Here is a 65,806-nt window from a genome sequence, read left to right on the forward strand (position 1 = left end):
CGATTGTGTATAAGTGTGTGCGATTGTGTGTGTGAGTGTGTTTGAGTGTGTGCAAGTGTGTGCGAGTGTGTGTGCGAGTGCGTATGAGTGTGTACGAGTGTGTGTGCGTGTGTGTGCGAGTGTGTGTGCGTGTGTGTGCGAGTGTGAGTGAGCTTGTAGGACTGTATGTGCGAGTGTTTGCGAGTGTGTGCGAGTATGTTCGAGTGTGTGTGAGTGTGTGCGAGTGTGTGTGCGAGTGTGTGTGCGAGCATGTGCGAGTGTGTGTGAGTGTGTGTGCGAGTGTCTGTGCGTGTGAATGTTTGTGAGTGTGTGTGTGCGAGTGTGTGTGAGTGTGTGCGAGTGTGTGCGAGTGTGTGCGAGTGTGTGTACGAGTGTGTGTGTGCGATTGTGTATAAGTGTGTGCGAGTGTGTGTGTTAGTGTGTGTGCGAGTGTTTGTGTGCGAGTTTGCTCGATTGTGTGTGAGTGTGTGTGAGTGAGTGTGTACGAGTGTGTGCGAGTGTGTGTACGAGTGTGTGTGTGCGATTGTGTATAAGTGTGTGCGAGTGTGTGTGCGAGTGTGTGTGCGAGTGTGTGTGCGAGTGTGTTTGAGTGTGTGCAAGTGTGTGCGAGTATGTGTGTGAGTGCGTACGAGTGTGTGCGAGTGTGTGTGCGTGTGTGTGCGAGTGTGTGTGCGTGTGAATGTGTGCGAGTGTGTGCGAGTGTGTGCGAGTGTGTGTGTGCGAGTGTGTGTGAGTGTGTGCGAGTGTGTTCGAGTGTGTGCGAGTGTGTGTACGAGTGTGTGTGTGCGATTGTGTATAAGTGTGTGCGATTGTGTGAGTGTGTTTGAGTGTGTGCAAGTGTGTGCGAGTATGTGTGTGAGTGCGTACGAGTGTGTGCGAGTGTGTGTGCATGTGTGCGAGTGTGTGTGATTGTGTGCGAGTGTGAGTGAGCTTGTAGGACTGTATGTGCGATTGTTTGTGAGTGTGTGCGAGTGTGTTCGAGTGTGTGAGTGTGTGTGAGTGTGTGCGAGTGTGTGTGCGAGTGTGTGCGAGTGTGTGTGCGAGAGTGTGTGAGTGTGTGCGAGTGTGTGCAAATGTGCGCGAGTGTGCACGAGTGAGTGGGTGTGTGTGTGTGTGAGTGTGTGTGCAAGTGTGTGCGTTTGAGTGTGTGCGAGTGTGTGTGAGTGTATGTGCGAGTGTGTGTGCGTGTGAATGTGTGCGAGTGTGTGCGAGTGTGTGCGAGTGTGTGCGAGTGTGTGTGCGAGTGTGTTTGAGTGTGTGCAAGTGTGTGCGAGTGTGTGTGCGAGTGCGTATGAGTGTGTGCGAGTGTGTGCAAATGTGCGCGAGTGTGCACGAGTGAGTGGGTGTGAGTGTGTGCGAGTGTGTGCGTGTGAGTGTGTGCGAGCGTGTGTGAGTGTGTGTGCGAGTGTGTGTGCGTGTGAATGTGTGCGAGTGTGTGCAAGTGTGTGTGAGTGTGTGCGAATGTGTGTGTGCGAGTGTGTGTGAGTGTGTGCGAGTGTGTGTACGAGTGTGTGTGCGATTGTGTATAAGTGTGTGCGAGTGTGTGTGTGAGTGTGTGTGCGAGTGTGTGTGAATGTGTGCGATTGTGTGTAGGGCTGTATGTGCGAGTGTGTGCGAGGGTGTATGAGTGTGTGTGCGAGTGTATGTGCGAGTGTGTTTGAGTGTGTGCAAGTGTGTGCGAGTGTGTGTGCGAGTGCGTATGAGTGTGTGCGAGTGTGTGTGCGTGTGTGTGCGAGTGTGTGTGATTGTGTGCGAGTGTGAGTGAGCTTGTAGGACTGTATGTGCGAGTGTTTGCGAGTGTGTGCTCGTATGTTTGAGTGTGTGTGAGTGTGTGCGAGTGTGTGTGCGAGTGTGTGCGAGTGTGTGTGCGAGAGTGTGCGAGTGTGTGCGAGTGTGTGCAAATGTGCGCGAGTGTGCACAAGTGAGTGGGTGTGAGTGTGTGCGAGTGTGTGCGTGCGTGTTTGTGCGAGTGTGTGTGCGAGTGTGTACGAGTGTGTATGAGTGTGTGTGCGTGTGTGTGCAAGTGTGTGCGAGTGCGTGCGAGTGAGTGTGAGTGTGTGCAAATGTGTGCGAGCGTGTGCGAGTGTGTGCGAGTGTGTGTGAGTGTGCACGAGTGTGAGTGAGTGTGTGTGAGTCTGTGTGAGTGTGTGCTTGCGAGTGTGTGCTAGTGTGCGTGAGTGTGTGAGTGTGTGTGAGTGTGCGCGAGTGTGTGCGTGTGAGTAAGTGAGTGTGTGTGTGAGTGTGTGCGAGTGTGTGTGTGAGTGTGTACGACTCTGTGTGCGAGTGTGTGCGAGTGTGTGCGAGTGTGTGTGTGCGAGTGTGTGTGAGTGTGTGCGAGTGTGTGCGAGAATGTGTGTGAGTGCGTACTAGTGTGTGCGAGTGTGTGTGCATGTGTGCGAGTGTGTGTGATTGTGTGCGAGTGTGAGTGAGCTTGTAGGACTGTATGTGCGATTGTTTGTGAGTGTGTGCGAGTGTGTTCGAGTGTGTGAGTGTGTGTGAGTGTGTGCGAGTGTGTGTGCGAGTGTGTGCGAGTGTGTGTGCGAGAGTGTGTGAGTGTGTGCGAGTGTGTGCAAATGTGCGCGAGTGTGCACGAGTGAGTGGGTGTGTGTGTGTGTGAGTGTGTGTGCGAGTGTGTGCGTTTGAGTGTGTGCGAGTGTGTGTGAGTGTGTGTGCGTGTGAATGTGTGCGAGTGTGTGCGAGTGTGTGCGAGTGTGTGCGAGTGTGTGCGAGTGTGTGCGAGTGTGTGTGCGAGTGTGTTTGAGTGTGTGCAAGTGTGTGCGAGTGTGTGTGCGAGTGCGTATGAGTGTGTGCGAGTGTGTGCGAGTGTGTGTGCGTGTGTGTGCGAGTGTGTGTGATTGTGTGCGAGTGTGAGTGAGCTTGTAGGACTGTATGTGCGAGTGTTTGCGAGTGTGTGCGAGTATGTTCGAGTGTGTGTGAGTGTGTGCGAGTGTGTGTGCGAGTGTGTGCGAGTGTGTGTGCGAGAGTGTGCGAGTGTGTGCGAGTGTGTGCAAATGTGCGCGAGTGTGCACGAGTGAGTGGGTGTGAGTGTGTGCGTGTGTGTGTGCGAGTGTGTGCGTGTGAGTGTGTGCGAGCATGTGTGAGTGTGTGTGCAAGTGTGTGTGCGTGTGAATGTGTGCGAGTGTGTGCAAGTGTGTGTGAGTGTGTGCGAGTGTGTGTGTGCGAGTGTGTGTGAGTGTGTGCGAGTGTGTGTGCGAGTGTGTGCGAGTGTGTGTGAATGTGTGCGATTGTTTGTAGGGCTGTATGTGCGAGTGTGTGCGATGGTGCATGAGTGTGTGTGCGAGTGTGTTTGAGTGTGTGCAAGTGTGTGCGAGTGTGTGTGCGAGTGCGTATGAGTGTGTGCGAGTGTGTGTGCGTGTGTGTGCGAGTGTGTGTGATTGTGTGCGAGTGTGAGTGAGCTTGTAGGACTGTATGTGCGATTGTTTGCGAGTGTGTGCGAGTATGTTTGAGTGTGTGTGATTGTGTGTGAGTGTGTGTGCGAGTGTGTGCGAGTGTGTGTGCGAGAGTGTGCGAGTGTGTGCGAGTGTGTGCAAATGTGCGCGAGTGTGCACGAGTGAGTGGGTGTGAGTGTGTGCGAGTGTGTGCGTGCGTGTTTGTGCGAGTGTGTGTGCGAGTGTGTACGAGTGTGTATGAGTGTGTGTGCGTGTGTGTGCAAGTGTGTGCGAGTGCGTGCGAGTGAGTGTGAGTGTGTGCAAATGTGTGCGAGCGTGTGCGAGTGTGTGCGAGTGTGTGTGAGTGTGCACGAGTGTGAGTGAGTGTGTGTGAGTCTGTGTGAGTGTGTGCTTGCGAGTGTGTGCTAGTGTGCGTGAGTGTGTGAGTGTGTGTGAGTGTGCGCGAGTGTGTGCGTGTGAGTAAGTGAGTGTGTGTGTGAGTGTGTGCGAGTGTGTGTGTGAGTGTGTACGACTCTGTGTGCGAGTGTGTGCGTGTGTGTGCGAGTGTAGATGAGTGTATGTGCGAGTGTGTGTGCGAGTGTGTGTGCGAGTGTGTTTGAGTGTGTGCAAGTGTGTGCGAGTATGTGTGTGAGTGCGTACGAGTGTGTGCGAGTGTGTGTGCGTGTGTGTGCGAGTGTGTGCGAGTGTGTGTGCGTGTGTGTGCGAGTGTGTGCGAGTGTGTGTGCGAGAGTGTGCGAGTGTGTGCGAGTGTGTGCAAATGTGCGCGAGTGTGCACGAGTGAGTGTGTGTGAGTGTATGTGTGAGTGTGTGTGCGAGTGTGTGCGTGTGAGTGTGTGCGAGCATGTGCGAGTGTGTGTGCGAGTGTGTGCGAGTGTGTGCGATTGTGTGTGTGAGTGTGTTTGAGTGTGTGCAAGTGTGTGCGAGTATGTGTGTGAGTGCGTACGAGTGTGTGCGAGTGTGTGCGTGTGTGTGCGAGTGTGTGTGATTGTGTGCGAGTGTGAGTGAGCTTGTAGGACTGTGTGTGCGATTGTTTGTGAGTGTGTGCGAGTGTGTTCGAGTGTGTGAGTGTGTGTGAGTGTGTGCGAGTGCGTGTGCAAGTGTGTGCGAGTGTGTGTGCGAGAGTGTGTGAGTGTGTGCGAGTGTGTGCAAATGTGCGCGAGTGTGCACGAGTGAGTGTGTGTGTGTGTGTGAGTGTGTGTGTGAGTGTGTGCGTTTGAGTGTGTGCGAGTGTGAGTGAGTGTCTGTGCGAGTGTGTGTGCGTGTGAATGTGTGCGAGTGTGTGCGAGTGTGTGCGAGTGTGTGTGTGCGAGTGTGTGTGAGTGTGTGCGAGTGTGTGCGAGTGTGTGCGAGTGTGTTCGAGTGTGTTTACGAGTGTGTGTGTGTGATTGTGTATAAGTGTGTGCGAGTGTGTGTGTGAGTGTGTGTGCGAGTGTGTGTGTGCGAGTTTGCTCGATTGTGTGTGAGTGTGTGTGAGTGAGTGTGTACGAGTGTGTGCGAGTGTGTGCGAGTGTGTGTGTGAATGTGTGCGATTGTGTGTAGGGCTGTATGTGCGAGTGTGTGCGAGTGTGTATGAGTGTGTGTGCGAGTGTGTGCAAGTGTGTGCGAGTGTGTGCGAGTGTGTGTGCGTGCGAGTGTGTGCGTGCGAGTGTGTGCGACTGTGTGTGTGAGTGTGTGCAAGTGTGTACGAGTGTGTGTGCGAGTGTGTGCCAGTGTGTGCATACGAGTGTGTGCGAGTGTGTGCGAGTGTGTGTACGAGTGTGTGTGTGCGATTGTGTATAAGTGTGTGTGAGTGTGTGTGCGAGTGTGTGTGCGAGTGTGTGTGCGAGTGTGTTTGAGTGTGTGCAAGTGTGTGCGAGTATGTGTGTGAGTGCGTACGAGTGTGTGCGAGTGTGTGTGCGTGTGTGTGCGAGTGTGTGTGATTGTGTGCGAGTGTGAGTGAGCTTGTAGGACTGTATGTGCGATTGTTTGTGAGTGTGTGCGAGTGTGTTTGAGTGTGTGACTGTGTGTGAGTGTGTGCGAGTGTGTGTGCGAGTGTGTGCGAGTGTGTGTGCGAGAGTGTGCGAGTGTGTGCAAATGTGCGCGAGTGTGCACGAGTGAGTGGGTGTGTGTGTGTGCGAGTGTGTGTGCGAGTGTGTGTGTTTGAGTGTGTGCAAGCATGTGCGAGTGTGTGCGAGTGTGTGCAAATGTGCGCGAGTGTGCACGAGTGAGTGTGTGTGTGTGTGCGAGTGTGTGTGCGAGTGTGTGCGTTTGAGTGTGTGCGAGTGTGTGCGAGTGTGTGTGAGTGTATGTGCGAGTGTGTGTGCATGTGAATGAGTGCGAGTGTGTGCGAGTGTGTGCGAGTGTGTGTGTGCGAGTGTGTGTGAGTGTGTGCGAGTGTGTGCGAGTGTGTGCGAGAGTGTGTGTGCGATTGTGTGTAAGTGTGTGCGATTGTGTGTGTGAGTGTGTTTGAGTGTGTGCAAGTGTGTGCGAGTATGTGTGTGAGTGCGTACGAGTGTGTGTGAGTGTGTGTGCGTGTGTGTGCGAGTGTGTGTGATTGTGTGCGAGTGTGAGTGAGCTTGTAGGACTGTATGTGCGATTGTTTGTGAGTGTGTGCGAGTGTGTTCGAGTGTGTGAGTGTGTGTGAGTGTGTGCGAGTGTGTGTGCGAGTGTGTGCGAGTGTGTGTGCGAGAGTGTGTGAGTGTGTGCGAGTGTGTGCAAATGTGCGCGAGTGTGCACGAGTGAGTGGGTGTGTGTGTGTGTGAGTGTGTGTGCGAGTGTGTGCGTTTGAGTGTGTGCGAGTGTGTGTGAGTGTGTGTGCGTGTGAATGTGTGCGAGTGTGTGCGAGTGTGTGCGAGTGTGTGCGAGTGTGTGCGAGTGTGTGCGAGTGTGTGTGCGAGTGTGTTTGAGTGTGTGCAAGTGTGTGCGAGTGTGTGTGCGAGTGCGTATGAGTGTGTGCGAGTGTGTGTGCGTGTGTGTGCGAGTGTGTGTGATTGTGTGCGAGTGTGAGTGAGCTTGTAGGACTGTATGTGCGAGTGTTTGCGAGTGTGTGCGAGTATGTTCGAGTGTGTGTGAGTGTGTGCGAGTGTGTGTGCGAGTGTGTGCGAGTGTGTGTGCGAGAGTGTGCGAGTGTGTGCGAGTGTGTGCAAATGTGCGCGAGTGTGCACGAGTGAGTGGGTGTGAGTGTGTGCGTGTGTGTGTGCGAGTGTGTGCGTGTGAGTGTGTGCGAGCATGTGTGAGTGTGTGTGCAAGTGTGTGTGCGTGTGAATGTGTGCGAGTGTGTGCAAGTGTGTGTGAGTGTGTGCGAGTGTGTGTGTGCGAGTGTGTGTGAGTGTGTGCGAGTGTGTGTGCGAGTGTGTGCGAGTGTGTGTGAATGTGTGCGATTGTGTGTAGGGCTGTATGTGCGAGTGTGTGCGATGGTGCATGAGTGTGTGTGCGAGTGTGTTTGAGTGTGTGCAAGTGTGTGCGAGTGTGTGTGCGAGTGCGTATGAGTGTGTGCGAGTGTGTGTGCATGTGTGTGCGAGTGTGTGTGATTGTGTGCGAGTGTGAGTGAGCTTGTAGGACTGTATGTGCGAGTGTTTGCGAGTGTGTGCGAGTATGTTTGAGTGTGTGTGATTGTGTGTGAGTGTGTGTGCGAGTGTGTGCGAGTGTGTGTGCGAGAGTGTGCGAGTGTGTGCGAGTGTGTGCAAATGTGCGCGAGTGTGCACGAGTGAGTGGGTGTGAGTGTGTGCGAGTGTGTGCGTGCGTGTTTGTGCGAGTGTGTGTGCGAGTGTGTACGAGTGTGTATGAGTGTGTGTGCGTGTGTGTGCAAGTGTGTGCGAGTGCGTGCGAGTGAGTGTGAGTGTGTGCAAATGTGTGCGAGCGTGTGCGAGTGTGTGCGAGTGTGTGTGAGTGTGCACGAGTGTGAGTGAGTGTGTGTGAGTCTGTGTGAGTGTGTGCTTGCGAGTGTGTGCTAGTGTGCGTGAGTGTGTGAGTGTGTGTGAGTGTGCGCGAGTGTGTGCGTGTGAGTAAGTGAGTGTGTGTGTGAGTGTGTGCGAGTGTGTGTGTGAGTGTGTACGACTCTGTGTGCGAGTGTGTGCGTGTGTGTGCGAGTGTAGATGAGTGTATGTGCGAGTGTGTGTGCGAGTGTGTGTGCGAGTGTGTTTGAGTGTGTGCAAGTGTGTGCGAGTATGTGTGTGAGTGCGTACGAGTGTGTGCGAGTGTGTGTGCGTGTGTGTGCGAGTGTGTGCGAGTGTGTGTGCGAGAGTGTGCGAGTGTGTGCGAGTGTGTGCAAATGTGCGCGAGTGTGCACGAGTGAGTGGGTGTGAGTGTGTGTGAGTGTGTGTGCGAGTGTGTGCGTGTGAGTGTGTGCGAGCATGTGCGAGTGTGTGTGCGAGTGTGTGCGAGTGTGTGCGATTGTGTGTGTGAGTGTGTTTGAGTGTGTGCAAGTGTGTGCGAGTATGTGTGTGAGTGCGTACGAGTGTGTGCGAGTGTGTGCGTGTGTGTGCGAGTGTGTGTGATTGTGTGCGAGTGTGAGTGAGCTTGTAGGACTGTGTGTGCGATTGTTTGTGAGTGTGTGCGAGTGTGTTCGAGTGTGTGAGTGTGTGTGAGTGTGTGCGAGTGCGTGTGCAAGTGTGTGCGAGTGTGTGTGCGAGAGTGTGTGAGTGTGTGCGAGTGTGTGCAAATGTGCGCGAGTGTGCACGAGTGAGTGTGTGTGTGTGTGTGAGTGTGTGTGCGAGTGTGTGCGTTTGAGTGTGTGCGAGTGTGAGTGAGTGTCTGTGCGAGTGTGTGTGCGTGTGAATGTGTGCGAGTGTGTGCGAGTGTGTGCGAGTGTGTGTGTGCGAGTGTGTGTGAGTGTGTGCGAGTGTGTGCGAGTGTGTTCGAGTGTGTTTACGAGTGTGTGTGTGCGATTGTGTATAAGTGTGTGCGAGTGTGTGTGTGAGTGTGTGTGCGAGTGTGTGTGTGCGAGTTTGCTCGATTGTGTGTGAGTGTGTGTGAGTGAGTGTGTACGAGTGTGTGCGAGTGTGTGCGAGTGTGTGTGTGAATGTGTGCGATTGTGTGTAGGGCTGTATGTGCGAGTGTGTGCGAGTGTGTATGAGTGTGTGTGCGAGTGTGTGCAAGTGTGTGCGAGTGTGTGCGAGTGTGTGTGCGTGCGAGTGTGTGCGTGCGAGTGTGTGCGACTGTGTGTGTGAGTGTGTGCAAGTGTGTACGAGTGTGTGTGCGAGTGTGTGCCAGTGTGTGCATACGAGTGTGTGCGAGTGTGTGCGAGTGTGTGTACGAGTGTGTGTGTGCGATTGTGTATAAGTGTGTGTGAGTGTGTGTGCGAGTGTGTGTGCGAGTGTGTGTGCGAGTGTGTTTGAGTGTGTGCAAGTGTGTGCGAGTATGTGTGTGAGTGCGTACGAGTGTGTGCGAGTGTGTGTGCGTGTGTGTGCGAGTGTGTGTGATTGTGTGCGAGTGTGAGTGAGCTTGTAGGACTGTATGTGCGATTGTTTGTGAGTGTGTGCGAGTGTGTTTGAGTGTGTGAGTGTGTGTGAGTGTGTGCGAGTGTGTGTGCGAGTGTGTGCGAGTGTGTGTGCGAGAGTGTGCGAGTGTGTGCAAATGTGCGCGAGTGTGCACGAGTGAGTGGGTGTGTGTGTGTGCGAGTGTGTGTGCGAGTGTGTGTGTTTGAGTGTGTGCAAGCATGTGCGAGTGTGTGCGAGTGTGTGCAAATGTGCGCGAGTGTGCACGAGTGAGTGTGTGTGTGTGTGTGCGAGTGTGTGTGCGAGTGTGTGCGTTTGAGTGTGTGCGAGTGTGTGCGAGTGTGTGTGAGTGTATGTGCGAGTGTGTGTGCATGTGAATGAGTGCGAGTGTGTGCGAGTGTGTGCGAGTGTGTGTGTGCGAGTGTGTGTGAGTGTGTGCGAGTGTGTGCGAGTGTGTGCGAGAGTGTGTGTGCGATTGTGTGTAAGTGTGTGCGATTGTGTGTGTGAGTGTGTTTGAGTGTGTGCAAGTGTGTGCGAGTATGTGTGTGAGTGCGTACGAGTGTGTGTGAGTGTGTGTGCGTGTGTGTGCGAGTGTGTGTGATTGTGTGCGAGTGTGAGTGAGCTTGTAGGACTGTATGTGCGATTGTTTGTGAGTGTGTGCGAGTGTGTTCGAGTGTGAGTGTGTGTGAGTGTGTGCGAGTGTGCGTGCGAGTGTGTGCGAGTGTGTGTGCGAGAGTGTGTGCGTGTGTGCGAGTGTGTGCAAATGTGCGCGAGTGTGCACGAGTGAGTGGGTGTGTGTGTGTGTGAGTGTGTGTGCGAGTGTGTGCGTTTGAGTGTGTGCGAGTGTGTGTGAGTGTATGTGCGAGTGTGTGTGCGTGTGAATGTGTGCGAGTGTGTGTGTGCGAGTGTGTGTGAGTGTGTGCGAGTGTGTGCGAGTGTGTGCGAGTGTGTGCGAGTGTGTGTACGAGTGTGTGTTTGCGATTGTGTATAAGTGTGTGCGAGTGTGTGTGTGAGTGTGTGTGTGAGTGTGTGTGTGCGAGTTTGCTCGATTGTGTGTGAGTGTGTGTGAGTGAGTGTGTACGAGTGTGTGCGAGTGTGTTCGAGTGTGTGTGTGAATGTGTGTGATTGTGTGTAGGGCTGTATGTGCGAGTGTGTGCGAGTGTGTATGAGTGTGTGTGCGAGTGTGTGCAAGTGTGTGCGAGTGTGTGCGAGTGTGTGTGCGTGCGAGTGTGTGCGTGCGAGTGTGTGCGACTGTGTGTGTGAGTGTGTGCAAGTGTGTACAAGTGTGTGTGCGAGTGTGTGCCAGTGTGTGCATACGAGTGTGTGCAAGTGAGTGTGAGTGTGTACGAGTGTGTGTGCGTGTGTGTGCAAGTGTGTGCGAGTGCGTGCGGGTGTGTGTGCGAGTGTGTGCGAGTGTGTATGAGTGAGTGTGTGCGAGTGTGTGTCAAAGTGTGTACGAGTGTGTGCGAGTGTGTGCGAGTGTGTGTGCGAGAGTGTGTGAGTGTGTGCGAGTGTGTGCAAATGTGCGCGAGTGTGCACGAGTGAGTGGGTGTGTGTGTGAGTGTGTGAGTGTGTGCGTTTGAGTGTGTGCGAGTGTGTGTGAGTGTATGTGCGAGTGTGTGTGCGTGTGAATGTGTGCGAATGTGTGCGAGTGTGTGTGCGAGTGTGTTTGAGTGTGTGCAAGTGTGTGCGAGTGTGTGTGCAAGTGCGTATGAGTGTGTGTGCGTGTGTGTGCGAGTGTGTGTGATTGTGTGCGAGTGTGAGTGAGCTTGTAGGACTGTATGTGCGAGTGTTTGCGAGTGTGTGCGAGTATGTTCGAGTGTGTGTGAGTATGTGCGAGTGTGTGTGCGAGTGTGTGCGAGTGTGTGTGCGAGAGTGTGCGAGTGTGTGCGAGTGTGTGCAAATGTGCGCGAGTGTGCACGAGTGAGTGGGTGTGAGTGTGTGCGAGTGTGTGTGCGAGTGTGTGCGTGTGAGTGTGTGCGAGCGTGTGTGAGTGTGTGTGCGAGTGTGTGTGCGTGTGAATGTGTGCAAGTGTGTGTGAGTGTGTGCGAGTGTGTGTGTGCGAGTGTGTGTGAGTGTGTGCGAGTGTGTGTACGAGTGTGTGTGTGCGATTGTGTATAAGTGTGTGCGAGTGTGTGTGTGAGTGTGTGTGCGAGTGTGTGTGAATGTGTGCGATTGTGTGTAGGGCTGTATGTGCGAGTGTGTGCGAGGGTGTATGAGTGTGTGTGCGAGTGTGTGTGCGAGTGTGTGCAAGTGTGTGCAAGTGTGTGCGAGTGTGTGTGCGAGTGCGTATGAGTGTGTGCGAGTGTGTGGGCGTGTGTGTGCGAGTGTGTGTGATTGTGTGCGAGTGTGAGTGAGCTTGTAGGACTGTATGTGCGAGTGTTTGCGAGTGTGTGCTCGTATGTTTGAGTGTGTGTGAGTGTGTGCGAGTGTGTGTGCGAGAGTGTGCGAGTGTGTGCGAGTGTGTGCAAATGTGCGCGAGTGTGCATGAGTGAGTGGGTGTGAGTGTGTGCGAGTGTGTGCGTGCGTGTTTGTGCGAGTGTGTGTGCGAGTGTGTACGAGTGTGTATGAGTGTGTGTGCGTGTGTGTGCAAGTGTGTGCGAGTGCGTGCGAGTGAGTGTGAGTGTGTGCAAATGTGTGCGAGCGTGTGCGAGTGTGTGCGAGTGTGTGTGAGTGTGCACGAGTGTGAGTGAGTGTGTGTGAGTCTGTGTGAGTGTGTGCTTGCGAGTGTGTGCTAGTGTGCGTGAGTGTGTGAGTGTGTGTGAGTGTGCGCGAGTGTGTGCGTGTGAGTAAGTGAGTGTGTGTGTGAGTGTGTGCGAGTGTGTGTGTGAGTGCGTACGAGTTTGTGCGAGTGTGTGTGCGTGTGTTTGCGAGTGTGTGTGATTGTGTGCGAGTGTGAGTGAGCTTGTAGGACTGTATGTGCGATTGTTTGTGAGTGTGTGCGAGTGTGTTCGAGTGTGTGAGTGTGTGTGAGTGTGTGCGATTGTGTGTGCGAGTGTGTGTGCGAGAGTGTGTGCGTGTGTGCGAGTGTGTGCAAATGTGCGCGAGTGTGCACGAGTGAGTGGGTGTGTGTGTGTGTGAGTGTGTGTGCGAGTGTGTGCGTTTGAGTGTGTGCGAGTGTGTGTGAGTGTATGTGCGAGTGTGTGTGCGTGTGAATGTGTGCGAGTGTGTGCGAGTGTGTGCGAGTGTGTGTGTGCGAGTGTGTGCGAGTGTGTGCGAGTGTGTGCGAGTGTGTGCGAGTGTGTGTACGAGTGTGTGTGTGCGATTGTGTATAAGTGTGTGCGAGTGTGTGTGTGAGTGTGTGTGTGAGTGTGTGTGTGCGAGTTTGCTTGATTGTGTGTGAGTGAGTGTGTACGAGTGTGTGCGAGTGTGTGCGAGTGTGTGTGTGAATGTGTGTGATTGTGTGTAGGGTTGTATGTGCGAGTGTGTGCGAGTGTGTATGAGTGTGTGTGCGTGTGTGTGCGAGTGTGTGCAAGTGTGTGCGAGTGTGTGCGAGTGTGTGCGAGTGTGTGTGCGTGCGAGTGTGTGCGTGCGAGTGTGTGCGACTGTGTGTGTGAGTGTGTGCAAGTGTGTACGAGTGTGTGTGCGAGTGTGTGCCAGTGTGTGCATACGAGTGTGTGCAAGTGAGTGCGAGTGTGTACGAGTGTGTGTGCGTGTGTGTGCAAGTGTGCGAGTGCGTGCGGGTGTGTGTGCGAGTGTGTGCGAGTGTGTGCGAGTGTGTGTGTGCGATTGTGTATGAGTGAGTGTGTGCGAGTGTGTGTCAAAGTGTGTACGAGTGTGTGCGAGTGTGTGTGCGAGAGTGTGTGAGTGTGTGCGAGTGTGTGCAAATGTGCGCGAGTGTGCACGAGTGAGTGGGTGTGTGTGTGTGTGAGTGTGTGAGTGTGTGCGTTTGAGTGTGTGCGAGTGTGTGTGAGTGTATGTGCGAGTGTGTGTGCGTGTGAATGTGTGCGAATGTGTGCGAGTGTGTGTGCGAGTGTGTTTGAGTGTGTGCAAGTGTGTGCGAGTGTGTGTGCGAGTGCGTATGAGTGTGTGCGAGTGTGTGTGCGAGAGTGTGCGAGTGTGTGCGAGTGTGTGCAAATGTGCGCGAGTGTGCATGAGTGAGTGGGTGTGAGTGTGTGCAAGTGTGTGCGTGCGTGTTTGTGCGAGTGTGTGTGCGAGTGTGTACGAGTGTGTATGAGTGTGTGTTCGTGTGTGTGCAAGTGTGTGCGAGTGCGTGCGAGTGAGTGTGAGTGTGTGCAAATGTGTGCGAGCGTGTGCGAGTGTGTGCGAGTGTGTGTGAGTGTGCACGAGTGTGAGTGAGTGTGTGTGAGTCTGTGTGAGTGTGTGCTTGCGAGTGTGTGCTAGTGTGCGTGAGTGTGTGAGTGTGTGTGAGTGTGCGCGAGTGTGTGCGTGTGAGTAAGTGAGTGTGTGTGTGAGTGTGTGCGAGTGTGTGTGCGAGTGTGTGTGCGAGTGTGTTTGAGTGTGTGCAAGTGTGTGCGAGTATGTGTGTGAGTGCGTACGAGTGTGTGCGAGTGTGTGTGCGTGTGTGTGCGAGTGTGTGCGAGTGTGTGTGCGAGAGTGTGCGAGTGTGTGCGAGTGTGTGCAAATGTGCGCGAGTGTGCACGAGTGAGTGTGTGTGAGTGTGTGTGAGTGTGTGTGCGAGTGTGTGTGTGTGAGTGTGTGCGAGCATGTGCGAGTGTGTGTGAGTGTGTGCGAGTGTGTGTGTGCGATTGTGTATGAGTGAGTGTGTGCGAGTGTGTGTCAAAGTGTGTACGAGTGTGTGCGAGTGTGTGCGAGTGTGTGTGCGAGAGTGTGTGCGAGTGTGTGCAAATGTGCGCGAGTGTGCACGAGTGAGTGGGTGTGTGTGTGAGTGTGTGTGCGAGTGTGTGCGTTTGAGTGTGTGCGAGTGTGTGTGAGTGTATGTGCGAGTGTGTGTGCGTGTGAATGTGTGCGAGTGTGTGCGAGTGTGTGCGAGTGCGTGTGTGAGTGTGTTTGAGTGTGTGCAAGTGTGTGCGAGTGTGTGTGCGAGTGCGTATGAGTGTGTGCGAGTGTGTGTGCGTGTGTGTGCGAGTGTGTGTGATTGTGTGCGAGTGTGAGTGAGCTTGTAGGACTGTATGTTCGAGTGTTTGCGAGTGTGTGCGAGTATGTTCGAGTGTGTGTGAGTGTGTGCGAGTGTGTGTGCGAGTGTGTGCGAGTGTGTGTGCGAGAGTGTGCGAGTGTGTGCGAGTGTGTGCAAATGTGCGCGAGAGTGCACGAGTGAGTGGGTGTGAGTGTGTGCGAGTGTGTGTGCGAGTGTGTGCGTGTGAGTGTGTGCGAGCGTGTGTGAGTGTGTGTGCGAGTGTGTGTGCGTGTGAATGTGTGCGAGTGTGTGCAAGTGTGTGTGAGTGTGTGCGAGTGTGTGTGTGCGAGTGTGTGTGAGTGTGTGCGAGTGTGTGTACGAGTGTGTGTGTGCGATTGTGTATAAGTGTGTGCGAGTGTGTGTGTGAGTGTGTGTGCGAGTGTGTGTGAATGTGTGCGATTGTGTGTAGGGCTGTATGTGCGAGTGTGTGCGAGGGTGTATGAGTGTGTGTGCGAGTGTGTGTGCGAGTGTGTGTGCGAGTGTGTTTGAGTGTGTGCAAGTGTGTGCGAGTGTGTGTGCGAGTGCGTATGAGTGTGTGCGAGTGTGTGTGCGTGTGTGTGCGAGCGTGTGCGAGTGTGTGCGAGTGTGTGTGAGTGTGTGTGCGTGTGTGTGCAAGTGTGTGCGAGTGCGTGCGAGTGAGTGTGAGTGTGTGCAAATGTGTGCGAGCGTGTGCGAGTGTGTGCGAGTGTGTGTGAGTGTGCACGAGTGTGAGTGAGTGTGTGTGAGTCTGTGTGAGTGTGTGCTTGCGAGTGTGTGCTAGTGTGCGTGAGTGTGTGAGTGTGTGTGAGTGTGCGCGAGTGTGTGCGTGTGAGTAAGTGAGTGTGTGTGTGAGTGTGTGCGAGTGTGTGTGTGAGTGTGTACGACTCTGTGTGCGAGTGTGTGCGTGTGTGTGCGAGTGTATATGAGTGTATGTGCGAGTGTGTGTGCGAGTGTGTGTGCGAGTGTGTTTGAGTGTGTGCAAGTGTGTGCGAGTATGTGTGTGAGTGCGTACGAGTGTGTGCGAGTGTGTGTGCGTGTGTGTGCGAGTGTGTGCGAGTGTGTGTGCGAGAGTGTGCGAGTGTGTGCGAGTGTGTGCAAATGTGCGCGAGTGTGCACGAGTGAGTGTGTGTGAGTGTGTGTGAGTGTGTGTGCGAGTGTGTGTGTGTGAGTGTGTGCGAGCATGTGCGAGTGTGTGTGAGTGTGTGCGAGTGTGTGTGTGCGATTGTGTATGAGTGAGTGTGTGCGAGTGTGTGTCAAAGTGTGTACGAGTGTGTGCGAGTGTGTGCGAGTGTGTGTGCGAGAGTGTGTGCGAGTGTGTGCAAATGTGCGCGAGTGTGCACGAGTGAGTGGGTGTGTGTGTGAGTGTGTGTGCGAGTGTGTGCGTTTGAGTGTGTGCGAGTGTGTGTGAGTGTATGTGCGAGTGTGTGTGCGTGTGAATGTGTGCGAGTGTGTGCGAGTGTGTGCGAGTGCGTGTGTGAGTGTGTTTGAGTGTGTGCAAGTGTGTGCGAGTGTGTGTGCGAGTGCGTATGAGTGTGTGCGAGTGTGTGTGCGTGTGTGTGCGAGTGTGTGTGATTGTGTGCGAGTGTGAGTGAGCTTGTAGGACTGTATGTTCGAGTGTTTGCGAGTGTGTGCGAGTATGTTCGAGTGTGTGTGAGTGTGTGCGAGTGTGTGTGCGAGTGTGTGCGAGTGTGTGTGCGAGAGTGTGCGAGTGTGTGCGAGTGTGTGCAAATGTGCGCGAGAGTGCACGAGTGAGTGGGTGTGAGTGTGTGCGAGTGTGTGTGCGAGTGTGTGCGTGTGAGTGTGTGCGAGCGTGTGTGAGTGTGTGTGCGAGTGTGTGTGCGTGTGAATGTGTGCGAGTGTGTGCAAGTGTGTGTGAGTGTGTGCGAGTGTGTGTGTGCGAGTGTGTGTGAGTGTGTGCGAGTGTGTGTACGAGTGTGTGTGTGCGATTGTGTATAAGTGTGTGCGAGTGTGTGTGTGAGTGTGTGTGCGAGTGTGTGTGAATGTGTGCGATTGTGTGTAGGGCTGTATGTGCGAGTGTGTGCGAGGGTGTATGAGTGTGTGTGCGAGTGTGTGTGCGAGTGTGTGTGCGAGTGTGTTTGAGTGTGTGCAAGTGTGTGCGAGTGTGTGTGCGAGTGCGTATGAGTGTGTGCGAGTGTGTGTGCGTGTGTGTGCGAGCGTGTGCGAGTGTGTGCGAGTGTGTGTGAGTGTGCACGAGTGTGAGTGAGTGTGTGTGAGTCTGTGTGAGTGTGTGCTTGCAAGTGTGTGCTAGTGTGCGTGAGTGTGTGAGTGTGTGTGAGTGTGCACGAGTGTGTGCATGTGAGTAAGTGAGTGTGTGTGTGAGTGTGTGCGAGTGTGTGTGTGAGTGTGTACGACTCTGTGTGCGAGTGTGAGCGTGTGTGTGCGAGTGTATATGAGTGTATGTGCGAGTGTGTGTGCGAGTGTGTGTGCGAGTGTGTTTGAGTGTGTGCAAGTGTGTGCGAGTATGTGTGTGAGTGCGTACGAGTGTGTGCGAGTGTGTGTGCGGGTGTGCGAGTGTGTGCGAGTGTGTGTGCGAGAGTGTGCGAGTGTGTGCGAGTGTGTGCAAATGTGCGCGAGTGTGCACGAGTGAGTGGGTGTGAGTGTGTGTGAGTGTGTGTGCGAGTATGTGCGTGTGAGTGTGTGCGAGCATGTGCGAGTGTGTGTGCGAGTGTGTGCGAGTGTGTGCGAGTGTGTGTGCGAGTGTGTTTGAGTGTGTGCAAGTGTGTGCGAGTGTGTGTGCGAGTGCGTATGAGTGTGTGCGAGTGTGTGTGCGTGTGTTTGCGAGTGTGTGTGATTGTGTGTGAGTGTGAGTGAGCTTGTAGGACTGTATGTGTGAGTGTATGCGAGTGTGTGCGAGTATGTTCCAGTGTGTGAGTGTGTGTGAGTGTGTGCGAGTGTGTGTGCGAGTGTGTGCGAGTGTGTGTGCGAGAGTGTGCGAGTGTGTGCGAGTGTGTGCAAATGTGCGCGAGTGTGCACGAGTGAGTGGGTGTAAGTGTGTGCGAGTGTGTGTGCGAGAGTGTGCGAGTGTGTGCGAGTGTGTTTGCGAGTGTGTGTGCGAGTGTGTTTGAGTGTGTGCAAGTGTGTGCGAGTGTGTGTGCGAGTGCATACCAGTGTGTGCAAGTGTGTGTGCGTGTGTGTGCGAGTGTGTGTGATTGTGTGCGAGTGTGAGTGAGCTTGTAGGACTGTATGTGCGAGTGTTTGCGAGTGTGTGTGAGTGTGTTTGAGTGTGTGAGTGTGTGTGAGTGTGTGCGAGTCTGTGTGCGAGTGTGTGCGAGTGTGTGTGCGAGAGTGTGCGAGTGTGTGCAAATGTGCCTGAGTGTGCGTGAGTGTGCACGAGTGAGTGGGTGTGAGTGTGTGCGAGTGTGTGTGCGAGTGTGTGCATGTGAGTGTGTGCGAGCGTGTGCGGGTGTGTGTGAGTGTGTGCGAGTGTGTGTGCGAGAGTGTGCGAGTGTGTGCGCAAGTGTGTGTGCAAGTGTGTTTGAGTGTGTGCAAGTGTGTGCGAGTGTGTGTGCGAGTGCGTATGAGTGTGTGCAAGTGTGTGTGCATGTGTGTGCGAGTGTGTGTGATTGTGTGCGAGTGTGAGTGAGCTTGTAGGACTGTATGTGCGAGTGTTTGTGAGTGTGTGCGAGTGTGTGCAAGTGTGTGTGAGTGTGTGCGAGTGTGTGTGCGCGAGTGTGTGCGAGTGTGTGCGAGTGTGTGTACGAGTGTGTGTGTGCAATTGTGTATAAGTGTGTGCGAGTGTGTGTGTGAGTATGTGTGTGAGTGTGTGTGTGCGAGTTTGCTCGATTGTGTGTGAGTGTGTGTGAGTGAGTGTGTACGTGTGTGTGTGAATGCGTGCAAATTGTGTGTAGGGCTGTATGTGCGAGTGTGTATGAGTGTGTGTGCGAGTGTGTGCAAGTGTGTGCAAGTGTGTGTGCTAGTGTGTGCCAGTGTGTGCGTACGAGTGTGTGCAAGTGAGTGCGAGTGTGTGCGTGTGAGTGTGTGCGAGTGTGTGCAAGTGTGTGTGAGTGTGTGCGAGTGTGTGTGCGCGAGTGTGTGTGAGTGTGTGCGAGTGTGTGCGAGTGTGTGTACGAGTGTGTGTGTGCGATTGTGTATAAGTGTGTGCGAGTGTGTGTGCGAGTGTGTTTGAGTGTGTGCAAGTGTGTGCGAGTATGTGTGTGAGTGCGTACGAGTGTGTGCGAGTGTGTGTGCGTGTGTGTGCGAGTGTGTGTGATTGTGTGCGAGTGTGAGTGAGCTTGTAGGACTGTATGTGCGATTGTTTGTGAGTGTGTGCGAGTGTGTTCGAGTGTGTGAGTGTGTGTGAGTGTGTGCGAGTGTGTGTGCGAGTGTGAGCGAGTGTGTGTGCGAGAGTGTGCGAGTGTGTGCAAATGTGCGTGAGTGTGCACGAGTGAGTGGGTGTGTGTGTGTGCAAGTGTGTGTGCGAGTGTGTGCGTTTGAGTGTGTGCGAGCGTGTGCGAGTGTGTGCGAGTGTGTGCAAATGTGCGCGAGTGTGCACGAGTGTGTGTACGAGTGTGTGTGCGATTGTGTATAAGTGTGTGCGAGTGTGTATGAGTGTATGTGCGAGTGTATGTGCGAGTGCGTACGAGTGTGTGCGAGTGTGTGTGCGAGTGTGTGTGATTGTGTGCGAGTGTGAGTGAGCTTGTAGGACTGTATGTGCGAGTGTTTACGGGTGTGTGCGAGTGTGTTTGAGTGTGTGAGTGTGTGTGAGTGTGTGTGCGAGTGTGTGCGAGTGTGTGTGCGAGATTGTGCGAGTGTGTGCAAATGTGCCTGAGTGTGCGCGAGTGTGCACGAGTGAGTGGGTGTGAGTGTGTGCGAGTGTGTGTGCGAGTGTGTGCGTGTGAGTGTGTGCGAGCGTGTGCGAGTGTGTGTGAGTGTGTGCGAGTGTGTGTGCGAGTGTGTGCGAGTGTGTGTGCCAGTGTGTGTGCGAGTGTGTTTGAGTGTGTGCAAGTGTGTGCGAGTGTGTGTGCGAGTGCGTATGAGTGTGTGCGAGTGTGTGTGCGTGTGTGTGCGAGTGTGTGTGCGTGTGTGTGCGAGTGTGAGTGAGCTTGTAGGACTGTATGTGCGAGTGTTTGCGATTGTGTGCGAGTATGTTCGAGTGTGTGTGAGTGTGTGCGAGTGTGTGTGCGAGTGTGTGCGAGTGTGTGTGCGAGTGTGTGCGAGTGTGTGCAAATGTGCGCGAGGGTGCACGAGTGAGTGGGTGTGAGTGTGTGTGAGTGTGTGTGCGAGTGTGTGCGTGTGAGTGTGTGCGAGCGTGTGTGAGTGTGTGTGAGTGTGTGCGAGTGTGTGTGCGAGTGTGTTTACGAGTGTGTGCGAGTGTGTGTGAGAGAGTGTGCGAGTGTGTGCGAGTGTGTGCAAATGTGCGCGAGTGTGCACGAGTGAGTGGGTGTGAGTGTGTGTGAGTGTGTGTGCGAGTGTGTGCGAGTGTGTGTGCCAGTGTGTGTGCGAGTGTGTTTGAGTGTGTGCAAGTGTGTGCGAGTGTGTGTGCGAGTGCGTATGAGTGTGTGCGAGTGTGTGTGCGTGTGTGTGCGAGTGTGTGTGCGTGTGTGTGCGAGTGTGAGTGAGCTTGTAGGACTGTATGTGCGAGTGTTTGCGAGTGTGTGCGAGTATGTTCGAGTGTGTGTGAGTGTGTGCGAGTGTGTGTGCGAGTGTGTGTGCGAGCATGTGCGAGTGTGTGTGAGTGTGTGTGCGAGTGTCTGTGCGTGTGAATGTTTGCGAGTGTGTGTGTGCGAGTGTGTGTGAGTGTGTGCGAGTGTGTACGAGTGTGTGCGAGTGTGTGCGAGTGTGTGTACGAGTGTGTGTGTGCGATTGTGTATAAGTGTGTGCGAGTGTGTGTGTTAGTGTGTGTGCGAGTGTTTGTGTGCGAGTTTGCTCGATTGTGTGTGAGTGTGTGTGAGTGAGTGTGTACGAGTGTGTGCGAGTGTGTGTGCGCGAGTGTGTGTGAGTGTGTGCGAGTGTGTGCGAGTGTGTGTACGAGTGTGTGTGTGCGATTGTGTATAAGTGTTTGTGAGTGTGTGTGCGAGTGTGTGTGCGAGTGTGTGTGCGAGTGTGTTTGAGTGTGTGCAAGTGTGTGCGAGCATGTGTGTGAGTGCGTACGAGTGTTTGCGAGTGTGTGTGCGTGTGTGTGCGAGTGTGTGTGCGTGTGAATGTGTGCGAGTGTGTGCGAGTGTGTGTGTGCGAGTGTGTGTGAGTGTGTGCGAGTGTGTTCGAGTGTGTGCGAGTGTGTGTACGAGTGTGTGTGTGCGATTGTGTATAAGTGTGTGCGATTGTGTGTGTGAGTGTGTTTGAGTGTGTGCGAGTATGTGTGTGAGTGCGTACGAGTGTGTGCGAGTGTGTGTGCATGTGTGCGAGTGTGTGTGATTGTGTGCGAGTGTGAGTGAGCTTGTAGGACTGTACGTGCGATAGTTTGTGAGTGTGTGCGAGTGTGTTCGAGTGTGTGAGTGTGTGTGAGTGTGTGCGAGTGTGTGTGCGAGTGTGTGCGAGTGTGTGTGCGAGAGTGTGTGAGTGTGTGCGAGTGTGTGCAAATGTGCGCGAGTGTGCACGAGTGAGTGGGTGTGTGTGTGTGTGAGTGTGTGTGCGAGTGTGTGCGTTTGAGTGTGTGCGAGTGTGTGTGAGTGTGTGTGCGTGTGAATGTGTGCGAGTGTGTGCGAGTGTGTGTGAGTGTGTGTGCGAGTGTGTTTGAGTGTGTGCAAGTGTGTGCGAGTGTGTGTGCGAGTGCGTATGAGTGTGTGCGAGTGTGTGTGCGTGTGTGTGCGAGTGTGTGTGATTGTGTGTGAGTGTGAGTGAGCTTGTAGGACTGTATGTGCGAGTGTTTGCGAGTGTGTGCGAGTATGTTCGAGTGTGTGAGTGTGTGCGAGTGTGTGTGCGAGTGTGTGCGAGTGTGTGTGCGAGAGTGTGCGAGTGTGTGCGAGTGTTTTTCAAATGTGCGCGAGTGTGCACGAGTGAGTGGGTGTGAGTGTGTGTGAGTGTGTGTGCGAGTGTGTGCGTGTGAGTGTGTGCGAGCGTGTGTGAGTGTGTGTGCAAGTGTGTGTGCGTGTGAATGTGTGCGAGTGTGTGCAAGTGTGAGTGAGTGTGTGCGAGCGTGTGTGAGTGTGTGTGCAAGTGTGTGTGCGTGTGAATGTGTGCGAGTGTGTGCAAGTGTGTGTGAGTGTGTGCGAGTGTGTGTGTGCGAGTGTGTGTGAGTGTGTGCGAGTGTGTGTACGAGTGTGTGCGATTGTGTATAAGTGTGTGCGAGTGTGTGTGTGAGTGTGTGTGCGAGTGTGTGTGAATGTGTGCGATTGTGTGTAGGGCTGTATGTGCGAGTGTGTGCGAGGGAGCATGAGTGTGTGTGCGAGTGTGTGTGCGAGTGTGTGTGCGAGTGTGTTTGAGTGTGTGCAAGTGTGTGCGAGTGTGTGTGCGAGTGAGTATGAGTGTGTGCGAGTGTGTGTGTGATTGTGTGCGAGTGTGTGTGATTGTGTACGATTGTGAGTGAGCTTGTAGGACTTTATGTGCGAGTGTTTGCGAGTGTGTGCGAGTATGTTTGAGTGTGTGTGAGTGTGTGTGAGTGTGTGTGCGAGTGTGTGCGAGTGTGTGTGCGAGAGTGTGCGAGTGTGTGCGATTGTGTGCAAATGTGCGCGAGTGTGCACGAGTGAGTGGGTGTGAGTGTGTGCGAGTGTGTGCGTGCGTGTTTGTGCGAGTGTGTGTGCGGGTGTGTACGAGTGTGTATGAGTGTGTGTGCGTGTGTGTGCAAGTGTGTGCGAGTGCGTGCGAGTGAGTGTGAGTGTGTGCAAATGTGTGCGAGTGTGTGCGAGTGTGTGCGAGTGTGTGTGAGTGTGCACGAGTGTGAGTGAGTGTGTGTGAGTCTGTGTGAGTGTGTGCTTGCGAGTGTGTGCTAGTGTGCGTGAGTGTGTGAGTGTGTGTGAGTGTGTGCGAGTGTGTGCGTGTGAGTAAGTGAGTGTGTGTGTGAGTGTGTGCGAGTGTGTGTGTGAGTGTGTACGACTCTGTGTGCGAGTGTGTGCGTGTGTGTGCGAGTGTATATGAGTGTATGTGCGAGTGTGTGTGCGAGTGTGTGTGCGAGTGTGTTTGAGTGTGTGCAAGTGTGTGCGAGTATGTGTGTGAGTGTGTACGAGTGTGTGCGAGTGTGTGTGCGTGTGTGTGCGAGTGTGTGCAAGTGAGTGTGCGAGAGTGTGCAAGTGTGTGCGAGTGTGTGCAAATGTGCACGAGTGTGCACGAGTGAGTGGGTGTGAGTGTGTGCGAGTGTGTGCGTGTGCGTGTGCGCGAGCATGTGCGAGTGTGTGTGAGTGTGTGCGAGTGTGTGTGCGAGAGTGTGCGAGTGTGTGTGCGAGAGTGTGCGAGTGTGTGTGCGAGTGTGTTTGAGTGTGTGCGAGTGTGTGTGCGTGTGTGTGCGAGTGTGTGTGCGAGAGTGTGCGAGTGTGTGCGAGTGTGTGCAAATGTGCGCAAGTGTGCACGAGTGAGTGGGTGTGAGTGTGTGTGAGTGTGTGTGCGAGTGTGTGCGTGTGAGTGTGTTCGAATGTGTGCGAGTGTGTGTGCGAGTGTGTGCGAGTGTGTGCGAGTGTGTGTGAGTGTGTGTGCGAGTGTGTTTGAGTGTGTGCAAGTGTGTGCGAGTGTGTGTGCGAGTGCGTATGAGTGTGTGCGAGTGTGTGTGCGTGTGTGTGCGAGTGTGTGATTGTGTGTGAGTGTGAGTGAGCTTGTAGGACTGTATGTGCGAGTGTTTGCGAGTGTGTGCGAGTATGTTCGAGTGTGTGTGAGTGTGTGCGAGTGTGTGTGCGAGTGTGTGCGAGTGTGTGTGCGAGAGTGTGCGAGTGTGTGCGAGTGTTTTTCAAATGTGCGCGAGTGTGCACGAGTGAGTGGGTGTGAGTGTGTGTGAGTGTGTGTGCGAGTGTGTGCGTGTGAGTGTGTGCGAGCGTGTGTGAGTGTGTGTGCAAGTGTGTGTGCGTGTGAATGTGTGCGAGTGTGTGCAAGTGTGAGTGAGTGTGTGCGAGCGTGTGTGAGTGTGTGTGCAAGTGTGTGTGCGTGTGAATGTGTGCGAGTGTGTGCAAGTGTGTGTGAGTGTGTGCGAGTGTGTGTGTGCAAGTGTGTGTGAGTGTGTGCGAGTGTGTGTACGAGTGTGTGTGTGCGATTGTGTATAAGTGTGTGCGAGTGTGTGTGTGAGTGTGTGTGCGAGTGTGTCTGAATGTGTGCGATTGTGTGTAGGGCTGTATGTGCGAGTGTGTGCGAGGGAGCATGAGTGTGTGTGCGAGTGTGTGTGCGAGTGTGTGTGCGAGTGTGTTTGAGTGTGTGCAAGTGTGTGCGAGTGTGTGTGCGAGTGAGTATGAGTGTGTGCGAGTGTGTGTGCGTGTGTGTGCGAGTGTGTGTGATTGTGTGCGATTGTGAGTGAGCTTGTAGGACTTTATGTGCGAGTGTTTGCGAGTGTGTGCGAGTATGTTTGAGTGTGTGTGAGTGTGTGTGAGTGTGTGTGCGAGTGTGTGCGAGTGTGTGTGCGAGAGTGTGCGAGTGTGTGCGAGTGTGTGCAAATGTGCGCGAGTGTGCACGAGTGAGTGGGTGTGAGTGTGTGCGAGTGTGTGCATGCGTGTTTGTGCGAGTGTGTGTGCGGGTGTGTACGAGTGTGTATGAGTGTGTGTGCGTGTGTGTGCAAGTGTGTGCGAGTGCGTGCGAGTGAGTGTGAGTGTGTGCAAATGTGTGCGAGTGTGTGCGAGTGTGTGCGAGTGTGTGTGAGTGTGCACGAGTGTGAGTGAGTGTGTGTGAGTCTGTGTGAGTGTGTGCTTGCGAGTGTGTGCTAGTGTGCGTGAGTGTGTGAGTGTGTGTGAGTGTGTGCGAGTGTGTGCGTGTGAGTAAGTGAGTGTGTGTGTGAGTGTGTGCGAGTGTGTGTGTGAGTGTGTACGACTCTGTGTGCGAGTGTGTGCGTGTGTGTGCGAGTGTATATGAGTGTATGTGCGAGTGTGTGTGCGAGTGTGTGTGCGAGTGTGTTTGAGTGTGTGCAAGTGTGTGCGAGTATGTGTGTGAGTGTGTACGAGTGTGTGCGAGTGTGTGTGCGTGTGTGTGCGAGTGTGTGCGAGTGAGTGTGCGAGAGTGTGCAAGTGTGTGCGAGTGTGTGCAAATGTGCACGAGTGTGCACGAGTGAGTGGGTGTGAGTGTGTGCGAGTGTGTGCGTGTGCGTGTGCGCGAGCATGTGCGAGTGTGTGTGAGTGTGTGCGAGTGTGTGTGCGAGAGTGTGCGAGTGTGTGTGCGAGAGTGTGCGAGTGTGTGTGCGAGTGTGTTTGAGTGTGTGCGAGTGTGTGTGCGTGTGTGTGCGAGTGTGTGTGCGAGAGTGTGCGAGTGTGTGCGAGTGTGTGCAAATGTGCGCAAGTGTGCACGAGTGAGTGGGTGTGAGTGTGTGTGAGTGTGTGTGCGAGTGTGTGCGTGTGAGTGTGTTCGAATGTGTGCGAGTGTGTGTGCGAGTGTGTGCGAGTGTGTGTGCGAGTGTGTTTTAGTGTGTGCGAGTGTGTGTGCGTGTGTTTGCGAGTGTGTGTGCGAGAGTGTGCGAGTGTGTGTGAGTGTGTGCAAATGTGCGCAAGTGTGCACGAGTGAGTGGGTATGAGTGTGTGCGAGTGTGTGTGCGTGTGTGTGCGAGTGTGTGTGATTGTGTGTGAGTGTGAGTGAGCTTGTAGGACTGTATGTGCGAGTGTATGCGAGTGTGTGCGAGTATGTTCGAGTGTGTGAGTGTGTGTGAGTGTGTGCGAGTGTGTGTGTGAGTGTGTGCGAGTGTGTGTGCGAGAGTGTGTGCGTGTCTGTGCGAGTGTGTGTGCGAGAGTGTGCGAGTGTGTGCGAGTGTGTGCAAATGTGCGCAAGTGTGCACGAGTGAGTGGGTGTGAGTGTGTGTGAGTGTGTGTGCGAGTGTGTGCGTGTGAGTGTGTTAGAATGTGTGCGAGTGTGTGTACGAGTGTGTGTGTGCGATTGTGTATAAGTGTGTGCGATTGTGTGTGTGAGTGTGTTTGAGTGTGTGCAAGTGTGTGCGAGTATGTGTGTGAGTGCGTACGAGTGTGTGCGAGTGTGTGTGCGTGTGTGCGAGTGTGTGTGATTGAGTGCGAGTGTGAGTGAGCTTGTAGGACTGTATGTGCGATTGTTTGTGAGTGTGTGCGAGTGTGTTCGAGTGTGTGAGTGTGTGTGAGTGTGTGCGAGTGTGTGTGCGAGTGTGTGCGAGTGTGTGTGCGAGAGTGTGTGAGTGTGTGCGAGTGTGTGCAAATGTGCGCGAGTGTGCACGAGTGAGTGGGTGTGCGTGTGTGTGAGTGTGTGTGCGAGTGTGTGCGTTTGAGTGTGTGCGAGTGTGTGTGAGTGTATGTGCGAGTGTGTGTGCGTGTGAATGTGTGCGAGTGTGTGCGAGTGTGTGCGAGTGTGTGCGAGTGTGTGTGCGAGTGTGTTTGAGTGTGTGCAAGTGTGTGCGAGTGTGTGTGCGAGTGCGTATGAGTGTGTGCGAGTGTGTGTGCGTGTGTGTGCGAGTGTGTGTGATTGTGTGCGAGTGTTAGTGAGCTTGTAGGACTGTATGTGCGAGTGTTTGCGAGTGTGTGCGAGTATGTTCGAGTGTGTGTGAGTGTGTGCGAGTGTGTGTGCGAGTGTGTGCGAGTGTGTGTGCGAGAGTGTGCGAGTGTGTGCGAGTGTGTGCAAATGTGCGCGAGTGTGCACGAGTGAGTGGGTGTAAGTGTGTGCGAGTGTGTGTGCGAGAGTGTGCGAGTGTGTGCGAGTGTGTGCAAGTGTTTGCGAGTGTGTTTGCGAGTGTGTGTGCGAGTGTGTTTGAGTGTGTGCAAGTGTGTGCGAGTGTGTGTGCAAGTGCATACCAGTGTGTGCAAGTGTGTGTGCGTGTGTGTGCGAGTGTGTGTGATTGTGTGCGAGTGTGAGTGAGCTTGTTGGACTGTATGTGCGAGTGTTTGCGAGTGTGTGTGAGTGTGTTTGAGTGTGTGAGTGTGTGTGAGTGTGTGCGAGTCTGTGTGCGAGTGTGTGCGAGTGTGTGTGCGAGAGTGTGCGAGTGTGTGCAAATGTGCCTGAGTGTGCGTGAGTGTGCACGAGTGAGTGGGTGTGAGTGTGTGCGAGTGTGTGTGCGAGTGTGTGCATGTGAGTGTGTGCGAGCGTGTGCGGGTGTGTGTGAGTGTGTGCAAGTGTGTGTGCGAGTGTGTGCGAGTGTGTGCGCAAGTGTGTGTGCAAGTGTGTTTGAGTGTGTTTGAGTGTGTGCGAGTGTGTGTGCGAGTGCGTATGAGTGTGTGCGAGTGTGTGTGCGAGTGTGTGTGATTGTGTGCGAGTGTGAGTGAGCTTGTAGGACTGTATGTGCGAGTGTTTGTGAGTGTGTGCGAGTGTGTGCAAGTGTGTATGAGTGTGTGCGAGTGTGTGTGCGCGAGTGTGTGTGAGTGTGTGCGAGTGTGTGCGAGTGTGTGTACGAGTGTGTGTTTGCAATTGTGTATAAGTGTGTGCGAGTGTGTGTGTGAGTATGTGTGTGAGTGTGTGTGTGTGAGTTTGCTCGATTGTGTGTGAGTGTGTGTGAGTGAGTGTGTACGAGTGTGAGTGAATGCGTGCAAATTGTGTGTAGGGCTGTATGTGCGAGTGTGTATGAGTGTGTGTGCGAGTGTGTGCAAGTGTGTGCAAGTGTGTGTGCTAGTGTGTGCCAGTGTGTGCGTACGAGTGTGTGCAAGTGAGTGCGAGTGTGTGCGTGTGAGTGTGTGCGAGTGTGTGCAAGTGTGTGTGAGTGTGTGCAAGTGTGTGTGCGCGAGTGTGTGTGAGTGTGTGCGAGTGTGTGCGAGTGTGTGTACGAGTGTGTGTGTGCGATTGTGTATAAGTGTGTGCGAGTGTCTGTGCGAGTGTGTGTGCGAGTGTGTGTGCGAGTGTGTTTGAGTGTGTGCAAGTGTGTGCGAGTATGTGTGTGAGTGCGTACGAGTGTGTGCGAGTGTGTGTGCGTGTGTGTGCGAGTGTGTGTGATTGTGTGTGCGAGAGTGTGCGAGTGTGTGCGAGTGTGTGCAAATGTGCGCGAGTGTGCACGAGTGAGTGGGTGTGTGTGTGTGTGAGTGTGTGTGCGTTTGAGTGTGTGCGAGTGTGTGTGAGTGTATGTGCGAGTGTGTGTGCGTGTGAATGTGTACGAGTGTGTGCGAGTGTGTGCGAGTGTGTGCGAGTGTGTGTGCGAGTGTGTTTGAGTGTGTGCAAGTGTGTGCGAGTGTGTGTGCGAGTGCGTATGAGTGTGTGCGAGTGTGTGTGCGTGTGTGTGCGAGTGTGTGTGATTGTGTGCGAGTGTGAGTGAGCTTGTAGGACTGTATCTGCGAGTGTTTGCGAGTGTGTGCGAGTATGTTCGAGTGTGTGTGAGTGTGTGCGAGTGTGTGTGCGAGTGTGTGCGAGTGTGTGTGCGAGAGTGTGCGAGTGTGTGCGAGTGTGTGCAAATGGGCGCGAGTGTGCACGAGTGAGTGGGTGTGTGTGTGTGCGAGTGTGTGTGCGAGTGTGTGCGTTTGAGTGTGTGCGAGCATGTGCGAGTGTGTGCGAGTGTATGCAAATGTGCGCGAGTGTGCACGAGTGAGTGGGTGTGTGTGTGTGCGAGTGTGTGTGCGAGTGTGTGCGTTTGAGTGTGTGCGAGCATGTGCGAGTGTGTGCAAATGTGCGCGAGTGTGCACGAGTGAGTGTGTGCGAGTGTGTGTGCGAGTGTGTGCGAGTGTGTGTGCGAGAGTGTGCGAGTGTGTGCGAGTGTTTTTCAAATGTGCGCGAGTGTGCACGAGTGAGTGGGTGTGAGTGTGTGTGAGTGTGTGTGCGAGTGTGTGCGTGTGAGTGTGTGTGAGCGTGTGTGAGTGTGTGTGCAAGTGTGTGTGCGTGTGAATGTGTGCGAGTGCGTGCAAGTGTGAGTGAGTGTGTGCGAGCGTGTGTGAGTGTGTGTGCAAGTGTGTGTGCGTGTGAATGTGTGCGAGTGTGTGCAAGTGTGTGTGAGTGTGTGCGAGTGTGTGTGTGCGAGTGTGTGTGAGTGTGTGCGAGTGTGTGTACGAGTGTGTGTGTGCGATTGTGTATAAGTGTGTGCGAGTGTGTGTGTGAGTGTGTGTGCGAGTGTGTGTGAATGTGTGCGATTGTGTGTAGGGCTGTATGTGCGAGTGTGTGCGAGGGAGCATGAGTGTGTGTGCGAGTGTGTGCGAGTGTGTGTGCGAGTGTGTTTGAGTGTGTGCAAGTGTGTGCGAGTGTGTGTGCGAGTGAGTATGAGTGTGTGCGAGTGTGTGTGCGTGTGTGTGCGAGTGTGTGTGATTGTGTGCGATTGTGAGTGAGCTTGTAGGACTTTATGTGCGAGTGTTTGCGAGTGTGTGCGAGTATATTTGAGTGTGTGTGAGTGTGTGTGAGTGTGTGTGCGAGTGTGTGCGAGTGTGTGTGCGAGAGTGTGCGAGTGTGTGCGAGTGTGTGCAAATGTGCGCGAGTGTGCACGAGTGAGTGGGTGTGAGTGTGTGCGAGTGTGTGCGTGCGTGTTTGTGCGAGTGTGTGTGCGGGTGTGTACGAGTGTGTATGAGTGTGTGTGCGTGTGTGTGCAAGTGTGTGCGAGTGCGTGCGAGTGAGTGTGAGTGTGTGCAAATGTGTGCGAGTGTGTGCGAGTGTGTGCGAGTGTGTGTGAGTGTGCACGAGTGTGAGTGAGTGTGTGTGAGTCTGTGTGAGTGTGTGCTTGCGAGTGTGTGCTAGTGTGCGTGAGTGTGTGAGTGTGTGTGAGTGTGTGCGAGTGTGTGCGTGTGAGTAAGTGAGTGTGTGTGTGAGTGTGTGCGAGTGTGTGTGTGAGTGTGTACGACTCTGTGTGCGAGTGTGTGCGTGTGTGTGCGAGTGTATATGAGTGTATGTGCGAGTGTGTGTGCGAGTGTGTGTGCGAGTGTGTTTGAGTGTGTGCAAGTGTGTGCGAGTATGTGTGTGAGTGTGTACGAGTGTGTGCGAGTCTGTGTGCGTGTGTGTGCGAGTGTGTGCGAGTGAGTGTGCGAGAGTGTGCAAGTGTGTGCGAGTGTGTGCAAATGTGCACGAGTGTGCACGAGTGAGTGGGTGTGAGTGTGTGCGAGTGTGTGCGTGTGCGTGTGCGCGAGCATGTGCGAGTGTGTGTGAGTGTGTGCGAGTGTGTGTGCGAGAGTGTGCGAGTGTGTGTGCGAGAGTGTGCGAGTGTGTGTGCGAGTGTGTTTGAGTGTGTGCGAGTGTGTGTGCGTGTGTGTGCGAGTGTGTGTGCGAGAGTGTGCGAGTGTGTGCGAGTGTGTGCAAATGTGCGCAAGTGTGCACGAGTGAGTGGGTGTGAGTGTGTGTGAGTGTGTGTGCGAGTGTGTGCGTGTGAGTGTGTTCGAATGTGTGCGAGTGTGTGTGCGAGTGTGTGCGAGTGTGTGTGCGAGTGTGTTTTAGTGTGTGCGAGTGTGTGTGCGTGTGTGTGCGAGTGTGTGTGCGAGAGTGTGCGAGTGTGTGTGAGTGTGTGCAAATGTGCGCAAGTGTGCACGAGTGAGTGGGTATGAGTGTGTGCGAGTGTGTGTGCGTGTGTGTGCGAGTGTGTGTGATTGTGTGTGAGTGTGAGTGAGCTTGTAGGACTGTATGTGCGAGTGTATGCGAGTGTGTGCGAGTATGTTCGAGTGTGTGAGTGTGTATGAGTGTGTGCGAGTGTGTGTGTGAGTGTGTGCGAGTGTGTGTGCGAGAGTGTGTGCGTGTCTGTGCGAGTGTGTGTGCGAGAGTGTGCGAGTGTGTGCGAGTGTGTGCAAATGTGCGCAAGTGTGCACGAGTGAGTGGGTGTGAGTGTGTGTGAGTGTGTGTGCGAGTGTGTGCGTGTGAGTGTGTTAGAATGTGTGCGAGTGTGTGTACGAGTGTGTGTGTGCGATTGTGTATAAGTGTGTGCGATTGTGTGTGTGAGTGTGTTTGAGTGTGTGCAAGTGTGTGCGAGTATGTGTGTGAGTGCGTACGAGTGTGTGCGAGTGTGTGTGCGTGTGTGCGAGTGTGTGTGATTGAGTGCGAGTGTGAGTGAGCTTGTAGGACTGTATGTGCGATTGTTTGTGAGTGTGTGCGAGTGTGTTCGAGTGTGTGAGTGTGTGTGAGTGTGTGCGAGTGTGTGTGCGAGTGTGTGCGAGTGTGTGTGCGAGAGTGTGTGAGTGTGTGCGAGTGTGTGCAAATGTGCGCGAGTGTGCACGAGTGAGTGGGTGTGCGTGTGTGTGAGTGTGTGTGCGAGTGTGTGCGTTTGAGTGTGTGCGAGTGTGTGTGAGTGTATGTGCGAGTGTGTGTGCGTGTGAATGTGTGCGAGTGTGTGCGAGTGTGTGCGAGTGTGTGCGAGTGTGTGTGCGAGTGTGTTTGAGTGTGTGCAAGTGTGTGCGAGTGTGTGTGCGAGTGCGTATGAGTGTGTGCGAGTGTGTGTGCGTGTGTGTGCGAGTGTGTGTGATTGTGTGCGAGTGTTAGTGAGCTTGTAGGACTGTATGTGCGAGTGTTTGCGAGTGTGTGCGAGTATGTTCGAGTGTGTGTGAGTGTGTGCGAGTGTGTGTGCGAGTGTGTGCGAGTGTGTGTGCGAGAGTGTGCGAGTGTGTGCGAGTGTGTGCAAATGTGCGCGAGTGTGCACGAGTGAGTGGGTGTAAGTGTGTGCGAGTGTGTGTGCGAGAGTGTGCGAGTGTGTGCGAGTGTGTGCAAGTGTTTGCGAGTGTGTTTGCGAGTGTGTGTGCGAGTGTGTTTGAGTGTGTGCAAGTGTGTGCGAGTGTGTGTGCAAGTGCATACCAGTGTGTGCAAGTGTGTGTGCGTGTGTGTGCGAGTGTGTGTGATTGTGTGCGAGTGTGAGTGAGCTTGTAGGACTGTATGTGCGAGTGTTTGCGAGTGTGTGTGAGTGTGTTTGAGTGTGTGAGTGTGTGTGAGTGTGTGCGAGTCTGTGTGCGAGTGTGTGCGAGTGTGTGTGCGAGAGTGTGCGAGTGTGTGCAAATGTGCCTGAGTGTGCGTGAGTGTGCACGAGTGAGTGGGTGTGAGTGTGTGCGAGTGTGTGTGCGAGTGTGTGCATGTGAGTGTGTGCGAGCGTGTGCGGGTGTGTGTGAGTGTGTGCGAGTGTGTGTGCGAGTGTGTGCGAGTGTGTGCGCAAGTGTGTGTGCAAGTGTGTTTGAGTGTGTTTGAGTGTGTGCGAGTGTGTGTGCGAGTGCGTATGAGTGTGTGCGAGTGTGTGTGCGAGTGTGTGTGATTGTGTGCGAGTGTGAGTGAGCTTGTAGGACTGTATGTGCGAGTGTTTGTGAGTGTGTGCGAGTGTGTGCAAGTGTGTGTGAGTGTGTGCGAGTGTGTGTGCGCGAGTGTGTGTGAGTGTGTGCGAGTGTGTGCGAGTGTGTGCGAGTGTGTGTACGAGTGTGTGTTTGCAATTGTGTATAAGTGTGTGCGAGTGTGTGTGTGAGTATGTGTGTGAGTGTGTGTGTGTGAGTTTGCTCGATTGTGTGTGAGTGTGTGTGAGTGAGTGTGTACGAGTGTGAGTGAATGCGTGCAAATTGTGTGTAGGGCTGTATGTGTGAGTGTGTATGAGTGTGTGTGCGAGTGTGTGCAAGTGTGTGCAAGTGTGTGTGCTAGTGTGTGCCAGTGTGTGCGTACGAGTGTGTGCAAGTGAGTGCGAGTGTGTGCGTGTGAGTGTGTGCGAGTGTGTGCAAGTGTGTGTGAGTGTGTGCAAGTGTGTGTGCGCGAGTGTGTGTGAGTGTGTGCGAGTGTGTGCGAGTGTGTGTACGAGTGTGTGTGTGCGATTGTGTATAAGTGTGTGCGAGTGTCTGTGCGAGTGTGTGTGCGAGTGTGTGTGCGAGTGTGTTTGAGTGTGTGCAAGTGTGTGCGAGTATGTGTGTGAGTGCGTACGAGTGTGTGCGAGTGTGTGTGCGTGTGTGTGCGAGTGTGTGTGATTGTGTGTGCGAGAGTGTGCGAGAGTGTGCGAGTGTGTGCAAATGTGCGCGAGTGTGCACGAGTGAGTGGGTGTGTGTGTGTGTGAGTGTGTGTGCGTTTGAGTGTGTGCGAGTGTGTGTGAGTGTATGTGCGAGTGTGTGTGCGTGTGAATGTGTACGAGTGTGTGCGAGTGTGTGCGAGTGTGTGCGAGTGTGTGTGCGAGTGTGTTTGAGTGTGTGCAAGTGTGTGCGAGTGTGTGTGCGAGTGCGTATGAGTGTGTGCGAGTGTGTGTGCGTGTGTGTGCGAGTGTGTGTGATTGTGTGCGAGTGTGAGTGAGCTTGTAGGACTGTATCTGCGAGTGTTTGCGAGTGTGTGCGAGTATGTTCGAGTGTGTGTGAGTGTGTGCGAGTGTGTGTGCGAGTGTGTGCGAGTGTGTGTGCGAGAGTGTGCGAGTGTGTGCGAGTGTGTGCAAATGGGCGCGAGTGTGCACGAGTGAGTGGGTGTGTGTGTGTGCGAGTGTGTGTGCGAGTGTGTGCGTTTGAGTGTGTGCGAGCATGTGCGAGTGTGTGCGAGTGTGTGCAAATGTGCGCGAGTGTGCACGAGTGAGTGGGTGTGTGTGTGTGCGAGTGTGTGTGCGAGTGTGTGCGTTTGAGTGTGTGCGAGCATGTGTGAGTGTGTGCAAATGTGCGCGAGTGTGCACGAGTGAGTGTGTGCGAGTGTGTGTGAGTGTATGTGCGAGTGTGTGTGCGTGTGAATGTGTGCGAGTGTGTGCGAGTGTGTGCGAGTGTGTGTGTGCGAGTGTGTGTGAGTGTGTGCGAGTGTGTGCGAGTCTGTGTACGAGTGTGTGTGTGCGATTGTGTATAAGTGTGTGCAATTGTGTGAGTGTGTTTGAGTGTGTGCAAGTGTGTGCGAGTATGTGTGTGAGTGCGTACGAGTGTGTGCGAGTGTGTGTGCGTGTGTGTGCGAGTGTGTGTGATTGTGTGCGAGTGTGAGTGAGCTTGTAGGACTGTATGTGCGATTGTTTTTGAGTGTGTGCGAGTGTGTTCGAGTGTGTGAGTGTGTGTGAGTGTGTGCGAGTGTGTGTGCGAGTGTGTGCGAGTGTGTGTGCGAGAGTGTGTGAGTGTGTGCGAGTGTGTGCAAATGTGCGCGAGTGTGCACGAGTGAGTGGGTGTGTGTGTGTGTGAGTGTGTGTGCGAGTGTGTGCGTTTGAGTGTGTGCGAGTGTGTGTGAGTGTATGTGCGAGTGTGTGTGCTTGTGAATGTGTGCGTGTGTGTGCGAGTGTGTGCGAGTGTGTGTGTGCGAGTGTGTGTGAGTGTGTGCGATTGTGTGTGTGAGTGTGTTTGAGTGTGTGCAAGTGTGTGCGAGTAAGTGTGTGAGTGCGTACGAGTGTGTGTGAGTGTGTGTGCGTGTGTGTGCGAGTGTGTGTGATTGTGTGCGAGTGTGAGTGAACTTGTAGGACTGTATGTGCGATTGTTTGTGAGTGTGTGCGAGTGTGTTCGAGTGTGTGAGTGTGTGTGAGTGTGTGCGAGTGTGTGTGCGAGTGTGTGCGAGTGTGTGTGCGAGAGTGTGTGCGTGTGTGCGAGTGTGTGCAAATGTGCGCGAGTGTGCACGAGTGAGTGTGTGTGTGTGTGTGTGTGAGTGTGTGTGCGAGTGTGTGCATTTGAGTGTGTGCGAGTGTGTGTGAGTGTATGTGCGAGTGTGTGTGCTTGTGAATGTGTGCGTGTGTGTGCGAGTGTGTGCGAGTGTGTGTGTGCGAGTGTGTGTGAGTGTGTGCGAGTGTGTGCGAGTGTGTGCGAGTGTGTGTACGAGTGTGTGTGTGCGATTGTGTATAAGTGTGTGCGAGTGTGTGTGTGAGTGTGTGTGTGAGTGTGTGTGTGCGAGTTTGCTCGATTGTGTGTGAGTGTGTGTGAGTGAGTGTGTACGAGTGTGTGCGAGTGTGTGCGAGTGTGTGTGTGAATGTGTGCGATTGTGTGTAGGGCTGTATGTGCGAGTGTGTGCGAGTGTGTATGAGTGTGTGTGCGAGTGTGTGTGCGTGCGAGTGTGTGCGTGCGAGTGTGTGCGACTGTGTGTGTGAGTGTGTGCAAGTGTGTACGAGTGTGTGTGCGAGTGTGTGCCAGTGTGTGCATACAAGTGTGTGCAAGTGAGTGCGAGTGTGTACGAGTGTGTGTGCATGTGTGTGCAAGTGTGTGCGAGTGCGTGCGGGTGTGTGTGCGAGTGTGTGCAAGTGTGTGCGAGTGTGTGTGTGCGATTGTGTATGAGTGAGTGTGTGCGAGTGTGTGTCAAAGTGTGTACGAGTGTGTGCGAGTGTGTGCGAGTGTGTGTGCGAGAGTGTGTGAGTGTGTGCGAGTGTGTGCAAATGTGCGCGAGTGTGCACGAGTGAGTGGGTGTGTGTGTGTGTGAGTGTGTGTGCGAGTGTGTGCGTTTGAGTGTGTGCGAGTGTGTGTGAGTGTATGTGCGAGTGTGTGTGCGTGTGAATGTGTGCGAATGTGTGCGAGTGTGTGTGCAAGTGTGTTTGAGTGTGTGCAAGTGTGTGCGAGTGTGTGTGCGAGTGCGTATGAGTGTGTGCGAGTGTGTGTGCGTGTGTGTGCGAGTGTGTGTGATTGTGTGCGAGTGTGAGTGAGCTTGCAGGACTGTATGTGCGAGTGTTTGCGAGTGTGTGCCAGTATGTTCGAGTGTGTGTGAGTGTGTGCGAGTGTGTGTGCAAGTGTGTGCGAGTGTGTGTGCGAGAGTGTGCGAGTGTGTGCAAGTGTGTGCAAATGTGCGCGAGTGTGCACGAGTGAGTGGGTGTGAGTGTGTGCGAGTGTGTGTGCGAGTGTGTGCGTGTGAGTGTGTGCGAGCGTGTGTGAGTGTGTGTGCGAGTGTGTGTGCGTGTGAATGTGTGCGAGTGTGTGCAAGTGTGTGTGAGTGTGTGCGAGTGTGTGTGTGCGAGTGTGTGTGAGTGTGTGCGAGTGTGTGTACGAGTGTGTGTGTGCGATTGTGTATAAGTGTGTGCGAGTGTGTGTGTGAGTGTGTGTGCGAGTGTGTGTGAATGTGTGCGATTGTGTGTAGGGCTGTATGTGCGAGTGTGTGCGAGGGTGTATGAGTGTGTGTGCGAGTGTGTGTGCGAGTGTGTTTGAGTGTGTGCAAGTGTGTGCGTATGAGTGTGTGCGAGTGTGTGTGCGTGTGTGTGCGAGTGTGTGTGATTGTGTGCGAGTGTGAGTGAGCTTGTAGGACTGTATGTGCGAGTGTTTGCGAGTGTGTGCTCGTATGTTTGAGTGTGTGTGAGTGTGTGCGAGTGTGTGTGCGAGTGTGTGCGAGTGTGTGTGCGAGAGTGTGCGAGTGTGTGCAAGTGTGTGCAAATGTGCGCGAGTGTGCACGAGTGAGTGGGTGTGAGTGTGTGCGAGTGTGTGCATGCGTGTTTGTGCGAGTGTGTGTGCGAGTGTGTACGAGTGTGTATGAGTGTGTGTACGTGTGTGTGCAAGTGTGTGCGAGTGCGTGCGAGTGAGTGTGAGTGTGTACAAATGTGTGCGAGCGTGTGCGAGTGTGTGCGAGTGTGTGTGAGGGTGCACGAGTGTGAGTGAGTGTGTGTGAGTCTGTGTGAGTGTGTGCTTGCGAGTGTGTGCTAGTGTGCGTGAGTGTGTGAGTGTGTGTGAGTGTGCGCGAGTGTGTGCGTGTGAGTAAGTGAGTGTGTGTGTGAGTGTGTGCGAGTGTGTGTGTGAGTGTGTACGACTCTGTGTGCGAGTGTGTGCGAGTGTATATGAGTGTATGTGCGAGTGTGTGTGCGAGTGTGTGTGCGAGTGTGTTTGAGTGTGTGCAAGTGTGTGCGAGTATGTGTGTGAGTGCATACGAGTGTGTGCGAGTGTGTGTGCGTGTGTGTGCGAGTGTGTGCGAGTGTGTGTGCGAGAGTGTGCGAGTGTGTGCGAGTGTGTGCAAATGTGCGCGAGTGTGCACGAGTGAGTGTGTGTGAGTGTGTGTGAGTGTGTGTGCGAGTGTGTGCGTGTGAGTGTGTGCGAGCATGTGCGAGTGTGTGTGAGTGTGTGCGAGTGTGTGTGTGCGATTGTGTATGAGTGAGTGTGTGCGAGTGTGTGTCAAAGTGTGTACGAGTGTGTGCGAGTGTGTGCGAGTGTGTGTGCGAGAGTGTGTGCGAGTGTGTGCAAATGTGCGCGAGTGTGCACGAGTGAGTGGGTGTGTGTGTGTGTGAGTGTGTGTGCGAGTGTGTGCGTTTGAGTGTGTGCGAGTGTGTGTGAGTGTATGTGCGAGTGTGTGTGCGTGTGAATGTGTGCGAGTGTGTGCGAGTGTGTGCGAGTGTGAATGTGTGCGAGTGTGTTTGAGTGTGTGCAAGTGTGTGCGAGTGTGTGTGCGAGTGCGTATGAGTGTGTGCGAGTGTGTGTGCGTGTGTGTGCGGGTGTGTGTGATTGTGTGCGAGTGTGAGTGAGCTTGTAGGACTGTATGTGCGAGTGTTTGCGAGTGTGTGCGAGTATGTTCGAGTGTGTGTGAGTGTGTGCGAGTGTGTGTGCGAGTGTGTGCGAGTGTGTGTGCGAGAGTGTGCGAGTGTGTGCGAGTGTGTGCAAATGTGCGCGAGTGTGCACGAGTGAGTGGGTGTGAGTGTGTGCGAGTGTGTGTGCGAGTGTGTGCGTGTGAGTGTGTGCGAGCGTGTGTGAGTGTGTGTGCGAGTGTGTGTGCGTGTGAATGTGTGTGAGTGTGTGCAAGTGTGTGTGAGTGTGTGCGAGTGTGTGTGTGCGAGTGTGTGTGAGTGTGTGTACGAGTGTGTGTGTGTGTGATTGTGTATCAGTGTGTGCGAGTGTGTGTGTGAGTGTGTGTGCGAGTGTGTGTGAATGTGTGCGATTGTGTGTAGGGCTGTATGTGCGAGTGTGTGCGAGGGTGTATGAGTGTGTGTGCGAGTGTGTGTGCGAGTGTGTGTGCGAGTGTGTTTGAGTGTGTGCAAGTGTGTGCGAGTGTGTGTGCGAGTGCGTATGAGTGTGTGCGAGTGTGTGTGCGTGTGTGTGCGAGTGTGTGGGATTGTGTGCGAGTGTGAGTGAGCTTGTAGGACTGTATGTGCGAGTGTTTGCGAGTGTGTGCGAGTATGTTTGAGTGTGTGTGAGTGTGTGCGAGTGTGTGTGCGAGAGTGTGCGAGTGTGTGCGAGTGTGTGCAAATGTGCGCGAGTGTGCACGAGTGAGTGGGTGTGAGTGTGTGCGAGTGTGTGCGTGCGTGTTTGTGCGAGTGTGTGTGCGAGTGTGTACGAGTGTGTATGAGTGTGTGTGCGTGTGTGTGCAAGTGTGTGCGAGTGCGTGCGAGTGAGTGTGAGTGTGTGCAAATGTGTGCGAGCGTGTGCGAGTGTGTGCGAGTATGTGTGAGTGTGCACGAGTGTGAGTGAGTGTGTGTGAGTCTGTGTGAGTGTGTGCTTGCGAGTGTGTGCTAGTGTGCGTGAGTGTGTGAGTGTGTGTGAGTGTGCGCGAGTGTGTGCGTGTGAGTAAGTGAGTGTGTGTGTGAGTGTGTGCGAGTGTGTGTGTGAGTGTGTACGACTCTGTGTGCGAGTGTGTGCGTGTGTGTGCGAGTGTATATGAGTGTATGTGCGAGTGTGTGTGCGAGTGTGTGTGCGAGTGTGTTTGAGTGTGTGCAAGTGTGTGCGAGTATGTGTGTGAGTGCGTATGAGTGTGTGCGAGTGTGTGTGCGTGTGTGTGCGAGTGTGTGCGAGTGTGTGTGCGAGAGTGTGCGAGTGTGTGCGAGTGTGTGCAAATGTGCGCGAGTGTGCACGAGTGAGTGGGTGTGAGTGTGTGTGAGTGTGTGTGCGAGTGTGTGCGTGTGAGTGTGTGTGAGCATGTGCGAGTGTGTGTGCGAGTGTGTGCGAGTGTGTGCGATTGTGTGTGTGAGTGTGTTTGAGTGTGTGCAAGTGTGTGTGAGTATGTGTGTGAGTGCGTACGAGTGTGTGCGAGTGTGTGTGCGTGTGTGTGCGAGTGTGTGTGATTGTGTGTGCGTGCGAGTGTGTGCGTGCGAGTGTGTGCGACTGTGTGTGTGAGTGTGTGCAAGTGTGTACGAGTGTGTGTGTGAGTGTGTGCCAGTGTGTGCATACGAGTGTGTGCGAGTGTGTGCGAGTGTGTGTACGAGTGTGTGTGTGCGATTGTGTATAAGTGTGTGTGAGTGTGTGTGCGAGTGTGTGTGCGAGTGTGTGTGCGAGTGTGTTTGAGTGTGTGAAAGTGTGTGCGAGTATGTGTGTGAGTGCGTACGAGTGTGTGCGAGTGTGTGTGCGTGTGTGTGCGAGTGTGTGTGATTGTGTGCGAGTGTGAGTGAGCTTGTAGGACTGTATGTGCGATTGTTTGTGAGTGTGTGCGAGTGTGTTTGAGTGTGTGAGTGTGTGTGAGTGTGTGCGAGTGCGTGTGCGAGTGTGTGCGAGTGTGTGTGCGAGAGTGTGCGAGTGTGTGCAAATGTGCACGAGTGTGCACGAGTGAGTGGGTGTGTGTGCGAGTGTGTGTGCGAGTGTGTGCGTTTGAGTGTGTGCGAGCATGTGCGAGTGTGTGCGAGTGTGTGCAAATGTGCGCGAGTGTGCACGAGTGAGTGTGTGCGAGTGTGTGTGCGAGTGTGTGCGTTTGAGTGTGTGCGAGCATGTGCGAGTGTGTGCGAGTGTGTGCAAATGTGCGCGAGTGTGCACGAGTGAGTGGGTGTGTGTGCGAGTGTGTGTGCGAGTGTGTGCGTTTGAGTGTGTGCGAGCATGTGCGAGTGTGTGCGAGTGTGTGCAAATGTGCGCGAGTGTGCACGAGTGAGTGTGTGCGAGTGTGTGTGAGTGTATGTGCGAGTGTGTGTGCGTGTGAATGTGTGCGAGTGTGTGCGAGTGTGTGCGAGTGTGTGTGTGCGAGTGTGTGTGAGTGTGTGCGAGTGTGTGCGAGTCTGTGTACGAGTGTGTGTGTGCGATTGTGTATAAGTGTGTGCGATTGTGTGAGTGTGTTTGAGTGTGTGCAAGTGTGTGCGAGTATGTGTGTGAGTGCGTACGAGTGTGTGCGAGTGTGTGTGCGTGTGTGTGCGAGTGTGTGTGATTGTGTGCGAGTGTGAGTGAGCTTGTAGGACTGTATGTGCGATTGTTTGTGAGTGTGTGCGAGTGTGTTCGAGTGTGTGAGTGTGTGTGAGTGTGTGCGAGTGTGTGTGCGAGTGTGTGCGAGTGTGTGTGCAAGAGTGTGTGAGTGTGTGCGAGTGTGTGCAAATGTGCGCGAGTGTGCACGAGTGAGTGGGTGTGTGTGTGTGTGAGTGTGTGTGCGTTTGAGTGTGTGCGAGTGTGTGTGAGTGTATGTGCGAGTGTGTGTGCGTGTGAATGTGTACGAGTGTGTGCGAGTGTGTGCGAGTGTGTGTGCGAGTGTGTTTGAGTGTGTGCAAGTGTGTGCGAGTGTGTGTGCGAGTGCGTATGAGTGTGTGCGAGTGTGTGTGCGTGTGTGTGCGAGTGTGTGTGATTGTGTGCGAGTGTGAGTGAGCTTGTAGGACTGTATCTGCGAGTGTTTGCGAGTGTGTGCGAGTATGTTCGAGTGTGTGTGAGTGTGTGCGAGTGTGTGTGCGAGTGTGTGCGAGTGTGTGTGCGAGAGTGTGCGAGTGTGTGCGAGTGTGTGCAAATGGGCGCGAGTGTGCACGAGTGAGTGGGTGTGTGTGTGTGCGAGTGTGTGTGCGAGTGTGTGCGTTTGAGTGTGTGCGAGCATGTGCAAGTGTGTGCGAGTGTGTGCAAATGTGCGCGAGTGTGCACGAGTGAGTGGGTGTGTGTGTGTGCGAGTGTGTGTGCGAGTGTGTGCGTTTGAGTGTGTGCGAGCATGTGCGAGTGTGTGCGAGTGTGTGCAAATGTGCGCGAGTGTGCACGAGTGAGTGTGTGCGAGTGTGTGTGAGTGTACGTGCGAGTGTGTGTGCGTGTGAATGTGTGCGAGTGTGTGCGAGTGTGTGCGAGTGTGTGTGTGCGAGTGTGTGTGAGTGTGTGCGAGTGTGTGCGAGTCTGTGTACGAGTGTGTGTGTGCGATTGTGTTTAAGTGTGTGCGATTGTGTGAGTGTGTTTGAGTGTGTGCAAGTGTGTGCGAGTATGTGTGTGAGTGCGTACGAGTGTGTGCGAGTGTGTGTGCGTGTGTGTGCGAGTGTGTGTGATTGTGTGCGAGTGTGAGTGAGCTTGTAGGACTGTATGTGCGATTGTTTGTGAGTGTGTGCGAGTGTGTTCGAGTGTGTGAGTGTGTGTGAGTGTGTGCGAGTGTGTGTGCGAGTGTGTGCGAGTGTGTGTGCGAGAGTGTGTGAGTGTGTGCGAGTGTGTGCAAATGTGCGCGAGTGTGCACGAGTGAGTGGGTGTGTGTGTGTGTGTGAGTGTGTGTGCGAGTGTGTGCGTTTGAGTGTGTGCAAGTGTGTGTGAGTGTATGTGCGAGTGTGTGTGCGTGTGAATGTGTACGAGTGTGTGCGAGTGTGTGCGAGTGTGTGCGAGTGTGTGTGCGAGTGTGTTTGAGTGTGTGCAAGTGTGTGCGAGTGTGTGTGCGAGTGCGTATGAGTGTGTGCGAGTGTGTGTGCGTGTGTGTGCGAGTGTGTGTGATTGTGTGCGAGTGTGAGTGAGCTTGTAGGACTGTATCTGCGAGTGTTTGCGAGTGTGTGCGAGTATGTTCGAGTGTGTGTGAGTGTGTGCGAGTGTGTGTGCGAGTGTGTGTGCGAGAGTGTGCGAGTGTGTGCGAGTGTGTGCAAATGTGCGCGAGTGTGCACGAGTGAGTGGGTGTGAGTGTGTGCGAGTGTGTGTGCGAGTGTGTGCGTGTGAGTGTGTGCGAGCGTTTGTGAGTGTGTGCAAGTGTGTATGCGTGTGAATGTGTGCGAGTGTGTGCAAGTGTGTGTGAGTGTGTGCGAGTGTGTGTGTGCGAGTGTGTGTGAGTGTGTGCGAGTGTGTGTACGAGTGTGTGTGTGCGATTGTGTATAAGTGTGTGCGAGTGTGTGTGTGAGTGTGTGTGCGAGTGTGTGTGAATGTGTGCGATTGTGTGTAGGGCTGTATTTGCGAGTGTGTGCGAGGGTGCATGAGTGTGTGTGCGAGTGTGTGTGCGAGTGTGTGTGCGAGTGTGTTTGAGTGTGTGCAAGTGTGTGCGAGTGTGTGTGCGAGTGCGTATGAGTGTGTGCGAGTGTGTGTGCGAGTGTATGTGATTGTGGGCGAGTGTGAGTGAGCTTGTAGGACTGTATGTGCGAGTGTTTGCGAGTGTGTGCGAGTATGTTTGAGTGTGTGTGAGTGTGTGTGAGTGTGTGTGCGAGTGTGTGCGAGAGTGTGTGCGAGAGTGTGCGAGTGTGTGCGAGTGTGTGCAAATGTGCGCGAGTGTGCACGAGTGAGTGGGTGTGAGTGTGTGCGAGTGTGTGCGTGTGTGTTTGTGCGAGTGTGTGTGCGAGTGTGTACGAGTGTGTATGAGTGTGTGTGCGTGTGTGTGCAAGTGTGTGTGAGTGCGTGCGAGTGAGTGTGAGTGTGTGCAAATGTGTGCGAGCGTGTGCGAGTGTGTGCGAGTGTGTGTGAGTGTGCACGAGTGTGAGTGAGTGTGTGTGAGTCTGTGTGAGTGTGTGCTTGCGAGTGTGTGCTAGTGTGCGAGTGTGTGTGAGTGTGCGCGAGTGTGTGCGTGTGAGTAAGTGAGTGTGTGTGTGAGTGTGTGCGAGTGTGTGTGTGAGTGTGTACGACTCTGTGTGCGAGTGTGTGCGAGTGTATATGAGTGTATGTGCGAGTGTGTGTGCGAGTGTGTGTGCAAGTGTGTGCGAGTATGTGTGTGAGTGCGTACGAGTGTGTGCGAGTGTGTGTGCGTGTGTGTGCGAGTGTGTGCGAGTGTGTGTGCGAGAGTGTGCGAGTGTGTGCGAGTGTGTGCAAATGTGCGCGAGTGTGCACGAGTGAGTGGGTGTGAGTGTGTGTGAGTGTGTGTGCGAGTGTGTGCGTGTGAGTGTGTGCGAGCATGTGCGAGTGTGTGTGCGAGTGTGTGCGACTGTGTGCGATTGTGTGTGTGAGTGTGTTTGAGTGTGTGCAAGTGTGTGCGAGTATGTGTGTGAGTGCGTACGAGTGTGTGCGAGTGTGTGTGCGTGTGTGTGCGAGTGTGTGTGATTGTGTGTGCGTGCGAGTGTGTGCGTGCGAGTGTGTGCGACTGTGTGTGTGAGTGTGTGCAAGTGTGTACGAGTGTGTGTGCGAGTGTGTGTGCCAGTGTGTGCATACGAGTGTGTGCGAGTGTGTGCGAGTGTGTGTACGAGTGTGTGTGTGCGATTGTGTATAAGTGTGTGTGAGTGTGTGTGCGAGTGTGTGTGCGAGTGTGTGTGCGAGTGTGTTTGAGTGTGTGCAAGTGTGTGCGAGTATGTGTGTGAGTGCGTACGAGTGTGTGCGAGTGTGTGTGCGTGTGTGTGCGAGTGTGTGTGATTGTGTGCGAGTGTGAGTGAGCTTGTAGGACTGTATGTGCGATTGTTTGTGAGTGTGTGCGAGTGTGTTTGAGTGTGTGAGTGTGTGTGAGTGTGTGCGAGTGCGTGTGCGAGTGTGTGCGAGTGTGTGTGCGAGAGTGTGCGAGTGTGTGCAAATGTGAGCGAGTGTGCACGAGTGAGTGGGTGTGTGTGTGTGCGAGTGTGTGTGCGAGTGTGTGCGTTTGAGTGTGTGCGAGCATGTGCGAGTGTGTGCGAGTGTGTGCAAATGTGCGCGAGTGTGCACGAGTGAGTGGGTGTGTGTGTGTGCGAGTGTGTGTGCGAGTGTGTGCGTTTGAGTGTGTGCGAGCATGTGCGAGTGTGTGCGAGTGTGTGCAAATGTGCGCGAGTGTGCACGAGTGAGTGTGTGCGAGTGTGTGTGAGTGTATGTGCGAGTGTGTGTGCGTGTGAATGTGTGCGAGTGTGTGCGAGTGTGTGCGAGTGTGTGTGTGCGAGTGTGTGTGAGTGTGTGCGAGTGTGTGCGAGTCTGTGTACGAGTGTGTGTGCGATTGTGTATAAGTGTGTGCGATTGTGTGAGTGTGTTTGAGTGTGTGCAAGTGTGTGCGAGTATGTGTGTGAGTGCGTACGAGTGTGTGCGAGTGTGTGTGCGTGTGTGTGCGAGTGTGTGTGATTGTGTGCGAGTGTGAGTGAGCTTGTAGGACTGTATGTGCGATTGTTTGTGAGTGTGTGCGAGTGTGTTCGAGTGTGTGAGTGTGTGTGAGTGTGTGCGAGTGTGTGTGCGAGTGTGTGCGAGTGTGTGTGCGAGAGTGTGTGAGTGTGTGCGAGTGTGTGCAAATGTGCGCGAGTGTGCACGAGTGAGTGGGTGTGTGTGTGTGTGAGTGTGTGTGCGAGTGTGTGCGTTTGAGTGTGTGCGAGTGTGTGTGAGTGTATGTGCGAGTGTGTGTGCGTGTGAATGTGTACGAGTGTGTGCGAGTGTGTGCGAGTGTGTGTGCGAGTGTGTTTGAGTGTGTGCAAGTGTGTGCGAGTGTGTGTGCGAGTGCGTATGAGTGTGTGCGAGTGTGTGTGCGTGTGTGTGCGAGTGTGTGTGATTGTGTGCGAGTGTGAGTGAGCTTGTAGGACTGTATCTGCGAGTGTTTGCGAGTGTGTGCGAGTATGTTCGAGTGTGTGTGAGTGTGTGCGAGTGTGTGTGCGAGTGTGTGCGAGTGTGTGTGCGAGTGTGTGCGAGTGTGTGCAAATGTGCGCGAGTGTGCACGAGTGAGTGGGTGTGTGTGTGTGCGAGTGTGTGTGCGAGAGTGTGCGTTTGAGTGTGTGCGAGCATGTGCGAGTGTGTGCGAGTGTGTGCAAATGTGCGCGAGTGTGCACGAGTGAGTGGGTGTGTGTGTGTGCGAGTGTGTGTGCGAGTGTGTGCGTTTGAGTGTGTGCGAGCATGTGCGAGTGTGTGCGAGTGTGTGCAAATGTGCGCGAGTGTGCACGAGTGAGTGTGTGCGAGTGTGTGTGAGTGTATGTGCGAGTGTGTGTGCGTGTGAATGTGTGCGAGTGTGTGCGAGTGTGTGCGAGTGTGTGTGTGCGAGTGTGTGTGAGTGTGTACGAGTGTGTGCGAGTCTGTGTACGAGTGTGTGTGTGCGATTGTGTATAAGTGTGTGCGATTGTGTGAGCGTGTTTGAGTGTGTGCAAGTGTGTGCGAGTATGTGTGTGAGTGCGTACGAGTGTGTGCGAGTGTGTGTGCGTGTGTGTGCGAGTGTGTGTGATTGTGTGCGAGTGTGAGTGAGCTTGTAGGACTGTATGTGCGATTGTTTGTGAGTGTGTGCGAGTGTGTTCGAGTGTGTGAGTGTGTGCGAGTGTGTGTGCGAGTGTGTGCGAGTGTGTGTGCGAGAGTGTGTGAGTGTGTGCGAGTGTGTGCAAATGTGCGCGAGTGTGCACGAGTGAGTGGGTGTGTGTGTGTGTGAGTGTGTGTGCGAGTGTGTGCGTTTGAGTGTGTGCGAGTGTGTGTGAGTGTATGTGCGAGTTTGTGTGCGTGTGAATGTGTACGAGTGTGTGCGAGTGTGTGCGAGTGTGTGCGAGTGTGTGTGCGAGTGTGTTTGAGTGTGTGCAAGTGTGTGCGAGTGTGTGTGCGAGTGCGTATGAGTGTGTGCGAGTGTGTGTGCGTGTGTGTGCGAGTGTGTGTGATTGTGTGCGAGTGTGTGTGCGAGTGTGTGCGAGTGTGTGTGCGAGAGTGTGCGAGTGTGTGCGAGTGTGTGCAAATGTGCGCGAGTGTGCACGAGTGAGTGGGTGTGAGTGTGTGCGAGTGTGTGTGCGAGTGTGTGCGTGTGAGTGTGTGCGAGCGTTTGTGAGTGTGTGCAAGTGTGTGTGCGTGTGAATGTGTGCGAGTGTGTGCAAGTGTGTGTGAGTGTGTGAGTGTGTGTGTGCGAGTGTGTGTGAGTGTGTGTGTACGAGTGTGTGTGTGCGATTGTGTATAAGTGTGTGCAAGTGTGTGTGTGAGTGTGTGTGCGAGTGTGTGTGAATGTGTGTGATTGTGTGTAGGGCTGTATTTGCGAGTGTGTGCGAGGGTGCATGAGTGTGTGTGCGAGTGTGTGTGCGAGTGTGTGTGCGAGTGTGTTTGAGTGTGTGTTTGAGTGTGTGCAAGTGTGTGCGAGTGTGTGTGCGAGTGCGTATGAGTGTGTGCGAGTGTGTGTGCGAGTGTATGTGATTGTGTGCGAGTGTGAGTGAGCTTGTAGGACTGTATGTGCGAGTGTTTGCGAGTGTGTGTGAGTATGTTTGAGTGTGTGTGAGTGTGTGTGAGTGTGTGTGCGAGTGTGTGCGAGTGTGTGTGCGAGAGTTTGCGAGTGTGTGCGAGTGTGTGCAAATGTGCGCGAGTGTGCACGAGTGAGTGGGTGTGAGTGTGTGCGAGTGTGTGCGTGCGTGTTTGTGCGAGTGTGTGTGCGAGTGTGTACGAGTGTGTATGAGTGTGTGTGCGTGTGTGTGCAAGTGTGTGTGAGTGCGTGCGAGTGAGTGTGAGTGTGTGCAAATGTGTGCGAGCGTGTGCGAGTGTGTGCGAGTGTGTGTGAGTGTGCACGAGTGTGAGTGAGTGTGTGTGAGTCTGTGTGAGTGTGTGCTTGCGAGTGTGTGCTAGTGTGCGTGAGTGTGTGAGTGTGTGTGAGTGTGCGCGAGTTTGTGCGTGTGAGTAAGTGAGTGTGTGTGTGAGTGTGTGCGAGTGTGTGTGTGAGTGTGTACGACTCTGTGTGCGAGTGTGTGCGTGTGTGTGCGAGTGTATATGAGTGTATGTGCGAGTGTGTGTGCGAGTGTGTGTGCGAGTGTGTTTGAGTCTGTGCAAGTGTGTGCGAGTATGTGTGTGAGTGCGTACGAGTGTGTGCGAGTGTGTGTGCGTGTGTGTGCGAGTGTGTGCGAGTGTGTGTGCGAGAGTGTGCGAGTGTGTGCGAGTGTGTGCAAATGTGCGCGAGTGTGCACGAGTGAGTGTGTGTGAGTGTGTGTGAGTGTGTGTGCGAGTGTGTGCGTGTGAGTGTGTGCGAGCATGTGCGAGTGTGTGTGCGAGTGTGTGCGAGTGTGTGCGATTGTGTGTGTGAGTGTGTTTGAGTGTGTGCAAGTGTGTGCGAGTATGTGTGTGAGTGCGTACGAGTGTGTGCGAGTGTGTGTGCGTGTGTGTGCGAGTGTGTGTGATTGTGTGTGCGTGCGAGTGTGTGCATGCGAGTGTGTGCGACTGTGTGTGTGAGTGTGTGCAAGTGTGTACGAGTGTGTGTGCGAGTGTGTGCCAGTGTGTGCATACGAGTGTGTGCGAGTGTGTGTACGAGTGTGTGTGTGCGATTGTGTATAAGTGTGTGTGCGTGTGTGTGCGAGTGTGTGTGCGAGTGTGTGTGCGAGTGTGTTTGAGTGTGTGCAAGTGTGTGCGAGTATGTGTGTGAGTGCGTACGAGTGTGTGTGAGTGTGTGTGCGTGTGTGTGCGAGTGTGTGTGATTGTGTGCGAGTGTGAGTGAGCTTGTAGGACTGTATGTGCGATTGTTTGTGAGTGTGTGCGAGTGTGTTTGAGTGTGTGAGTGTGTGTGAGTGTGTGCGAGTGCGTGTGCGAGTGTGTGCGAGTGTGTGTGCGAGAGTGTGCGAGTGTGTGGAAATGTGCGCGAGTGTGCACGAGTGAGTGGGTGTGTGTGTGTGCGAGTGTGTGTGCGAGTGTGTGCGTTTGAGTGTGTGCGAGCATGTGCGAGTGTGTGCGAGTGTGTGCAAATGTGCGCGAGTGTGCACGAGTGAGTGGGTGTGTGTGTGTGCGAGTGTGTGTGCGAGTGTGTGCGTTTGAGTGTGTGCGAGCATGTGCGAGTGTGTGCGAGTGTGTGCAAATGTGCGCGAGTGTGCACGAGTGAGTGTGTGCGAGTGTGTGTGAGTGTATGTGCGAGTGTGTGTGCGTGTGAATGTGTGCGAGTGTGTGCGAGTGTGTGCGAGTGTGTGTGTGCGAGTGTGTGTGAGTGTGTGCGAGTGTGTGCGAGTCTGTGTACGAGTGTGTGTGCGATTGTGTATAAGTGTGTGCGATTGTGTGAGTGTGTTTGAGTGTGTGCAAGTGTGTGCGAGTATGTGTGTGAGTGCGTACGAGTGTGTGCGAGTGTGTGTGCGTGTGTGTGCGAGTGTGTGTGATTGTGTGCGAGTGTGAGTGAGCTTGTAGGACTGTATGTGCGATTGTTTGTGAGTGTGTGCGAGTGTGTTCGAGTGTGTGAGTGTGTGTGAGTGTGTGCGAGTGTGTGTGCGAGTGTGTGCGAGTGTGTGTGCGAGAGTGTGTGAGTGTGTGCGAGTGTGTGCAAATGTGCGCGAGTGTGCACGAGTGAGTGGGTGTGTGTGTGTGTGAGTGTGTGTGCGAGTGTGTGCGTTTGAGTGTGTGCGAGTGTGTGTGAGTGTATGTGCGAGTGTGTGTGCGTGTGAATGTGTACGAGTGTGTGCGAGTGTGTGCGAGTGTGTGTGCGAGTGTGTTTGAGTGTGTGCAAGTGTGTACGAGTGTGTGTGCGAGTGTGTGCCAGTGTGTGCATACGAGTGTGTGCGAGTGTGTGTACGAGTGTGTGTGTGCGATTGTGTATAAGTGTGTGTGCGTGTGTGTGCGAGTGTGTGTGCGAGTGTGTGTGCGAGTGTGTTTGAGTGTGTGCAAGTGTGTGCGAGTATGTGTGTGAGTGCGTACGAGTGTGTGTGAGTGTGTGTGCGTGTGTGTGCGAGTGTGTGTGATTGTGTGCGAGTGTGAGTGAGCTTGTAGGACTGTATGTGCGATTGTTTGTGAGTGTGTGCGAGTGTGTTTGAGTGTGTGAGTGTGTGTGAGTGTGTGCGAGTGCGTGTGCGAGTGTGTGCGAGTGTGTGTGCGAGAGTGTGCGAGTGTGTGGAAATGTGCGCGAGTGTGCACGAGTGAGTGGGTGTGTGTGTGTGCGAGTGTGTGTGCGAGTGTGTGCGTTTGAGTGTGTGCGAGCATGTGCGAGTGTGTGCGAGTGTGTGCAAATGTGCGCGAGTGTGCACGAGTGAGTGGGTGTGTGTGTGTGCGAGTGTGTGTGCGAGTGTGTGCGTTTGAGTGTGTGCGAGCATGTGCGAGTGTGTGCGAGTGTGTGCAAATGTGCGCGAGTGTGCACGAGTGAGTGTGTGCGAGTGTGTGTGAGTGTATGTGCGAGTGTGTGTGCGTGTGAATGTGTGCGAGTGTGTGCGAGTGTGTGCGAGTGTGTGTGTGCGAGTGTGTGTGAGTGTGTGCGAGTGTGTGCGAGTCTGTGTACGAGTGTGTGTGCGATTGTGTATAAGTGTGTGCGATTGTGTGAGTGTGTTTGAGTGTGTGCAAGTGTGTGCGAGTATGTGTGTGAGTGCGTACGAGTGTGTGCGAGTGTGTGTGCGTGTGTGTGCGAGTGTGTGTGATTGTGTGCGAGTGTGAGTGAGCTTGTAGGACTGTATGTGCGATTGTTTGTGAGTGTGTGCGAGTGTGTTCGAGTGTGTGAGTGTGTGTGAGTGTGTGCGAGTGTGTGTGCGAGTGTGTGCGAGTGTGTGTGCGAGAGTGTGTGAGTGTGTGCGAGTGTGTGCAAATGTGCGCGAGTGTGCACGAGTGAGTGGGTGTGTGTGTGTGTGAGTGTGTGTGCGAGTGTGTGCGTTTGAGTGTGTGCGAGTGTGTGTGAGTGTATGTGCGAGTGTGTGTGCGTGTGAATGTGTACGAGTGTGTGCGAGTGTGTGCGAGTGTGTGTGCGAGTGTGTTTGAGTGTGTGCAAGTGTGTGCGAGTGTGTGTGCGAGTGCGTATGAGTGTGTGCGAGTGTGTGTGCGTGTGTGTGCGAGTGTGTGTGATTGTGTGCGAGTGTGAGTGAGCTTGTAGGACTGTATCTGCGAGTGTTTGCGAGTGTGTGCGAGTATGTTCGAGTGTGTGTGAGTGTGTGCGAGTGTGTGTGCGAGTGTGTGCGAGTGTGTGTGCGAGTGTGTGCGAGTGTGTGCAAATGTGCGCGAGTGTGCACGAGTGAGTGGGTGTGTGTGTGTGCGAGTGTGTGTGCGAGAGTGTGCGTTTGAGTGTGTGCGAGCATGTGCGAGTGTGTGCGAGTGTGTGCAAATGTGCGCGAGTGTGCACGAGTGAGTGGGTGTGTGTGTGTGCGAGTGTGTGTGCGAGTGTGTGCGTTTGAGTGTGTGCGAGCATGTGCGAGTGTGTGCGAGTGTGTGCAAATGTGCGCGAGTGTGCACGAGTGAGTGTGTGCGAGTGTGTGTGAGTGTATGTGCGAGTGTGTGTGCGTGTGAATGTGTGCGAGTGTGTGCGAGTGTGTGCGAGTGTGTGTGTGCGAGTGTGTGTGAGTGTGTACGAGTGTGTGCGAGTCTGTGTACGAGTGTGTGTGTGCGATTGTGTATAAGTGTGTGCGATTGTGTGAGCGTGTTTGAGTGTGTGCAAGTGTGTGCGAGTATGTGTGTGAGTGCGTACGAGTGTGTGCGAGTGTGTGTGCGTGTGTGTGCGAGTGTGTGTGATTGTGTGCGAGTGTGAGTGAGCTTGTAGGACTGTATGTGCGATTGTTTGTGAGTGTGTGCGAGTGTGTTCGAGTGTGTGAGTGTGTGCGAGTGTGTGTGCGAGTGTGTGCGAGTGTGTGTGCGAGAGTGTGTGAGTGTGTGCGAGTGTGTGCAAATGTGCGCGAGTGTGCACGAGTGAGTGGGTGTGTGTGTGTGTGAGTGTGTGTGCGAGTGTGTGCGTTTGAGTGTGTGCGAGTGTGTGTGAGTGTATGTGCGAGTTTGTGTGCGTGTGAATGTGTACGAGTGTGTGCGAGTGTGTGCGAGTGTGTGCGAGTGTGTGTGCGAGTGTGTTTGAGTGTGTGCAAGTGTGTGCGAGTGTGTGTGCGAGTGCGTATGAGTGTGTGCGAGTGTGTGTGCGTGTGTGTGCGAGTGTGTGTGATTGTGTGCGAGTGTGTGTGCGAGTGTGTGCGAGTGTGTGTGCGAGAGTGTGCGAGTGTGTGCGAGTGTGTGCAAATGTGCGCGAGTGTGCACGAGTGAGTGGGTGTGAGTGTGTGCGAGTGTGTGTGCGAGTGTGTGCGTGTGAGTGTGTGCGAGCGTTTGTGAGTGTGTGCAAGTGTGTGTGCGTGTGAATGTGTGCGAGTGTGTGCAAGTGTGTGTGAGTGTGTGAGTGTGTGTGTGCGAGTGTGTGTGAGTGTGTGTGTACGAGTGTGTGTGTGCGATTGTGTATAAGTGTGTGCAAGTGTGTGTGTGAGTGTGTGTGCGAGTGTGTGTGAATGTGTGTGATTGTGTGTAGGGCTGTATTTGCGAGTGTGTGCGAGGGTGCATGAGTGTGTGTGCGAGTGTGTGTGCGAGTGTGTGTGCGAGTGTGTTTGAGTGTGTGTTTGAGTGTGTGCAAGTGTGTGCGAGTGTGTGTGCGAGTGCGTATGAGTGTGTGCGAGTGTGTGTGCGAGTGTATGTGATTGTGTGCGAGTGTGAGTGAGCTTGTAGGACTGTATGTGCGAGTGTTTGCGAGTGTGTGTGAGTATGTTTGAGTGTGTGTGAGTGTGTGTGAGTGTGTGTGCGAGTGTGTGCGAGTGTGTGTGCGAGAGTTTGCGAGTGTGTGCGAGTGTGTGCAAATGTGCGCGAGTGTGCACGAGTGAGTGGGTGTGAGTGTGTGCGAGTGTGTGCGTGCGTGTTTGTGCGAGTGTGTGTGCGAGTGTGTACGAGTGTGTATGAGTGTGTGTGCGTGTGTGTGCAAGTGTGTGTGAGTGCGTGCGAGTGAGTGTGAGTGTGTGCAAATGTGTGCGAGCGTGTGCGAGTGTGTGCGAGTGTATGTGAGTGTGCACGAGTGTGAGTGAGTGTGTGTGAGTCTGTGTGAGTGTGTGCTTGCGAGTGTGTGCTAGTGTGCGTGAGTGTGTGAGTGTGTGTGAGTGTGCGCGAGTTTGTGCGTGTGAGTAAGTGAGTGTGTGTGTGAGTGTGTGCGAGTGTGTGTGTGAGTGTGTACGACTCTGTGTGCGAGTGTGTGCGTGTGTGTGCGAGTGTATATGAGTGTATGTGCGAGTGTGTGTGCGAGTGTGTGTGCGAGTGTGTTTGAGTCTGTGCAAGTGTGTGCGAGTATGTGTGTGAGTGCGTACGAGTGTGTGCGAGTGTGTGTGCGTGTGTGTGCGAGTGTGTGCGAGTGTGTGTGCGAGAGTGTGCGAGTGTGTGCGAGTGTGTGCAAATGTGCGCGAGTGTGCACGAGTGAGTGTGTGTGAGTGTGTGTGAGTGTGTGTGCGAGTGTGTGCGTGTGAGTGTGTGCGAGCATGTGCGAGTGTGTGTGCGAGTGTGTGCGAGTGTGTGCGATTGTGTGTGTGAGTGTGTTTGAGTGTGTGCAAGTGTGTGCGAGTATGTGTGTGAGTGCGTACGAGTGTGTGCGAGTGTGTGTGCGTGTGTGTGCGAGTGTGTGTGATTGTGTGTGCGTGCGAGTGTGTGCATGCGAGTGTGTGCGACTGTGTGTGTGAGTGTGTGCAAGTGTGTACGAGTGTGTGTGCGAGTGTGTGCCAGTGTGTGCATACGAGTGTGTGCGAGTGTGTGCGAGTGTGTGTACGAGTGTGTGTGTGCGATTGTGTATAAGTGTGTGTGCGTGTGTGTGCGAGTGTGTGTGCGAGTGTGTGTGCGAGTGTGTTTGAGTGTGTGCAAGTGTGTGCGAGTATGTGTGTGAGTGCGTACGAGTGTGTGTGAGTGTGTGTGCGTGTGTGTGCGAGTGTGTGTGATTGTGTGCGAGTGTGAGTGAGCTTGTAGGACTGTATGTGCGATTGTTTGTGAGTGTGTGCGAGTGTGTTTGAGTGTGTGAGTGTGTGTGAGTGTGTGCGAGTGCGTGTGCGAGTGTGTGCGAGTGTGTGTGCGAGAGTGTGCGAGTGTGTGGAAATGTGCGCGAGTGTGCACGAGTGAGTGGGTGTGTGTGTGTGCGAGTGTGTGTGCGAGTGTGTGCGTTTGAGTGTGTGCGAGCATGTGCGAGTGTGTGCGAGTGTGTGCAAATGTGCGCGAGTGTGCACGAGTGAGTGGGTGTGTGTGTGTGCGAGTGTGTGTGCGAGTGTGTGCGTTTGAGTGTGTGCGAGCATGTGCGAGTGTGTGCGAGTGTGTGCAAATGTGCGCGAGTGTGCACGAGTGAGTGTGTGCGAGTGTGTGTGAGTGTATGTGCGAGTGTGTGTGCGTGTGAATGTGTGCGAGTGTGTGCGAGTGTGTGTGTGCGAGTGTGTGTGAGTGTGTGCGAGTGTGTGCGAGTCTGTGTACGAGTGTGTGTGTGCGATTGTGTATAAGTGTGTGCGATTGTGTGTGTGAGTGTGTTTGAGTGTGTGCAAGTGTGTGCGAGTATGTGTGTGAGTGCGTACGAGTGTGTGCGAGTGTGTGTGTGCGAGTGTGTGTGTGCGAGTGTGTGTGAGTGTGTGCGAGTGTGTGTACGAGTGTGTGTGTGCGATTGTGTATAAGTGTGTGCAAGTGTGTGTGTGAGTGTGTGTGCGAGTGTGTGTGAATGTGTGCGATTGTGTGTAGGGCTGTATTTGCGAGTGTGTGCGAGGGTGCATGAGTGTGTGTGCGAGTGTGTGTGCGAGTGTGTTTGAGTTTGTGCAAGTGTGTGCGAGTGTGTGTGCGAGTGCGTATGAGTGTGTGCGAGTGTGTGTGCGAGTGTATGTGATTGTGTGCGAGTGTGAGTGAGCTTGTAGGACTGTATGTGCGAGTGTTTGCGAGTGTGTGCGAGTATGTTTGAGTGTGTGTGAGTGTGTGTGAGTGTGTGTGCGAGTGTGTGCGAGTGTGTGTGCGAGAGTTTGCGAGTGTGTGCGAGTGTGTGCAAATGTGCGCGAGTGTGCACGAGTGAGTGGGTGTGAGTGTGTGCGAGTGTGTGCGTGCGTGTTTGTGCGAGTGTGTGTGCGAGTGTGTACGAGTGTGTATGAGTGTGTGTGCGTGTGTGTGCAAGGGTGTGTGAGTGCGTGCGAGTGAGTGTGAGTGTGTGCAAATGTGTGCGAGCGTGTGCGAGTGTGTGCGAGTGTGTGTGAGTGTGCACGAGTGTGAGTGAGTGTGTGTGAGTCTGTGTGAGTGTGTGCTTGCGAGTGTGTGCTAGTGTGCGTGAGTGTGTGAGTGTGTGTGAGTGTGCGCGAGTGTGTGCGTGTGAGTAAGTGAGTGTGTGTGTGAGTGTGTGCGAGTGTGTGTGTGAGTGTGTATGACTCTGTGTGCGAGTGTGTGCGTGTGTGTGCGAGTGTATATGAGTGTATGTGCGAGTGTGTGTGCGAGTGTGTGTGCGAGTGTGTTTGAGTGTGTGCAAGTGTGTGCGAGTATGTGTGTGAGTGCGTACGAGTGTGTGCGAGTGTGTGTGCGTGTGTGTGCGAGTGTGTGCGAGTGTGTGTGCGAGAGTGTGCGAGTGTGTGCGAGTGTGTGCAAATGTGCGCGAGTGTGCACGAGTGAGTGGGTGTGAGTGTGTGTGAGTGTGTGTGCGAGTGTGTGCGTGTGAGTGTGTGCGAGCATGTGCGAGTGTGTGTGCGAGTGTGTGCGAGTGTGTGCGATTGTGTGTGTGAGTGTGTTTGAGTGTGTGCAAGTGTGTGCGAGTATGTGTGTGAGTGCGTACGAGTGTGTGCGAGTGTGTGTGCGTGTGTGTGCGAGTGTGTGTGATTGTGTGTGCGTGCGAGTGTGTGCGTGCGAGTGTGTGCGACTGTGTGTGTGAGTGTGTGCAAGTGTGTACGAGTGTGTGTGCGAGTGTGTGCCAGTGTGTGCATACGAGTGTGTGCGAGTGTGTGCGAGTGTGTGTACGAGTGTGTGTGTGCGATTGTGTATAAGTGTGTGTGCGTGTGTGTGCGAGTGTGTGTGCGAGTGTGTGTGCGAGTGTGTTTGAGTGTGTGCAAGTGTGTGCGAGTATGTGTGTGAGTGCGTACGAGTGTGTGCGAGTGTGTGTGCGTGTGTGTGCGAGTGTGTGTGATTGTGTGCGAGTGTGAGTGAGCTTGTAGGACTGTATGTGCGATTGTTTGTGAGTGTGTGCGAGTGTGTTTGAGTGTGTGAGTGTGTGTGAGTGTGTGCGAGTGCGTGTGCGAGTGTGTGCGAGTGTGTGTGCGAGAGTGTGCGAGTGTGTGCAAATGTGCGCGAGTGTGCACGAGTGAGTGGGTGTGTGTGTGCGAGTGTGTGTGCGAGTGTGTGCGTTTGAGTGTGTGCGAGCATGTGCGAGTGTGTGCGAGTGTGTGCAAATGTGCGCGAGTGTGCACGAGTGAGTGTGTGTGTGTGTGTGCGAGTGTGTGTGCGAGTGTGTGCGTTGGAGTGTGTGCGAGCATGTGCGAGTGTGTGCGAGTTGTGCAAATGTGCGCGAGTGTGCACGAGTGAGTGTGTGCGAGTGTGTGTGAGTGTATGTGCGAGTGTGTGTGCGTGTGAATGTGTGCGAGTGTGTGCGAGTGTGTGTGTGCGAGTGTGTGTGAGTGTGTGCGAGTGTGTGCGAGTCTGTGTACGAGTGTGTGTGTGCGATTGTGTATAAGTGTGTGCGATTGTGTGTGTGAGTGTGTTTGAGTGTGTGCAAGTGTGTGCGAGTATGTGTGTGAGTGCGTACGAGTGTGTGCGAGTGTGTGTGCGTGTGTGTGCGAGTGTGTGTGATTGTGTGCGAGTGTGAGTCAGCTTGTAGGACTGTATGTGCGATTGTTTGTGAGTGTGTGCGAGTGTGTTCGAGTGTGTGAGTGTGTGTGAGTGTGTGCGAGTGTGTGTGCGAGTGTGTGCGAGTGTGTGTGCGAGAGTGTGTGAGTGTGTGCGAGTGTGTGCAAATGTGCGCGAGTGTGCACGAGTGAGTGGGTGTGTGTGTGTGTGAGTGTGTGTGCGAGTGTGTGCGTTTGAGTGTGTGCGAGTGTGTGTGAGTGTATGTGCGAATGTGTGTGCGTGTGAATGTGTGCGAGTGTGTGCGAGTGTGTGCGAGTGTGTGTGTGCGAGTGTGTGTGAGTGTGTGCGAGTGTGTGTGCATGTGTGTGCGAGTGTGTGTGATTGTGTGCGAGTGTGTGTGCGAGTGTGTGCGAGTGTGTGTGCGAGAGTGTGCGAGTGTGTGCGAGTGTGTGCAAATGTGCGCGAGTGTGCACGAGTGAGTGGGTGTGAGTGTGTGCGAGTGTGTGTGCGAGTGTGTGCGTGTGAGTGTGTGCGAGCGTTTGTGAGTGTGTGCAAGTGTGTGTGCGTGTGAATGTGTGCGAGTGTGTGCAAGTGTGTGTGAGTGTGTGAGTGTGTGTGTGCGAGTGTGTGTGAGTGTGTGCGAGTGTGTGTACGAGTGTGTGTGTGCGATTGTGTATAAGTGTGTGCAAGTGTGTGTGTGAGTGTGTGTGCGAGTGTGTGTGAATGTGTGTGATTGTGTGTAGGGCTGTATTTGCGAGTGTGTGCGAGGGTGCATGAGTGTGTGTGCGAGTGTGTGTGCGAGTGTGTGTGCGAGTGTGTTTGAGTGTGTGCAAGTGTGTGCGAGTGTGTGTGCGAGTGCGTATGAGTGTGTGCGAGTGTGTGTGCGAGTGTATGTGATTGTGTGCGAGTGTGAGTGAGCTTGTAGGACTGTATGTGCGAGTGTTTGCGAGTGTGTGTGAGTATGTTTGAGTGTGTGTGAGTGTGTGTGAGTGTGTGTGCGAGTGTGTGCGAGTGTGTGTGCGAGAGTTTGCGAGTGTGTGCGAGTGTGTGCAAATGTGCGCGAGTGTGCACGAGTGAGTGGGTGTGAGTGTGTGCGAGTGTGTGCGTGCGTGTTTGTGCGAGTGTGTGTGCGAGTGTGTACGAGTGTGTATGAGTGTGTGTGCGTGTGTGTGCAAGTGTGTGTGAGTGCGTGCGAGTGAGTGTGAGTGTGTGCAAATGTGTGCGAGCGTGTGCGAGTGTGTGCGAGTGTGTGTGAGTGTGCACAAGTGTGAGTGAGTGTGTGTGAGTCTGTGTGAGTGTGTGCTTGCGAGTGTGTGCTAGTGTGCGTGAGTGTGTGAGTGTGTGTGAGTGTGCGCGAGTTTGTGCGTGTGAGTAAGTGAGTGTGTGTGTGAGTGTGTGCGAGTGTGTGTGTGAGTGTGTACGACTCTGTGTGCGAGTGTGTGCGTGTGTGTGCGAGTGTATATGAGTGTATGTGCGAGTGTGTGTGCGAGTGTGTGTGCGAGTGTGTTTGAGTCTGTGCAAGTGTGTGCGAGTATGTGTGTGAGTGCGTACGAGTGTGTGCGAGTGTGTGTGCGTGTGTGTGCGAGTGTGTGCGAGTGTGTGTGCGAGAGTGTGCGAGTGTGTGCGAGTGTGTGCAAATGTGCGCGAGTGTGCACGAGTGAGTGGGTGTGAGTGTGTGTGAGTGTGTGTGCGAGTGTGTGCGTGTGAGTGTGTGCGAGCATGTGCGAGTGTGTGTGCGAGTGTGTGCGAGTGTGTGCGATTGTGTGTGTGAGTGTGTTTGAGTGTGTGCAAGTGTGTGCGAGTATGTGTGTGAGTGCGTACGAGTGTGTGCGAGTGTGTGTGCGTGTGTGTGCGAGTGTGTGTGATTGTGTGTGCGTGCGAGTGTGTGCGTGCGAGTGTGTGCGACTGTGTGTGTGAGTGTGTGCAAGTGTGTACGAGTGTGTGTGCGAGTGTGTGCCAGTGTGTGCATACGAGTGTGTGCGAGTGTGTGCGAGTGTGTGTACGAGTGTGTGTGTGCGATTGTGTATAAGTGTGTGTGCGTGTGTGTGCGAGTGTGTGTGCGAGTGTGTGTGCGAGTGTGTTTGAGTGTGTGCAAGTGTGTGCGAGTATGTGTGTGAGTGCGTACGAGTGTGTGTGAGTGTGTGTGCGTGTGTGTGCGAGTGTTTGTGATTGTGTGCGAGTGTGAGTGAGCTTGTAGGACTGTATGTGCGATTGTTTGTGAGTGTGTGCGAGTGTGTTTGAGTGTGTGAGTGTGTGTGAGTGTGTGCGAGTGTGTGTGCGAGTGTGTGCGAGTGTGTGTGCGAGAGTGTGCGAGTGTGTGCAAATGTGCGCGAGTGTGCACGAGTGAGTGGGTGTGTGTGTGTGCGAGTGTGTGTGCGAGTGTGCGCGTTTGAGTGTGTGCGAGCATGTGCGAGTGTGTGCGAGTGTGTGCAAATGTGCGCGAGTGTGCACGAGTGAGTGGGTGTGTGTGTGTGCGAGTGTGTGTGCGAGTGTGTGCGTTTGAGTGTGTGTGAGCATGTGCGAGTGTGTGCGAGTTGTGCAAATGTGCGCGAGTGTGCACGAGTGAGTGTGTGCGAGTGTGTGTGAGTGTATGTGCGAGTGTGTGTGCGTGTGAATGTGTGCGAGTGTGTGCGAGTGTGTGTGTGCGAGTGTGTGTGAGTGTGTGCGAGTGTGTGCGAGTCTGTGTACGAGTGTGTGTGTGCGATTGTGTATAAGTGTGTGCGATTGTGTGTGTGAGTGTGTTTGAGTGTGTGCAAGTGTGTGCGAGTATGTGTGTGAGTGCGTATGAGTGTGTGCGAGTGTGTGTGCGTGTGTGTGCGAGTGTGTGTGATTGTGTGCGAGTGTGAGTCAGCTTGTAGGACTGTATGTGCGATTGTTTGTGAGTGTGTGCGAGTGTGTTCGAGTGTGTGAGTGTGTGTGAGTGTGTGCGAGTGTGTGTGCGAGTGTGTGCGAGTGTGTGTGCGAGAGTGTGTGAGTGTGTGCGAGTGTGTGCAAATGTGCGCGAGTGTGCACGATTGAGTGGGTGTGTGTGTGTGTGAGTGTGTGTGCGAGTGTGTGCGTTTGAGTGTGTGCGAGTGTGTGTGAGTGTATGTGCGAATGTGTGTGCGTGTGAATGTGTGCGAGTGTGTGCGAGTGTGTGCGAGTGTGTGTGTGCGAGTGTGTGTGAGTGTGTGCGAGTGTGTGTGCGTGTGTGTGCAAATGTGCGCGAGTGTGCACGAGTGAGTGGGTGTGAGTGTGTGCGAGTGTGTGTGCGAGTGTGTGCGTGTGAGTGTGTGCGAGCGTTTGTGAGTGTGTGCAAGTGTGTGTGCGTGTGAATGTGTGCGAGTGTGTGCAAGTGTGTGTGAGTGTGTGAGTGTGTGTGTGCGAGTGTGTGTGAGTGTGTGCGAGTGTGTGTACGAGTGTGTGTGTGCGATTGTGTATAAGTGTGTGCAAGTGTGTGTGTGAGTGTGTGTGCGAGTGTGTGTGAATGTGTGTGATTGTGTGTAGGGCTGTATTTGCGAGTGTGTGCGAGGGTGCATGAGTGTGTGTGCGAGTGCGTGTGCGAGTGTGTGTGCGAGTGTGTTTGAGTGTGTGCAAGTGTGTGCGAGTGTGTGTGCGAGTGCGTATGAGTGTGTGCGAGTGTGTGTGCGAGTGTATGTGATTGTGTGCGAGTGTGAGTGAGCTTGTAGGACTGTATGTGCGAGTGTTTGCGAGTGTGTGTGAGTATGTTTGAGTGTGTGTGAGTGTGTGTGAGTGTGTGTGCGAGTGTGTGCGAGTGTGTGTGCGAGAGTTTGCGAGTGTGTGCGAGTGTGTGCAAATGTGCGCGAGCGTGTGCGAGTGTGTGTGAGTGTGCACGAGTGTGAGTGAGTGTGTGTGAGTCTGTGTGAGTGTGTGCTTGCGAGTGTGTGCTAGTGTGCGTGAGTGTGTGAGTGTGTGTGACTGTGCGCGAGTTTGTGCGTGTGAGTAAGTGAGTGTGTGTGTGAGTGTGTGCGAGTGTGTGTGTGAGTGTGTACGACTCTGTGTGCGAGTGTGTGCGTGTGTGTGCGAGTGTATATGAGAATATATGTGCGAGTGTGTGTGCGAGTGTGTGTGCGAGTGTGTTTGAGTGTGTGCAAGTGTGTGCGAGTATGTGTGTGAGTGCGTACGAGTGTGTGCGAGTGTGTGTGCGTGTGTGTGCGAGTGTGTGCGAGTGTGTGTGCGAGAGTGTGCGAGTGTGTGCGAGTGTGTGCAAATGTGCGCGAGTGTGCACGAGTGAGTGGGTGTGAGTGTGTGTGAGTGTGTGTGCGAGTGTGTGCGTGTGAGTGTGTGCGAGCATGTGCGAGTGTGTGTGCGAGTGTGTGCGAGTGTGTGCGATTGTGTGTGTGAGTGTGTTTGAGTGTGTGCAAGTGTGTGCGAGTATGTGTGTGAGTGCGTACGAGTGTGTGCGAGTGTGTGTGCGTGTGTGTGCGAGTGTGTGTGATTGTGTGTGCGTGCGAGTGTGTGCGTGCGAGTGTGTGCGACTGTGTGTGTGAGTGTGTGCAAGTGTGTACGAGTGTGTGTGCGAGTGTGTGCCAGTGTGTGCATACGAGTGTGTGCGAGTGTGTGCGAGTGTGTGTACGAGTGTGTGTGTGCGATTGTGTATAAGTGTGTGTGCGTGTGTGTGCGAGTGTGTGTGCGAGTGTGTGTGCGAGTGTGTTTGAGTGTGTGCAAGTGTGTGCGAGTATGTGTGTGAGTGCGTACGAGTGTGTGTGAGTGTGTGTGCGTGTGTGTGCGAGTGTGTGTGATTGTGTGCGAGTGTGAGTGAGCTTGTAGGACTGTATGTGCGATTGTTTGTGAGTGTGTGCGAGTGTGTTTGAGTGTGTGAGTGTGTGTGAGTGTGTGCGAGTGCGTGTGCGAGTGTGTGCGAGTGTGTGTGCGAGAGTGTGCGAGTGTGTGGAAATGTGCGCGAGTGTGCACGAGTGAGTGGGTGTGTGTGTGTGCGAGTGTGTGTGCGAGTGTGTGCGTTTGAGTGTGTGCGAGCATGTGCGAGTGTGTGCGAGTGTGTGCAAATGTGCGCGAGTGTGCACGAGTGAGTGGGTGTGTGTGTGTGCGAGTGTGTGTGCGAGTGTGTGCGTTTGAGTGTGTGCGAGCATGTGCGAGTGTGTGCGAGTGTGTGCAAATGTGCGCGAGTGTGCACAAGTGAGTGGGTGTGTGTGTGTGCGAGTGTGTGTGCGAGTGTGTGCGTTTGAGTGTGTGCGAGCATGTGCGAGTGTGTGCGAGTGTGTGCAAATGTGCGCGAGTGTGCACGAGTGAGTGTGTGCGAGTGTGTGTGAGTGTATGTGCGAGTGTGTGTGCGTGTGAATGTGTGCGAGTGTGTGCGAGTGTGTGTGTGCGAGTGTGTGTGAGTGTGTGCGAGTGTGTGCGAGTCTGTGTACGAGTGTGTGTGTGCGATTGTGTATAAGTGTGTGCGATTGTGTGTGTGAGTGTGTGTGAGTGCGTACGAGTGTGTGCGAGTGTGTGTGTGCGAGTGTGTGTGTGCGAGTGTGTGTGAGTGTGTGCGAGTGTGTGTACGAGTGTGTGTGTGCGATTGTGTATAAGTGTGTGCAAGTGTGTGTGTGAGTGTGTGTGCGAGTGTGTGTGAATGTGTGCGATTGTGTGTAGGGCTGTATTTGCGAGTGTGTGCGAGGGTGCATGAGTGTGTGTGCGAGTGTGTGTGCGAGTGTGTTTGAGTGTGTGCAAGTGTGTGCGAGTGTGTGTGCGAGTGCGTATGAGTGTGTGCGAGTGTGTGTGCGAGTGTATGTGATTGTGTGCGAGTGTGAGTGAGCTTGCAGGACTGTATGTGCGAGTGTTTGCGAGTGTGTGCGAGTATGTTTGAGTGTGTGTGAGTGTGTGTGCGAGTGTGTGCGAGTGTGTGTGCGAGAGTTTGCGAGTGTGTGCGAGTGTGTGCAAATGTGCGCGAGTGTGCACGAGTGAGTGGGTGTGAGTGTGTGCGAGTGTGTGCGTGCGTGTTTGTGCGAGTGTGTGTGCGAGTGTGTACGAGTGTGTATGAGTGTGTGTGCGTGTGTGTGCAAGTGTGTGTGAGTGCGTGCGAGTGAGTGTGAGTGTGTGCAAATGTGTGCGAGCGTGTGCGAGTGTGTGCGAGTGTGTGTGAGTGTGCACGAGTGTGAGTGAGTGTGTGTGAGTCTGTGTGAGTGTGTGCTTGCGAGTGTGTGCTAGTGTGCGTGAGTGTGTGAGTGTGTGTGAGTGTGCGCGAGTGTGTGCGTGTGAGTAAGTGAGTGTGTGTGTGAGTGTGTGCGAGTGTGTGTGTGAGTGTGTACGACTCTGTGTGCGAGTGTGTGCGTGTGTGTGCGAGTGTATATGAGTGTATGTGCGAGTGTGTGTGCGAGTGTGTGTGCGAGTGTGTTTGAGTGTGTGCAAGTGTGTGCGAGTATGTGTGTGAGTGCGTACGAGTGTGTGCGAGTGTGTGTGCGTGTGTGTGCGAGTGTGTGCGAGTGTGTGTGCGAGAGTGTGCGAGTGTGTGCGAGTGTGTGCAAATGTGCGCGAGTGTGCACGAGTGAGTGGGTGTGAGTGTGTGTGAGTGTGTGTGCGAGTGTGTGCGTGTGAGTGTGTGCGAGCATGTGCGAGTGTGTGTGCGAGTGTGTGCGAGTGTGTGCGATTGTGTGTGTGAGTGTGTTTGAGTGTGTGCAAGTGTGTGCGAGTATGTGTGTGAGTGCGTACGAGTGTGTGCGAGTGTGTGTGCGTGTGTGCGAGTGTGTGTGATTGTGTGTGCGTGCGAGTGTGTGCGTGCGAGTGTGTGCGACTGTGTGTGTGAGTGTGTGCAAGTGTGTACGAGTGTGTGCGAGTGTGTGCCAGTGTGTGCATACGAGTGTGTGCGAGTGTGTGCGAGTGTGTGTACGAGTGTGTGTGTGCGATTGTGTATAAGTGTGTGTGCGTGTGTGTGCGAGTGTGTGTGCGAGTGTGTGTGCGAGTGTGTGAGTGTGTGCAAGTGTGTGCGAGTATGTGTGTGAGTGCGTACGAGTGTGTGCGAGTGTGTGTGCGTGTGTGTGCGAGTGTGTGTGATTGTGTGCGAGTGTGAGTGAGCTTGTAGGACTGTATGTGCGATTGTTTGTGAGTGTGTGCGAGTGTGTTTGAGTGTGTGAGTGTGTGTGAGTGTGTGCGAGTGCGTGTGCGAGTGTGTGCGAGTGTGTGTGCGAGAGTGTGCGAGTGTGTGCAAATGTGCGCGAGTGTGCACGAGTGAGTGGGTGTGTGTGTGTGCGAGTGTGTGCGTTTGAGTGTGTGCGAGCATGTGCGAGTGTGTGCGAGTGTGTGCAAATGTGCGCGAGTGTGCACGAGTGAGTGGGTGTGTGTGTGTGTGCGAGTGTGTGTGCGAGTGTGTGCGTTTGAGTGTGTGCGAGCATGTGCGAGTGTGTGCGAGTTGTGCAAATGTGCGCGAGTGTGCACGAGTGAGTGTGTGCGAGTGTGTGTGAGTGTATGTGCGAGTGTGTGTGCGTGTGAATGTGTGCGAGTGTGTGCGAGTGTGTGTGTGCGAGTGTGTGTGAGTGTGTGCGAGTGTGTGCGAGTCTGTGTACGAGTGTGTGTGTGCGATTGTGTATAAGTGTGTGCGATTGTGTGTGTGAGTGTGTTTGAGTGTGTGCAAGTGTGTGCGAGTATGTGTGTGAGTGCGTACGAGTGTGTGCGAGTGTGTGTGCGTGTGTGTGCGAGTGTGTGTGATTGTGTGCGAGTGTGAGTCAGCTTGTAGGACTGTATGTGCGATTGTTTGTGAGTGTGTGCGAGTGTGTTTGAGTGTGTGAGTGTGTGTGAGTGTGTGCGAGTGTGTGTGCGAGTGTGTGCGAGTGTGTGTGCGAGAGTGTGTGAGTGTGTGCGAGTGTGTGCAAATGTGCGCGAGTGTGCACGAGTGAGTGGGTGTGTGTGTGTGTGAGTGTGTGTGCGAGTGTGTGCGTTTGAGTGTGTGCGAGTGTGTGTGAGTGTATGTGCGAATGTGTGTGCGTGTGAATGTGTGCGAGTGTGTGCGAGTGTGTGCGAGTGTGTGTGTGCGAGTGTGTGTGAGTGTGTGCGAGTGTGTGCGAGTGTGTGCGAGTGTGTGCGAGTGTGTGTATGAGTGTGTGTGTGCGATTGTGTATAAGTGTGTGCGATTGTGTGTGTGAGTGTGTATGAGTGTGTGCGAGTGTGTGCAAGTGTGTGCGAGTGTGTGCGAGTGTGTGTGCGTGCGAGTGTGTGCGTGCGAGTGTGTGCGACTGTGTGTGTGAGTGTGTGCATTTGTGTACGAGAGTGTGTGCGAGTGTGTGCCAGTGTGTGCATACGAGTGTGTGCAAGTGAGTGCGAGTGTGTACGAGTGTGTGTGCGTGTGTGTGCAAGTGTGTGCGAGTGCGTGCGGGTGTGTGTGCGAGTGTGTGCGAGTGTGTGTGTGCGATTGTGTATGAGTGAGTGTGTGCGAGTGTGTGTCAAAGTGTGTACGAGTGTGTGCGAGTGTGTGCGAGTGTGTGTGCGAGAGTGTGTGAGTGTGTGCGAGTGTGTGCAAATGTGCGCGAGTGTTAACGAGTCAGTGTGTGCGAGTGTGTGTGAGTGTATGTGCGAGTGTGTGTGCATGTGAATGTGTGCGAGTGTGTGCGAGTGTGTGTGTGCGAGTGTGTGTGAGTGTGTGTGTGCGAGTGTGTGCGAGTGTGTGCGAGTGTGTGTACGAGTGTGTGTGTGCGATTTTGTATAAGTGTGTGCGAGTGTGTGTGTGAGTGTGTGTGCGAGTGTGTGTGTGCGAGTTTGCTCGATTGTGTGTGAGTGAGTGTGTACGAGTGTGTGCGAGTGTGTGCGAGTGTGTGTGAATGTGTGCGATTGTGTGTAGGGCTGTATGTGCGAGTGTGTGCGAGTGTGTATGAGTGTGTGTGCGAGTGTGTGCAAGTGTGTGCGAGTGTGTGCGAGTGTGTGTGCGTGCGAGTGTGTGCGTGCGAGTGTGTGCGACTGTGTGTGTGAGTGTGTGCAAGTTTGTACGAGTGTGTGTGCGAGTGTGTGCCAGTGTGTGCATACGAGTGTGTGCAAGTGAGTGCGAGTGTGTACGAGTGTGTGTGCGTGTTTGTGCAAGTGTGTGCGAGTGTGTGCGGGTGTGTGTGCGAGTGTGTGCGAGTGTGTGCGAGTGTGTGTGTGCGATTGTGTATGAGTGAGTGTGTGCGAGTGTGTGTCAAAGTGTGTACGAGTGTGTGCGAGTGTGTGCGAGTGTGTGTGCGATTGTGTATGAGTGAGTGTGTGCGAGTGTGTGTGAAAGTGTGTGCGAGTGTGTGTGTGAGTGTGCACGGGTGTGTGCGTGCGAGTGCGTGCAAGTGAGTGCGAGTGTGTGCAAATGTGTGCGAGCGTGTGCGAGTGTGTGCGAGTGTGTGTGAGTGTGTTTGAGTGTGTGAGTGTGTGTGAGTATGTGCGAGTGTGTGTGTGAGTGTGTGCGAGTGTGTGTGAGTGTGTTTGAGTGTGTGAGTGTGTGTGAGTATGTGCGAGTGTGTGTGCGAGTGTGTGCGAGTGTGTGTGCGAGAGTGTGCGAGTGTGTGCAAATGTGCCCGAGTGTGAGTGAGTGTGCACGAGTGAGTGGGTGTGAGTGTGTGCGAGTGTGTGCGTGTGAGTGTGTGCGAGCATGTGCGGGTGTGTGTGAGTGTGTGCGAGTGTGTGTGCGAGTGTGTGCGAGTTTGTGCGCATGTGTGTGCAAGTGTGTTTGAGTGTGTGCAAGTATGTGCGAGTGTGTGTGCGAGTGCGTATGAGTGTGTGCGAGTGTGTGTGCGCGAGTGTGTGTGAGTGTGTGCGAGTGTGTGCGAGTGTGTGCGAGTGTGTGTACGAGTGTGTGTGTGCGATTGTGTATAAGTGTGTGCGAGTGTGTGTGTGAGTATGTGTGTGAGTGTGTGTGTGCGAGTTTGCTCGATTGTGTGTGAGTGTGTGTGAGTGAGTGGGTACGAGTGTGTGTGAATGCGTGCAATTGTGTGTAGGGCTGTATGTGCGAGTGTGTATGAGTGTGTGTGCGAGTGTGTGCAAGTGTGTGCGAGTGTGTGTGCTAGTGTGTGCCAGTGTGTGCGTACGAGTGTGTGCAAGTGAGTGCGAGTGTGTGCGTGTGAGTGTGTGCGAGTGTGTGCAAGTGTGTGTGAGTGTGTGCGAGTGTGTGTGCGTGAGTGTGTGTGAGTGTGTGCGAGTGTGTGTGAGTGTGTGTACGAGTGTGTGTGTGCGATTGTGTATAAGTGTGTGCGGGTGTGTGTGCGAGTGTGTGTGCGAGTGTGTGCGAGTATGTGTGTGAGTGCGTACGAGTGTGTGCGAGTGTGTGCGTGTGTGTGCGAGTGTGTGTGCGTGTGAATGTGTGCGAGTGTGTGCGAGTGTGTTTGAGTGTGTGCGAGTGTGTGTGTGCGAGTGTGTGTGAGTGTGTGCGAGTGTGTTCGAGTGTGTGCGAGTGTGTGTACGAGTGTGTGTGTGCGATTGTGTATAAGTGTGTGCGATTGTGTGTGTGAGTGTGTTTGAGTGTGTGCAAGTGTGTGCGAGTATGTGTGTGAGTGCGTACGAGTGTGTGCGAGTGTGTGTGCATGTGTGCGAGTGTGTGTGATTGTGTGCGAGTGTGAGTGAGCTTGTAGGACTGTATGTGCGATTGTTTGTGAGTGTGTGCGAGTGTGTTCGAGTGTGTGAGTGTGTGTGAGTGTGTGCGAGTGTGTGCGAGTGTGTGTGCGAGAGTGTGTGAGTGTGTGCGAGTGTGTGCAAATGTGCACGAGTGTGCACGAGTGAGTGGGTGTGTGTGTGTGTGAGTGTGTGTGCGAGTGTGTGCGTTTGAGTGTGTGCGAGTGTGTGTGAGTGTATGTGCGAGTGTGTGTGCGTGTGAATGTGTGCGAGTGTGTGCGAGTGTGTGTGCGAGTGTGTTTGAGTGTGTGCAAGTGTGTGCGAGTGTGTGTGCGAGTGCGTATGAGTGTGTGCGAGTGTGTGCGAGTGTGTGTGCGTGTGTGTGCGAGTGTGTGTGATTGTGTGCGAGTGTGAGTGAGCTTGTAGGACTGTATGTGCGAGTGTTTGCGAGTGTGTGCGAGTATGTTCGAGTGTGTGTGAGTGTGTGCGAGTGTGTGTGCGAGTGTGTGCGAGTGTGTGTGCGAGAGTGTGCGAGTGTGTGCGAGTGTGTGCAAATGTGCGCGAGTGTGCACGAGTGAGTGGGTGTGAGTGTGTGCGAGTGTGTGTGCGAGTGTGTGCGTGTGAGTGTGTGCGAGCGTGTGTGAGTGTGTGTGCAAGTGTGTGTGCATGTGAATGTGTGCGAGTGTGTGCAAGTGTGTGTGAGTGTGTGTGTGCGAGTGTGTGTGAGTGTGTTTGAGTGTGTGAAAGTGTGTGCGAGTATGTGTGTGAGTGCGTACGAGTGTGTGTGAGTGTGTGTGTGTGTGTGTGCGAGTGTGTGTGATTGTGTGCGAGTGTGAGTGAGCTTGTAGGACTGTATGTGCGATTGTTTGTGAGTGTGCGAGTGTGTTCGAGTGTGTGAGTGTGTGTGAGTGTGTGCGAGTGTGTGTGCGAGTGTGTGCGAGTGTGTGTGCGAGAGTGTGTGCGTGTGTGCGAGTTTGTGCAAATGTGCGCGAGTGTGCACGAGTGAGTGGGTGTGAGTGTGTGTGAGTGTGTGTGCGAGTGTGTGTGTTTGAGTGTGTGCGAGTGTGTCTGAGTGTATGTGCGAGTGTGTGTGCGTGTGAATGTGTGCGAGTGTGTGCGAGTGTGTGTGTGCGAGTGTGTGTGAGTGTGTGCGAGTGTGTGCGAGTGTGTGCGAGTGTGTGCGAGAGTGTGTACGAGTGTGTGTGTGCGATTGTGTATAAGTGTGTGCGAGTGTGTGTGTGAGTGTGTGTGTGA

The sequence above is a fragment of the Phyllobates terribilis genome, unplaced genomic scaffold, assembly GCF_046119375.1.
Source record: "Phyllobates terribilis strain yellow unplaced genomic scaffold, ASM4611937v1 Scaffold_12__6_contigs__length_324123572, whole genome shotgun sequence".
Taxonomy (NCBI): domain Eukaryota; kingdom Metazoa; phylum Chordata; class Amphibia; order Anura; family Dendrobatidae; genus Phyllobates; species Phyllobates terribilis.